The sequence below is a fragment of the Cnephaeus nilssonii genome, assembly GCF_951640355.1.
Source record: "Cnephaeus nilssonii genome assembly, chromosome: 22".
In the NCBI taxonomy this organism is placed as follows: Eukaryota; Metazoa; Chordata; class Mammalia; order Chiroptera; family Vespertilionidae; genus Cnephaeus; species Cnephaeus nilssonii.
In genome coordinates this window covers 27,316,227-27,385,812 of record NC_137093.1, presented here as the reverse complement: position 1 = coordinate 27,385,812, position 69,586 = coordinate 27,316,227, and the positions used below count along the sequence as shown (strand labels likewise).

At 58.2% G+C, this 69,586-nt stretch overlaps 2 protein-coding genes and 1 gene segment (V, D, J or C); 2 read left to right on the top strand and 1 right to left on the bottom strand.

Annotated features, from left to right (window-relative positions):
- Nucleotides 1–6,913, top strand: part of RSPH14 (radial spoke head 14 homolog) — a gene marked incomplete at its 3' end in the record, with an annotated part of 55,623 nt that extends 48,710 nt beyond the window's left edge. The window contains exons 4-6 of the mRNA XM_079762931.1: nucleotides 4,758–4,983; nucleotides 5,969–6,105; nucleotides 6,675–6,913. Coding sequence (XP_079619057.1) covers nucleotides 4,758–4,983; nucleotides 5,969–6,105; nucleotides 6,675–6,913 — 602 coding nt within the window. The remainder of the gene's footprint in view (nucleotides 1–4,757; nucleotides 4,984–5,968; nucleotides 6,106–6,674) is intronic.
- Nucleotides 6,914–10,486: 3,573 nt separating this feature from the next.
- On the bottom strand, nucleotides 10,487–37,653 carry LOC307094298 (sodium/glucose cotransporter 1-like; the record flags this gene model as incomplete). Its single annotated transcript, XM_079762966.1, has 15 exons — nucleotides 10,487–10,764; nucleotides 13,064–13,163; nucleotides 15,422–15,637; nucleotides 16,670–16,838; nucleotides 17,872–18,022; nucleotides 18,978–19,085; nucleotides 21,628–21,763; nucleotides 23,135–23,355; nucleotides 24,388–24,468; nucleotides 25,392–25,497; nucleotides 27,315–27,419; nucleotides 29,139–29,198; nucleotides 30,311–30,415; nucleotides 33,544–33,615; nucleotides 37,399–37,653. The coding sequence occupies 15 exons, from the start codon at nucleotides 37,651–37,653 to the stop codon at nucleotides 10,487–10,489; spliced, it is 2,163 nt and encodes a 720-aa protein (XP_079619092.1).
- Nucleotides 37,654–40,448: 2,795 nt separating this feature from the next.
- LOC307094297 (immunoglobulin lambda variable 1-40-like) lies at nucleotides 40,449–42,193 on the top strand. The segment is given in 3 exons: nucleotides 40,449–40,494; nucleotides 40,604–40,954; nucleotides 42,159–42,193.
- Nucleotides 42,194–69,586: the final 27,393 nt, after the last annotated feature.

Genomic DNA, 69,586 nt, shown 5'->3' with positions numbered 1-69,586 from the left:
CGTGTTGTGGTGACCCTCAACCATAAGATTATTTTCGTTGCTACTTCATAACTGTAACTTTGCTACTGTTATGAATCGTAATGTAAATATCTGTGTTTTCTGATGGTCTTAGGCTCTACAGCAGCGGTTCTCAACCTGTGGGTCGCCTAAGACCATCGGAAAACACAGATATTTACATTACGATTCACTAACACCACATGAGGAACTGTGTTAAAGGGTCGCGGCGTTAGGAAGGCCGAGAACCACTGCCCTAGAGGGTGATGCTGAGGAAGAACGCACATTGGCACATGTTCAGAGACGAGCGAGAACGGAGTCTGTTGCAGGACCAGGGCTCCGAGCTGGGCTGCGGGCGAGGGCAAACCTAGATGCGAGCATGAGGTGACCCTCTATGGCGGCGCAGCGTGCGACCAGAGGCGGGCCCACTGAGGGGTCGACTGCGGCGGGAAAGGTCACATGGTATCAACCGACCATTTAATCCTTCACACAGCAGCCCTCACGGATGGCCTCCTCGGCACCAGGCACAGCCCAGGGCACAGTTCTAGGATTCTGACAGACCGAGCCCTGCCTGCTCGACCCTCCTGGCTGCGGGGCAGAGGCAGGCAGCAGGACACGATCCACCAGGACAGTTGTTCGGGGCCGGACGGCGGAGACCCACCGGGGGCCTGGGGGCATGTGGCAGGGGAGGCCCTGGGCAGTGGGACAGCAGGAGGGGGAAGTGGCCCGTGACCGGGGGCAGGAGAGAAGCAAGTTCCAAGGTGGGGAAGGCACTGGGCGTGGAGGAGCGTGAGGCCCGCCAGACCCCAGCGAGGACAGTGAGCGCGTGAGGGTGCGCAAGCACAAGGCTGCGGCGGGGCGGGCACAGTCATGCCAGGCGGGTGGCCCGCGTGTAGAATTAGGGACATCGGCCTAAGACCCGCTGGAGAGTTTTAAGGTTAATTTAAAAATATATATATAGCCCTAACCGGTTTGGCTCAGTGGATAGAGCGTCGGCCTGCGGACTGGAGGGTCCCAGGTTCGATTCCGGTCAAGGGCATGTATCTTGGTTGTGGGCACATCCCCAGTGGGGGGTGTGCAGGAGGCAGCTGATGTTTCTCTCTCATTGATGTTTCTGACTCTCTATCCCTCTCCCTTCCTCTCTGTAAAAAATCAATAAAATATATTTTATTGATTTCAGAGAGGAATGGAGAGGGAGAGAGAGATGCATCAATGAGGAGAGAGAATCATTGGTCGACTGCCTCCTCACACCCCACCCTGGGGATCGAGCCCGCAACCCGGACATGTGCCCTGACCTGGTTCATGGCTCGATGCTCAACCACGGAGCCACGCCGGGCGGCTCTGGTTAGTGTTTTTAAATGTGAGAGGGAGGAAGACAGTGTTTTGTTTTACATTTACAGTAGGCATGTTCCCACAACATGCGTTGTCCTAATATGCAGAATCCGATGGTAAAAATGACAACGAGTCAGTCCCGCAAAAACAAAGCAGAGACGTCGAGGGGGGGGGGGGCGCAGGAGATGCTGGAGGAAGGGGGGCGCCTGCTAAGCAGTTGGAGGAGCAGCTGGAGGGGTGGCCAGGAGGCCGGGCGTGGAGTCCCAGAGCCACGCGGAGGGTGTGTCTGGAGATGGAAGACGTGGCGGGCCATGTCCCGCGCCTTTGGAGCGAGGCTGAGTGAGCCGCGGACGGAGCAGGGTCCCCACGAGCAGTGGCGGGCACCGGCGTGGGGGTCCGTGTGCCAGGAGCTCAGGGCAGGGGGCCGTACAAGGCGAAAGCTGGGCGGGTGAGTCACGGTGAGTCGAGGGGGGCCCGGGGTGGCGGGCACAGATGTGCGGTCCCCAGGGCAGGGCCAGCGCTCCGTCGGGACCAGAGCCCACAGCTGGGCTCTGTGGTGGGAGGAGGAGCAGGGCCTGGTGGCGAACCCGCCCGGCGGCATCTCGCCAACCCGCAGGGGCAGCGGGCTGAGGAGAGCCCGCGGCGGTGGCGTCAACCCCTCCCCCAGGAAACGCCCAAACCGCAACCCAAGTGGGGTCCCCCTGTGGACATGGGGACCCTCAGTCCCAGCGGAGCTTTCTGGCTCATCAGCCGCCGCACGCACCCGGCCACGCGGCATCAGGGCCTCCCCGAACACCGGGGTCTCGTGCTTCACCCCTCAGCCCCCCAAGGCCCAGCTCCCCGAGCCTCCCTTCCTGCCCATCGGGCCCCCCGGGACCCTGGAATTCCTCACCGCCTCACGTGGCAACCTGTGCTGTAAGGACGGGTCCTTGCTGACGCCCCCCCTAGTCCCCCTCCCCCTCCCCCCGCCCGACCCCCAGGCTCCGCGGTGTGGCTTGCCGCCTCTGGCCATGGCCCCTGCCGCCGACCTGGCTGTGAGCCCCCCTGTCCTGTTCCCCACCCCTGCCGGCCAGTTCTCAGGCTGTGAGGGGCCAGCTGGGCCCTCCAGTTCCTTTCCTCGGGGTCTGCGCACCCCCCACGCACACTCGAACACGCCGTTGCCGATCTGGGTTAGTTATAAATAACCCGGCCCCGACTCTCCTTTCAGCTGAGAAGCAGCAAAGTGAACGAGCAGCGAGGCACACCCGGCGCGCGTTTTATTTTTAATTTTCTCCCTCCGTCTCAAAACAAACGGTCCCCGTGCCCAGCATGCTGCAGGCGGAGGCCGAGAAAGGAGGCCCAAGACGCATGCCCGGGAAAGGAGGCCCGGGAGCCGAGGGCCCGGCCCGCCCGGCTGCTGTGTGGCCTTGGGCACCTGAGTTGCCTCTCTGGGCCTCGGTTTCCTCATCAGGTGGTGATGACCTCCAAGACCACAACTTTATTTAGTTTAATCCTCACCCGAGGATATTGTCCCATTGGTTTTTAGAAAGAGTGGAAGAGAGAGGGAGAGACAGAGAGAAACGTTGATGTGGGAGAAACACGTCGATGGGTTGCCTCTGCATGTGCCCTGACCAGGGCCCGGGCCGGGGAGGAGCCTGCAACCGAGGTACGTGCCCTTGACCGGAATCGAACCCGGGACTCTTCTGTTTGCAAGCCGACGTTCCGTCCACGGAGCCGAATAGGCCAGGGCCAATATCGCGACTTTCTGACTTCGACCCCCCTCCCTGCGCGCCGCCTCCCAGCAAGCCGCCCCGCCCCCGCCCCCCCCCCCCCCCCCCCCCCGTGGCTCCGGCAGCAGTCCCTGGCCCTGGGTCTCCCTAGAAGGCCAGTCCCTATAGCCAGGGAGGCCACAGTCAAGCCCTGACGGGATGATGATGGCGCACAGATTCCCCCCCCCCCCCAGGACCCTCTCCCTCATCAGCCCGCAGAGGCCTTCTGGGAGGTGGCACGGGCACCTCTCCGCTGTGAGCTGGGCCGAGGGACCCAGGCCTGGGGCAGGGGAAGCACAGCAGGAGCAGGGGCGTCGGGGGCGTCCGTCAGGGGTCTGTCCGAGAGGCGCTTGCGGGGCAGGGACTGTACAGCGTCTGCCTTTGTATCCCCCTCCCCCCAGCCTCCCCCCGCCCCCCCGCAGGCTCTTGCTTGCGGCGGGGACCCCGTGTTGGGGGAATTCGGGAGACTTGCTGTGCTGGGCCCACATGTCCTGGGCCTACGGTGACAGTCGCTTGCACAGAGCCCGTTCCCACCTGCTACCCCATTGGCATCGCACCACCCCCTCCCACGTAGGCAGTGAGGAAGCCAGGCTCAGAGAGGCCCAGCGCCTTGTCCGAGGTCACACACTGGCACACTGACTGAGGAGTCCAACTTGGGCCTTTTTTGAAATGGTGTTCAGTACACCTTAAGCAATCGGGAAACTGCTCTTCCTGGCGTGGTGACCCGAGAGCAAATGGCTGCTCCCCCACCCCAGCAAGAACCTGGCCAGGGGCGCCGGGCGGGCGTTGCTGGCTCTGCCGGCCGCTGACCGCCTCTCGCCCCTCTCACCCCACCCCTCACCCCGGGGCGGCCATTTGATGTCCTTTGAGAGCCAGAGGAAAAGACCGGGGCGATGCCTTCAAAGAGGAAACCCTGGCGCTAATTGGCACTCAGAGACCTTTAGGCTAATGAACCTGTTTACTTGTCTCTGGAGTAAATTAGAAGGCTTAGCTGGGGAGGCGGAAGAGACAGGTGCTTGCCGGGCTGCCTCTGTGGGGCCGCCTCTGTGGGGCTGCGGTGTGAGCTGGTGGGGAGGCAGGGCACGGTGGGCCGCAGGGCAGCGGTGACGGCCGCCCTTGCGCCGTGGGGAAGGGCTGTGCCCCCTGGTGGCGTCCCGCTCACTGCCCCGTGAGTGCTGCTCTGGGCACGGGGGAGCTGGGCCCCTACGGGTGCCACCGGCCGGCTCTGGGTTCTCCTCGGCAGCCTCCGCAGACATGCCCCGGGAGGGACTTCTCCCAGCCATGCCACGTGGGGCCCCTCCATGGGACACTTCAAGACCCCTTGGTTGAGTGTTGGCCTAGGAACCAGGAGGTCGGGGTTCAATTCCCGGTCAGGGCACATGCCCGGGTTTCGGGCTCCATTCCCAGTGTGGAGCGTGCAGGAGGCAGCCGGTCCATCATTCTCTCTCCTCATTGATGTTTCTCTCTCCCTCTCTCCCTCTCTCTCTCCCTCTCCCCTTCCCTCTCTAAAATCAGTAAAAAATATATCTTAATATAAGAGCGATGCCCCCTGTCATAGGCGACCAAAGGCTGGTACCTTCCCGGGTCCTCGGGGGCCTCGGGGACCCCACCCCTGCCTGTCACCCTGCGTGACCCGGCGTGGGGGGGCACGGCGCCCCCTCAGTGCGCTCTCCGTCCCCGCAGGGGCCAAGGGCATCGTCAACAGCGGCCTGATCCCCTCGCTGGTGCGCAAGCTGCACCGGGAGGAGGAGAGCATCCAGGAGATCCTGCTGGACACGCTGGCGGCCTGCCTGCAGGAGGACGCCACCGAGGCGCTCAACAGCCGCGTGGTGCCCTTCCTCAAGGAGAAGCTGCTCAGCCCCAACGAGATCATCCGCTGCAAGGCCGCCCGCACGCTCATCGCCGTCAGGTGAGGCCCGGCCGCGGGGCTGGACAGGAAGGAGCAGGCAGGCGGGTGGCGGCCCGGCTGGCCTCACAGCGGGCCCAGGAGCTCTGCCCCCCACACCCCGCCCCCAGACAAGCAGCACATCCGTGGGGAGACGGTCCTGGTGTTGCAGTGTGGGAGGGAGGGGTGCCCCTGGCACAGAGGGGGCAGGGGGCAGGGATGCGGCTCCTTATCTCAGTGCACAGGACCCCTCCCCATGGAGGCCAGGGGGTGAAGCTCTCCGGGAGTCCACCATGTTCATCTTCACAGCATCGCACAATGCCGGGATTGAAAGTGATCAAAAAGCCCGGCTGGCGTGGCTCGGTGGTTGAATGTTGACCTCTGAACCAGGAGGTCATGGTTCGATTCCTGGTCAGGGCACAGGCCCGGGTTGTGGGCTCCATCCCCAGTGGAGGGCATGCAGGAGGCAGTTGGTCTATGATTCTCTCTCGTCATTGATGTTTCTATCTCTCTCCTTCTCCCTTCCTCTTGGAAATGAATAAAAATATATATTTAAAAAGTGACCAAAAAGGTCATCTCGCCCGAGGTGGCTGCTGTTTGGCGGCTTCGGTCCTGGCAGCTGGGCTTCTTATGGAGACAGAAGGAGTCTCCCTGTGGTTCCCCGTCCCGTCCCCTCCCCCTCCGTCCCCCCACCCTGCTCCTCTGCGTTGGGCTGGAGATCCATCGGGTTTCTCCCCGTGATACCTTAGGGCAAGGCTCCATCGCGCCCTGGCTCCTGGGGGGTCTCACCTTTAGCGGCCCCTGGCCAGGCTCCCGGATGGTCTGGGCATGGGACTGAGACTCAGCTTCCCGTCAGTGCCCCCTTGCCCCCGGGGCCCAGGCCTTGGCCAGGCCTGACCACAGGGATGGTCCCAGCACAAGTCCTGTCTCTGGTGTCCCCCTGGCTGGTCCCAGGTCCGGCTCCCTGGCTCCACCCAGGCAGACCCTGATGCTCCCCTCTCTGGCCCAGCATCCCTCTGGAGGGCAAGAAGCAGGTGTGGCGGCATGACGTCATCCCCATCCTGGTGCACCTGCTGCGAGACCCGGTGGAGGAGGTGCAGGCCAACGCCGCGGGCGCCCTCATGTACGCCACCGTGACCACGGAAGGTGAGGCGGCCGGGGCTGGGGTCCAGGGGGGCGGGTGGGGGCCTGGTGGTGGGAGTGGTGTGTGTGGGGGTCACCAGAGCCTGCCAGCATGTTGGCTACCCCGCCCAGCTTTTCTTTAGATGTTATTTCAGAAGGAAATGGAGAGGGAGAGACACACACCAGTGATGAGTCATTGATGGGCTGCCTCCTGCACGCCCCACACCAGGAATCGAACCGGTGATCTCTGGGTTCCTGGGTCGACGCTCAACCACTGAGCCCCACCCAGCGGGGCTGGATGTTAATTTTTAAGAGACCCTTGTGTTGCCTTGTAAAGGTGGGGTTGAGGGGCAGCCACCAGGATGGAAGGGGAGAAGCCAGTTAGGGGGCCGGAGGGCAGGAGGGGACGGGGCCTGACCTGGGCTGGAGGCAGAGGGGGTGCAGGGGCCTGCGTGGGGGTAAATGAGGGCGCTCCGGTAGCAGGTGGGGCCTCCCCTGAGGACAGCAGGCTGGAGGCTGGGGGAGGCCTGGGGAGGGGGTGAGAGGAGGTGGGCAGGGGCCCCCGCGGAACGCCTGGTGCTGGTCGCCCACAGGGAAGTACGCGGCCCTGGATGCGGAAGCCATCCACCCGCTGCTGGGCCTGCTGGTGTCGTCGCTGCAGAAGGCCCGCCTGAACGCCATCAAGGCCCTCACCATGCTGGCCGAGGCCCCCGAGGGCCGCAAGATCCTGAAGGCCCACGTGCACACCTTCCGAGTCCTTGAGGCGGAACCCGGCGAGGCTGTGCAGCGGGCGGCCGAGGTGGCCATCAAGGTCATCGAGTGGAAGCCCTGAGCCTCCCCACGGCCAGACCGGAATAAACGGGCCGAGCTGCTTTCTCTTGGATCTGCCTCTCACTTGATGTTCATGGAGCCTGGTTTCCTCTCTCTCTCTCTCTCTCTCTCTCTCTCTCTCTCTCTCTCTCTCTCTCTCTCTCTCTCGGTGGCCAGGCTAACAGGCTGAACCCAGGGCCCAGGGACTGGTGGGAGGCAGCGCTGCTCTCTGCTGGGGCCAAGAGTCCCCTCAGCAGGTAGAGGGCAGGGCTGAGCCTTCCAGGGACAAGACGTGGGGGCGGGGAGTTGGGGGGAGGTGGGGGAAGGGACACAGTTGGACCAGGCATTACCCAGGCTTCGGACACCGGACTGACCAGGCCCACGGGGTGTGGCTGGGCACGGCCCTGCTCAGCCAGGTCTGCTCCCTCCCACACTGGTAGCAGGAAGGTCAAAGGTGTCACCCCAGCCCTAGCCAGTCTTGCTAGAGCCTCGGCCCTCGCACTCAAGGGCACGTACCTCGGTTGCAGGCTCCCGGGCCCTGGTTGGGGCGTGTGTAGGAGGCGACCGATTGACGTCTCTCCACATCAGTGTTTCTCTCTGTCTCTCCCTCTCTCTAAAAATCAATGGGAACATATCCTCGGATGAGGATGAACAAAAAAAAAAAGGTGCCACCGGTGTGCGCTCTCGCTGAAGGCGGGTGCTGCCCGAGGCCCTCCCGGGGACGAGGCTCAGGGCGGTTCTCCTAAGCCCTTCCTCCCAAACAGCCGACCCTCCCTCCTCCTCTCCGGGCAGGAGGCCCTCCCCCCTCCCCCGTGAGCTCCAGGCAGCCTCCTGGCACCGCCCCACCCAGCCTCCCTGCTGTGGGCCTGGCCCAGGCCTGGTTTGCTTCTCCCCCAGAGACATTGGCTGAGGCGGCGGAAGAGCTGGGGGAGGGGGAGGTTAGGTCTGCAGGGGGACCCCGAAATCTCCCCCACCCGTCGCTGCCAGGTTCGGCGGGGTGACTGGTCTCCAGCCAGCTCTGACCTCTGCTGGAGAAGCTGCAGGCGCAGGCTTAGCTCCAGGGCTGGACTCATTCGTCTGGGCTGAGCTCGAGCCTTAATTTTCCCCCGTGAGCTTTTGGGGGCTCCCTGCCTCCGCCAAGGTCTCCCTCATTCTATCACCTCCCAGCAGTCACGTTCCCTGTGGGACAGGGCCCCCCTGGCTCCTGGCATGCCCACTCCTCCCCAGTAAACACCAGCCGAGCCAGCATTCCCAAGTGAGCGCCCCGCTGTCCTCCGGCGACGGGGCCTTCCCTTCCCTGGAGGAAACAGAAGTCCTGTCCCCGGAACTAGAGGGTTAGCCTGAACAGGTCCAAGAGGGCCTATTTGTGTGCTTGAAGAAAAAATGTTGATTTCAGAGAGGGAGAGAGAGATGGAAACATCAATGATGAGAATCATGGATCGGCTGCCTCCTGCACGCCCCGCACTGGGGATTGAGCCCGCAGCCTGGGCCTGTGCCCTGACCGGGAATCGAACCCTGACCTCCTGGTTCCTAGGTCCACGCTCAACCACTGAGCCACCCTGGCCGGGCAGGGACTGGCTGCTGGGCCCAGCTGGGTCAGGGGAAACCTCATTCTCAAAACAAGGTGCCATGAGGGGAAACCTCTTCTTTAGGCAAACAGGAGTGCCGGCCGGGGCTCCCATCCCTCATGTCCCCATCTCGCCTCAGCCACAGCCTCCCCAAGGCTCCCCCCAAGGGTGCTGCCTCCCCGCTGCCAGGACCCGTGCTCTGGGGGACGGACAGGTGCGGGGCCCAGCCGTGGACGCCGCCTCCCGTGGAGCCGGGGGAGTCCTCCGGAGCCAGGGTTTGGGTGTTCCTCACAGCTGTCCTCTGGGCCCGCTCTTCTCCCTCGCCGCCGCCCAGGCTCACCTGCCGGACACGGGCCTCCGCTCCTGGGGTCCCTGCGTGGCTGGGCCTGCCTGGGCCTTCCCCGGGTTGCTCCTGCTGCCACCCGCTCACGGCCTCCTCCTCCGGTTCTGGGAGGCCTTCGCTGGCCCGAGGCGAGGTGGGCGCCAGCAGGCGCTCCGGAGCGTCCACAGTGCGCGGAGGGCCAGCGAGGCCTGGGTGTCGGCAGACTGCTGCAGGCCTCACCCCACTCCCTACCTATGGGGTCCCTCGCCGAGCCCCGGTCTCCTCCTGTGTGAAACGTGGCCAGTTCTCCTCTCCCACAGGGTGCCCCTGCGGCGGTCCTGGGCTTGCCCGGGTGAGGGGCAGCCGTTTAGGTGGCAGGGGCCTGGCCCGCAGGCCTTCTGTGACCCTAAGTCCACTGGTGGCCCCCAGGCCACGTGCTCTGCTCACGCTGTTCTCTGGCTGCATCTGGCATATCGCAGGAACTCAAAAATGGCAGCTCCAGAATTAAACGAGGGCTCAGCGGATAGAGCGTTGGCCGGCAGATGGAAGGGTCCTGGGTTTGATTCTGGTCAAGGGCACATGCCCGGTTGCGGGCTCGATCCCCAGCAGGGGCCATGCGGGAGGCAGCCGATCCATGACTCTGTCATCCTTGATGTCTCTCTCCCTCCCTTCCTCTCGGAAATAAAAATACATTAAAAATAAGACTGAGCCTGGGGACGGGGAGCTGCCGTGCAGGTGCCCCTCGGGGTGTGATGGCGGCGGCTCCCCAGTCGCTTCAAGCACTGAGGCTCCTAAAGGCGCAAACCCTTTTCTCAGGTCTGAGGACTAGGGGGGCCCTGCAGGCACACCGCCAGGAGGGGCCTGTGGGACAGCTCAAGGGACTCTCACCCCTGGACCCAACTCCCATATCCTCCCAACGGCTGGGCAGGGCCTGGCAAGGATGGCACGGCAGCTCAGCCGGTGCGGGGGGGAGGGGAGCCTGCTTGCTGGGGCGGAGGCTGCCTCAGCCCCTGCCCTGGCCCAGCAGGAGCCCCCATTCCCATCCACAGGCAGATGCGCTCCAGCTGGCCTGCATGTCATCCGTGGGCACACGTGTGGTAGGAGCCCAGCATGGGGGTGCTCACACCACACAGCACGGGGGTGCTCACGCCACACAGCACGGGGGTGCTCACGCCACACAGCACAGGGGTGCTCACGCCACACAGCACGGGGGTGCTCACGCCACACAGCATGGGGGTGCTCACGCCACACAGCACGGGGGTGCTCACACCACACAGCACGGGGGTGCTCACACCACACAGCATCTTTGCCCGCGGGGCCGCATATTTAAACAGGAGGAGAGAACAGGAAGTGGAGGTCGGGTACAGGAAGGACATGGTGACAGTAAAATAAACATAAGCAAAACCCCAGTACATCTAGCGACGAAAAGCAGAATGAACTCGAAGTGAAAGTCAGTGTTTATCGGGAGAGGCATTTGGAGGACTGAGTCCTGGCGTCAGGAGGCAGTCGCTCTCGCCACGTGGCCCTGCGCCTGGTGGACTCCGCTGTCCCTGAGGATGCAGCCTGCGCTGGTGGCACCTGCTGGCTGCCTGGGCATTTTCATTAGTGACCCGGGGCCCCACCCCCGCGGGCCTCTCCCCACGAGGACGAGGGTGTCTGGGGGAGGCAGGGTTTGCCCCTCCCTGGACCCTCTGTGCGGGCCACGTCAGTGGTAGAGCATGTGGAACAGGGCTGTGATCAGGAGCAAGAAGAGCCCGCTGCCGTCGGCAACTTTCCTCCAGAATGGCGACTCCAGCGCCTCCGGGGGCTTAGTCCCTTCCGGTGAGTCGCTCTGCTCTGGCTCCTCAGACGTGGCCGCGTGCTCCTCCGTCGTCGTCGCCTCAGTCTCCTCCTCTGGGGCCAGCTTGGCGCTTTGCCTCGGCTCCAGGCCACAGTATATGTCCAAGGCATTCCAGAAGCAGCCCTCGGTCCTCTTTCTTACCGCTGGAACAGAGGGCAAAGGTCAGGAGGCGCAGGCGCAAACACTCCGTAGGGGGTCCCATCTCAGCCTTGCTCTGATGTGAACAGTCCCCGGCCCCTGCTAAGGGACCTACCACCACCCGCAGAGACGGGGAGAGGGGACGAGGTTGAGGGGAGCATGTGGGGGCAGTGGGGCTGCCTGGGCCACACTTGCCGTCTAGGGGCAGAGCCTTCGGCTGGGCCCAGGGCCCCTGGACTGGGTGGCGGAGAGGTCAGGGGCCTCTGGTCACAGAGCAGGCTGACCCAGGTTGGCTCGACATGCCCACACTCCTGTCCCGGCCACACAGCCCAACGCAGCTCTGCAGGCCGAGGGCAAGCGGGTGCTCCCCCGCCCCTCCGCAGGCACCCTCCCGCCCCCGCGGATGAAGACGGATTCCTCAGACAGACACTGCCGCCTTTGCCACGTGGCAGGAACGTCTCGGGCCCAGGATGAGGCTCTGCAGGCCTGGGGCGGGGGGATCAGTGGTGTCTCCCAGGGGGCACGGGGGAGGTCTAAGGATTACAGGAGATTTCTCGAGGCTGACTCTGTGTAAACACCTAACTCTGGGGCTGAAACTTGGCCCCGGTCAGCACAGCGCGTGCTCAGCGCGGTCAGCACCACGGCCAGCGCCGGCGCGTCCCTCTGCCCCAGCAGCGGCCTGGGGGCGCTTCCTCCTCGGTGTCAAGCGTGGTTCAGTGGGAGCGGATGCCCAGCAGTGTGCCGGAATGCGCTCTGTGCCTTGGGCAGCCTCCAAGCCAGCTGCTCCTGAGGCCGAGGTGGCACCAGGAATGTGGAACCCATCGCCAGGGACGGAGGAGCCCGTTACAGGGGGAGGGTGGCTGCAGCCGGAGGACCCAAGCCGGGGACGGCGGCATCTGCTCTGGGTGCTGAGAGGCCTGAGCAGCACACCCCGGCCTGCTCTCTCAGATGCACGTCATCACACGCCCGCAGCTGCCAGGCCCAAAGAGGAGGCGCGTGTGAAAGGTGACCGGTCACTTGACAACAGCCTCAGAGCAGCGGGATGGGAGGCGGGATGGGCCAGTGGCCAAGGGCACACGCTTTGGAGTCGGGCTGCCTGGGTCCGATCCCAGGTCCACCACTGCCTAGTCCTCTGTGGACCCTGGGCACGTCACTAACTGTCCAGTGCCTCCGTCGCCCCATCTGTGAAGTAACTACGGCACTTCTCACGTGTGGGAATGACTGTGACGGCGCTGGCACGTCCCAAATGGGTGGTCAATGTTAGCCACTGTCACCACCACCCCTGACAGTGGGATGGGGAGAAGAGGCATCGAGAGGTGCCCCAGAACGAGCACCTGGCACCCTGTGGGCGCAGCGAGCCAGTCTCCCGTTAGAGAAGAGCAATGCCTAGGGGGCCTGCATCCTCCAGGTGATAGATAGCCTTGCTCATGGGGTCACCCCCCCGCCCCACTGGCCGGGCAGAAGTCCCAGGAGCCCACCCACCCCAGGCCTCCTCTGCACGTGTCAGAGGGGCCCCTCAGGCACTGCCTTCTCCTCTGGCAGCCTCCTTCCTCCCTCCCTCCCCCAGTCTCACAGCCCCCCCCCCCCCCCGCACCCCCTGCCTGGACTCAGGGTAATCCCCTTAGGCCTCATCCTGCTGCGTCAGGGTCCGAGAAGCTCAGGCACCGTCCTTTCCTGACCTGACCCGCCGGGACCCTTCCTCTGGGCCCGCAGGCCCGCGCCTCCGCCTGGAATGCTCTCTCAGTTCCTGCTTGGATGAGGCCTAGCTGTCCTCGGACCTGGCACCCTCTTAGGTGGGGCTGCTCACCCCCCCCCCCCCCCCATGCTGCTCTCGGTGGCTAAGCCAGCAGCCGGTTCTCAGGCATCATTCCTCGCCGTCAGCATCTGCCTCAGTGGGTGGGTCAGCCGCCCCTGCAATGCTTCCAGGTCACCAAGCACTGTCCTCCCCGCACCCCCCACTGGCTCCTCCCGGTGGCCTGGATGCCCCTGCGCTTCACGAGGGGAGGGACCCCTTCTCTCCTCCTCCCCCTGCCCCGCCCTCTAGGGGTGGCCCAGTGCTCTGGCTGAGGCTCCCACGTGGGTCTCTGCAGCCAGACCACTCAGCAGAGACGTCCGTCCCAGAGGCCTCTCCCTCGGCAGCCACAGGCCCCCAAGGCATCGAAAGAACAGGAGAGCCAGGGCCTCTGCCTGGAACGCATTTCCGGAGGTGGGGCTGGTGGCGGGGTGCTGGGAGGCAGCGCAGGTCCCTTCCCCCTCCAGCATCCCCCCCCCAGCCCCAGCCCCCCGGCTGCGGCTCCTCCTCACCGGGTTCCATCTGCAGTGCCGTTCTCCTCACTTGCATCTCTGCATCCAGGTCCACCCTTTCCTCCTGGCTGTTGCGTAAACTCCAACAGAGCCGGTGCAGCTGGGGAGGGGGCGACAGTCCCCACTCAGGCCTTGCCACACAGGCCTAAGTGCCATGGCTGGCAGGTGGGCACCGGGGCTTGAGGGACTGAAAGGGACCCGGTCCTTAAACTCCAACACAAACGGAGGGATGGGGCTGGGGAAAGCAGGGCACTCGGCCGCCATGGAGTTCGTGCAACACCTCCCCAGGCCTCTGTACTCGCTCAGGGCCCCTTGGGGCTCAGAGGGACCAGGAGCCTGTGCCCCAGGGTGAGAGCAGCCCCGTCCCTGCTGGTCTGCGCCCCGGCGGCGGAGGCCCTCTCCCTGGATGGAAGGGACAGGCCCGCCGGGACGGGCGCTGCTCTCCCTGACCCTCCCGGCCGCCGGCAGAGACAGCACTGGCTCAGCCCCAGAGGCTCTTCCCGGGTCCCTGTGACCCGGCCCTGCCGCGCCCGGCGCACAACGGAGCATCCCTACCCCTGGTCTGTGACTGTCCTTTTCCTGAAAACGTGTGGCGACCTTGGGGAGGAACAAGACCCAGACAATGGCTGCTTTCCCGCCCCAAGGACTGGGGTCAGCAGGAGCACCACCAAGTGGCCTTCCCGCCAGCGGACCTGGAACAGGGGTGAACCTCTGGCACACCAGCCTGGTAGGTGAAGCTCAGCCACCCTCAGACACGGCAGGGGTGTGAGGCAGGGCCCCTCCCCGCCAGCCCCCGGCACCTGCCTGCGCCGCCTCTCGGGTTCAAGTGCCGGCACTAAACTTCCGTTGTGTTAATGAGGCCGGCTCAGCCTTCAGCTGCTCCCTGGGGATGCCGTGTGTACACATCTGCCTTCCCAACGACACCCTCCCGCCGTTTCCAGGTCCCGGTGCTCGGGAGGGGCCTGGGCTCTCCGCTGTCCCGCCTCCCGGGGGTGGTGAGCAGGGGCCTGGCCCAGTGCCTGGACACGGACACCGATCCATAAACACTGCCAGGCCGGTGGGACACACTCAACCAGAGCTTGGTTGCCTGAGAAGCAGGCAAAACCAAGAGGTGAGAGTAAGGGAAGGGGTCACGCCCATCACCCCCAGCTTCGCAAGGTGCCAGAGCAGGGAAGTCTCCCGCTGTCACGATGCCGGGGTGACGTGTGTTGGGCCTGCACCCCGGCAACCCTGGCTGCCCCCCCACACACATTGGCTCTCTCCCTCCTCCAACGGGGCTGTGTGTGCAAGAGGGAAGGAGCAAGTGGAGCTGCTCAGCAGCAGTGCGGCCAGCGGAGGCCCAGTGGGGGCCAGCGGAGGCCAGGGGAGGCCCAGCGAAGGCCAGGGGAGGCCCAGCGGAGGCCCAGCGGAGGCTCAGGGGAGGCCCAGGGGAGGCCCAGCGGAGGCCCAGGGGAGGCCCAGTGGAGGCTCAGGGGAGGCCCAGCGGAGGCCCAGTGGGGGCCAGCGGAGGCCAGGGGAGGCCCAGGGGAGGCCCAGCGAAGGCCAGGGGAGGCCAGGAGAGGCCCAGGGGAGGCCCAGCAGAGGCTCAGGGGAGGCCCAGGGGAGGCCCAGCGGAGGCCCAGGGGAGGCCAGGGGAGGCCGGGCCCTGAAGCAGGCTTGCAGCTCACGGCTTTCCCTACCCCCCCCCAGGCGAAGGCGCGGGAAAGGCATTAGGTGTTCCAGATGCTTTTCCCTTCTGAGCTCCGAGACTGGCCATCTGGAACCTTCCTGCGCTTTCTGGCTGGCCACGCCCCGTCCTGCGGCCTGCCGGCTGTGCTGGGCCGTTGGAGGTGCTGTGCCATTTACTAGGTTGGCACCTCGGACCAAGGACTTACCTGCTCTGAGCCCAGGCTTTCTCATCTCCCACGGGGCGACTGGGAAGCGTGAACACCGGGCCAGGTGAGCCAGGAGATGCCCACCAAGCGGGCGCAGGCAGCTGCCCAAAGGACTGTCCCCCCTCCCGTCGGCTTACTTGTCTCTGGGTGGTGGCAGCTGGGCCTGACCTGATTCTGTTCATTCATAGCGAGGTTAGGGAACGCCACACTCCAGGGAAAGTGTGTATTTTAAAAGCCAACTGGGCATTCTGAGGGAGTGCCGATCGGCAGGGGCTGCTGGAGGGGTGAGTTCCGTTTCGTGTGAGGCAGGGCCCTTTCTGCTGACCTGCCTGAGTCTGGTCCATCCCCTATGCCTGGCCCCCGCCCTCCCCTTCCAAAGCAAGCGCAGGGACTCGGCCACTTCTGGCCCAGCTGGCAGAGCCCAGGTCCTGCTGCTGGGCCCCTGGGCCGGCGGCTGACCCCGAACACCCGGGGCAGGACTTACGTGCTTGTCCGGAATCGGGTCCGTGAGCAAGGAGATGCCCATGATGGTGAGGAGACTGACGATGAAGAGGAATATGGCGAAATAGAGGTAGTGCACGCCGCAGATGATTGGAGGGCACTTGCTGTTTGCCGAGCAGGTCTGGCGTCCGTAGGCAAACTCAGACACCATCCGGATGAAGCCGATCACGAGTCCGCCGATCAGCCCCCAGAAAGCCCCCTGCCGGGGGAGGAGCCCCGAGGGTCACTGAGAGGGGGTGGGGGGGAGGCACAGCCCCCTCGGCCAGCTCCCTGAAGCCAACCTTGTCATCCTAAGGCCCCCCCACAGGAGCACTGTGTGAGCACCAGGGTGGGGTGCCTTCTGGGCTGAACACAGACCTGAGAACATGCGCGCCCCCTTAGGCTAGTCAGAACGTCAGAAACACTGCACATGCTTGTAAGGTGGGTCATACACAGGTACCTCCAATGCGATGTGTCCAGAGAAACCTAGTCCTCGCCGTCCTGTAAGGGGCACCTCCATCTCCCTGGTTGCTCATCCCTGTTCTTTCCTCTCGATCCTGCCCTACCTCCCACCCATTAGCCAATTCTGCTGGCTCTACTTCTCAAGTGTCTCTGGAGCCCGGCCGGCGTGGCTCAGTGGTTGCGTGTCAACCTATGAACCAGGAGGTCACAGTTCAATTCAGGGTCAGGGCACAGGCCTGGGTTGCAGGCTCGATCCCCAGTGTGGGGCATGTAGGAGGCAGCCAATCGATGACTCTCTTATCATTGATGTTTCTCTCTCTCCCTCTCCCTTCCTCTCTGAAATCAATATATATTTTTTAAAAATATGAGTCAAACAAAAAATAAAAAATTCTGACAAATTGTGCTTTCAAAGTCTGCTGAAAGCACAACTGAGCCATTCCTGGGATCTTTGCTTAAAGCGTGGCTGGGAGAGCTGGCCCTCACTGCAGGGAAGGTGGGGGAAGCCACAACTGTACATCCCACTGTGCACGTGAAATCTCTGAGCGAGACACCTCCCAACACAGAGGCAAGCGACGGACGTTTCCCACAGCCAGACGTGAGGGAGGGAGGGTTGTGGTGCAAAGGGAGGGAAACCAATCAGAGCCGGCCTTTCCCACAGGCACGAGGGAGCGTGGAGCCCATCTCTCCGGGAGGAAACCATCTCTCAGGAAGCACGTGATGCCACGCTGTGGACCCTGGAGCACTAGCGACCTCCCCCGGGCAACTCTGGCCAAGACAACCACCCACCTACCTGCTCGGTGACTCTCTTGCAAAATATGGCGAGCAGGAAGATGGCAGTGATGGGGGGCACCAGGTAACTCTTAACTGCATGCATGTAGTCAAACAGCTGTTCACTGTTTATCGCTTGAATTATAGGGACCCAGATGATGGTGACAATAAGTAAGATGATAACAAAAAACCTGTAAATTAAACCAACAGTCAATGGCAGTTTGGTGCGTTTCCCCCCCCCTTGCCAATAAAATGTCTACAAGCCATAAACGATTAATTCAGTTATTCCTCAGGTTAAACTCCAGTGCCCATTCCGAAGTGTGGGGCAGCGGAGACAGCCACACCCCTAAACCCTAACAGGGCCACGTGGCTGCAGACAAAAACCCTTCAACTTCTGAACAACGACGACAAAACTGTTCGTTCGCCTGTTCCTGAATCAGGGATAGGCTTTTACCATATTTGCAGGGTGGGTTTGAGGCAGTCATGCTTAAAATATATAATACATGAAAACTATCCATTTTTCAGAAAAGTACCTTTCAACTCTAGACTGCTAGTCGGAATGTAAAGACAACCTCAGAAGCAGGGATTGGAGAGAGAAAGGAGATGAGCTACATGCTTCTTCATGCAAGAGAAAGGAAGCATCGAGACACATTAGGCCACGTGACATGCATGCAGGCTGGACGTGGTCCAACGGCAGTCACCGTGAAACCTCTGGGAGAGAGACAGGGCCACACTGTGCAGGGCTGTGTCCCCACTCCAGGCCGAGCATGGTGCTGTGTGGCATCGTGCGTGACACCAGGGCTCTAAGATGGACGAATCCTCCCACTTACCGTGGGACCTTACGTAGGTCAATTCCCTTCTCTCAGCCTCCTCCCCCCACTTCCCCAAAGAGAATAAGACAGTAGAACTTCCTTTAATGGCATGAGGACTAAATGAGATGATGAGACACTGTATGTAAATGTCCTCACAAGGACTATTTTGGAGCGACAGTAAACTATGCTAACTTTTTTCCGTGATTACTTAATTCTTTTCCCAAATAAATTTTCTATGTGATTATAAAAGCAATACATCTTCATTGCAAAACGGCAGCAAAAATATACAGAATCATCCTGTGCACAGACAGGCCGATTCCAGAGGTAGTCTTAAGGTCTGAATGTTTCATGCAATGACCCTGGGCCACGCGTCGCGGCCAGCAGTGACTGAGGCGGTAGAGCAGTCCTTCACCTGGCTGTCACCATGAGCTCCCGCTCGGTGGCTGTGGGCCGGATCTGGGTGTAGATGTCCACGGTGAAGAGGGTGCTGGCGCTGTTGAACACGGAAGTCAGGGTGGACATGAGCGACGCCCACAGCGCGGACAGCATCAGGCCTCGGGCACCTGCAAGAGAAGGGACGTCTCCTGGGCCTCGGGCTCTGTCCACGCCGGGAGGTGGGGAGCCTCCTAAGGAACCTGTCCAGGTGCCGCATTTTCTCCACAAAATAGGCAAGTTCCACTTGGAGTGAAATTTCACCGCAGAGATGAACACGTTACATTTGTCCTTGCTTTGTGAGAGACTTCCTCGCTTCCTGCTCTGTCTGGATGTAATAATGGAGCTGATCTCTCCTGAGGGTGACCTTAACCAGAACATTTCTTAGGCATCAGCCTGCCGATCCTCCCACCCACCCCGTGCGACAGACACCGCCGCTGCCTCCCCTTACAGAGAGGAGCCAGAGGCGCGGAGGAGGTCAGACTCTAGACAAGTGGTGCTGCTCCTGGTGCCTCAGTGTCTTCGTCTGCAAACTGGGCACAAAAGCACTTGCCACACAGGCTGTTGTTAAGATTAATATAAGCAGACAGGTCAGCGCGATTCCCAATGCAGAGTGCTCCCCCAATGTTAGCGATAACCCCAACAATCGAGCCCTGTGACCTGCCAGGCGACCACGGGGCAGAGATCTCGATCTGCTGGGAGCCTGAGGGCCACTGCAGTGAGGCCCAGGCACATAATGGGCTGCTCGGCAGGCACACACCATGTCCTTGGACTTGCCCTGCTCCAGGAGCCCTTCAGCCCTCACTCATGCCTCCGTTTCCACCAGAGGGACGGCTCCCAGCCCGAGCCCCACGCTCCAAGGCGCACACAGATCCCGGGTCTCTGTGGCCTGGCAGGTCCATCTCTTTCTTCTTCTTCTTCTTCAATATTTTAAAAATACATTTTTATTGATTTCAGAGAGGAAGGGAGAGGGAGAGGGAGAGGGAGAGAAACATCAACGATGAGAGAGTCATTATCGGCTGCCTCCTGGCTCACAGGCCGACGCCCAGCGTGGAGCCTGCCGGCGGGGCGGGGCCCACTCCTTACCTCTGGGCATCAGCCCTACGATGAGCAGCGCGTAGGCGATGGGGCTGCAGGAGGTCTTGGCGCCGCAGTGCTTCTCGCACTCGGAAGGTGTGACGCAGGCCACTTTGTCTGCAGACAGAGAGAAGCCAACATGTCGGCCCCGGAGCTCTAAAACCTGAGCTCAGGGAGAGGAATGCAATGGGGATGACAGATTCCTCATCTGACAGGTTCTGGGGTGACGGGTGACGCTTCCAGTTCACGATCCGAGCCACTCTTGGGGAGCTGGGGGTAGAGACAAAAGCTAGGAGGTCGGCGCTGAGGAGTCAAGGAAGTTGATGCTTCTACCAATTCACTGCCTGACCCAAAGCCGGTCCCGGGACCTTGACCCGTCTTTTAATGATGCAGCTACTTGTTAGGAAAGCAAAAGGATTCTTCACCTAATGTGTGAGCAAGTCCTAACCCTACGCCCTTGGCCCCAATAGGGTGCGGTTTTAGGGTATTGGGAGGAAATTCCGGATAAAGGGAAGTAAAGGGAGGAACTGTGATGTACCCTTCAGGAGCTTACATCCAGGATACAGAGCTGCCACGTGAGAAACCCCCAGTGAACTAACACCAGCCAGGAGGAGGCAGGCTACCGCCAGGTTTGGGGGAACAGCGGGCGGTCCTGTTGGGGACAGCTGTCTGGCTTAGGAAGCGGTTACCAAGCTCCCGGAGAAAGCGTGTGGAAGCTCAAGGGGGCGGCACAGCGCACGGCCGCTTGCACCCGCCCACTCTGCTCCCCCCCTCCCCGACCCCCCGTGTCGGCACCGGAACCTCAGCCTGGCTGGTGTGGCTTGGGGGGCCAGGAGCCAGGCCTGGCCATTTTGGGAATTCCTGCTCCTTGGTCACCATGCCCGGTGCCTGTCACCCACGGGAGTTCGCGGGGACGCCCCTGGGACTTCTGCAGGGACCACTGGGAGAGGAAGCTCCCTTGCTTTGGGGGGTGAGCTGGTGGGACAGAGGCTGGTGCTGCTGTGACGGTCTTGCCACCGGACGGCCTGAAGGTGACACCAGCCCAGGAGAAAGGAGCCAAAAGGCAGATCACTTTCAAACAAACGCCGTCACGAGGCTCCGGAGAAAACTGGATGCAGAGGCAGCGCGTGGCCGACGAGGCGGGGAGGGCCCCGATCAGGCCGGGCCAGAGCACCCGGGCGGCTGCACGGCGTCGTCTTCCAGGAACGCGGCAGGCGCCAAGCCTTCACGCCGAGCGCCTCTCTGGCTCTCTACACTTGGCGCGGTGAGTGGGTCTGTGACTGGGCCAGTCCTGAGGCCCGGGACACGTGGTTCTGGCCCTCGCACCCCAGGGCTCTCCCCAGTGCATTCCAGCACCTCTATGCACCTCTCGGCAGGGGCTGGAGGGACCTTGGCTTCCTGAGGCCACTTCCGCCAGAGGGGAGAGTTATGCCCCTGCTTCCTCCCTCCCTCGGCAGCATTCTTCCCAAACACATGCAATTCTGCCCGACCTCGTCCGTCAGGGAGGGGTGGTCGGTAGTATGGATTGGGGGGCGGGGGGGGGAGGGGCATGACGCCAGGGCTCTTGGGTCCTGGACAGCACAGGGGCCTAGTTTCCATCTAATGCAGAGGCACCCCTGAGGCCCACAGGAGCGCTGCCTGCCGCGAAGGCCGGATGCGGGGATGCTGACAGAGCAGGCCGCCCTTCCTGCTGGAACTAGAAGGGAACCGGGAGCAGAGAGGCGGGGCTCGGTGGTTGAGTGTCAACCTGTGAACCAGGAGGTCACGGTTCAACTCCAGGTCAGGGCACATGCCCGGGCTGGGGCTCGATCTCCAGTGTGGGGCGTGCAGGAGGCAGCCGATCCATGATTCTCTCTCGTCATGGATGTTTCTCTCTCTCCCTCTCCCTTCCTCTCTGAAATCAATAAAATATATTAAGAAAAAGAAACAGAAAAAGAGGCGTGTCTCAGGGCAGCCGGAAGACGACCTGGGTGAGAGATGCCACTGCACAGGCTGAGCCACAAGCAGCGCTTGCCCCGTGGGCCTGGCCATGGCCCTGCCGGGAGAGGCTAGGGCTGCGGCCGGCTTTGTGCCCCTGGCTGCCTCTAACAGCATGCATGCTCCCCACAGGCTGAACGGATACACAAACCTGTGCCTGAGGGCCAGCGGCCAGTAAAACTAGGGGTGGGCTAGATCCACAGGAGTACGATAGCTCATTAAGGGAAAAGGGATGCTTTCAAAGCATTTAGTGGAAAGAATGTGGGCCTCAGAGTCAGGCGTACTTTGGGGGTTACGTGGAGTTCCCCCTCCTCTGAGCCTTATCGATGCAATGAGGTACAAGCGCTCTCTGGAGCCGTGAGCGCAGGGACAGAACTGCCAGATCCCAGCACGGCACCCGCCCACAGGACCAGGGCAGGGCAGGAACCCAGCCTTCCTGGCCCGGAGCTCTGGTCGGCTCCTCCCTGCCTGAACGGCTCTCTCTGGAATCCTCTCCAGCCACCACCTCCATGGCCTCTGCCAGACTTCTCTCAGCGTACCCCTCACCCACACCACGGGCTCCCAAGGCAGCGATCTGGGCACCTGACACCAGTTCACTGTAGGAGCCCTGGTCACCCAGACGGTTCCTGGGTCTCCAAGACAGGAGTGGATTGGGGCGAACACGTCAGGACCAAGACTTTACCTGTGTACAGGATGCGGCTGATCATTCCGGGCATCACAACAGTGAACATGGGCAGCAGCTTCAGGTACCCGCAGAGGACACAGCCGCCCTTCACATGAAACATGTTCTTCCCCGCCAGGCACCTCTGGACAAAGATCTGCCAAGGAAGCGCAGACGGTGAGGGGGGCTGCTCTCTCAGGGCACACAGAGCCGGCCCCCCGTGGAGAGAAGGATGGTGACCCTCCCCCAGGCGTCTCCGGGCACCCCAGCCAGAGGAGACGCCTGACCAGGAAGCGCGCTTTGCTCAGGGCACAGCTGCCGGAGGGGACAGGGCGGGCGGGCGTGACCTTGGCCTCGTGGCTGGCACTGATGCAGTGCTTACAGCCTGTCCCCCAGCAAGGACGAAACTCCCTCCTAGGGGCCCAGACCGTCTCTGCTGGGGAGAAGGAACAGAGACCGGAGACGTCAGTCAAAGCGAAGGCGGGGCCCTGGCCACAAACGGGTATTCCGAACGCGGACCAACTTCGCTCATCTCATGTAAAGGAGCTAGTCGAGACCTTAAAAATGCAAACATCTCCAGAAGAGGTCTGATGACCATTTCATGGGCTCCTGCTGTAAGAGGCAGCGTGCGCCCGGCCGAGCAGAACAGCAAGCTGGCAGGTGGCGAAGCACTTAAGAAAAAGCCGAGACGTGGGCCAGAGCCTCAGAACCATTCAGCAGGATGCGTGCACTGAGCGACATCCCTGAAGACATCTAAGTCACGCGGGGAAATGCCCACAGCGTGACGGTAACTACACAGCGCAGGATGCAACAGTAGCACATACACCTCGATTCCATACATAGGAAAAGGTCCACAGGAGTAAACCAACATGATCACAGTGGTTAATCTGCCCGGCCCGTGGCTCAGTGGTTGAGCGTCAACCTATGAACCAGGAGGTCACGGTTCGATTCCCAGTCAGGGCACATGCCCGGGTTGTGTGCTCAGTCCCCAGTAGGGGGCCTGCAGGAGGCAGCCGATCCATGATTCTCTCTCCTCACTGATATTTCTATCTCCCTCTCCCTTCTTCTCTGGAAAAAAAAAAAAAAGATTTATCCATGTTACTATATATAGCTATACTTCCTTTTTATTTCTATATTTCCTTTTCACTGTATGAATACTTCACAATTTATTTCATGATCCACCATTGAGAGAGCCAGAGAATTTCAGAATAAGTTTGAGTCCTTAAAAAACCCAACTGATGTACTGCTTGGCTGCATTTAATTGGCTCAACTGAGGAGAACTGACTCATTTTTTCGTGTCCAAAAAAGTATGTTTTAGAGAATGACAGGAAAGAAGAAGAAAATACAAACAGTTGCTGTGCTGTAGATGGCACTGCGGGAGAAACGCCTTTCAACACCATTTCATCTACATTACGTAGGCCGCGAACAGGGGTCCGAAGGCAGACCTGACCACTGAGGGCAGGCAGGCCCGCTGGGAGGAGCCTGGCGTCCCAGCCCCCACGCGGTCACCGGGCCGCGGGCTCCTCACCTGGTCGCTGCACCAGTAGTACATGGAGATGATGGGGATGCCAAAGACGACGCCCGGCCAGGGCAGGTCCCCCGTGATGGCGTTCCGGAAGATGTGGAACGAATCGGCGCGAGGGACGTAGCATTCCGGCGCGGCAGTCCAGTTCCCGTCTTGGATTATGCTGGGCTTCGCGTTGGGATACTTATGCAGGAGCTCATCGTACCCTCCCACTTCCTTGAAGGCTTGGAAACAACACAGAATGTATCAGAGCCGTAAACCGTACAATGGCACACACCTCAAGGACCGAGACTGCAAAGCGGGCCCCAGGTTGGTGAGCTGTATCTAATATATAAAGTGCAAGGGAGTGGCGATTAGTCGAGACTGCATGTGCCTAAGAAAAGACACCGTTTTTCTCAAAGAGAAGGAAGAGGCCGGGGGACCCCGGTGGCCGTGTGCCCAGCACCCCGGCTCCTGCTTCTGGTGGCAGAACCCCTCTTCCAAGCTCCTTCCATCCTGGGTGGCCTAGGTGGGCCTCGTCACACATCCCAGTTGGGTATGTGACCCGCCTGGCCAGTGTTCCCTAGTCCCTGGGAGTGGATTGGAGACCCACGCTCAGCGAGTCAGAATGTATTCGTCTGCTTAAGAAATCAAACAAGCCTGCTTCCTTCCTTTGGGGTTCTCAGCTAGCGCGGCAGTTTGGAGTCTGTCTCGCTGGCTCAGGCAGAACCTTGGATCTAGCCAGGCCTGGAGGTACTATGACCCTGGAACAATCTTAGTAAACTAGGAATGGAAAGGAGCTATGTTAGTATGACAAAGAATGTCTACAAAAAATGACAGCAAATATTTTATTTAATTGTGAAACATTCAAAACTTCTTTAATTTTGGGAATGAGACAAGAATGACTGCTGTCTCTACCTCTATTCAACACTGTCCTGAAGGCCATGGCCAGGGTAATAAGGCAAGAAAAAGACACAAAAGGTAGCAAGCTGGAAAAGGAAGTAAAGAAAAAGGTAACTTCTTGGCTGGGTGCTGGTTTCCGGTGTGTTCCCGTTGTAACAGCGCATCTAGCTGCTCACCTGACCTGTGCACTTGACTTTCTCTCAAGGAAGCGGAGCCCTCCCGCCCCCACATTTCAGCACGACCTTAGATACTGCTCTGGGGTTCTGAGGGCCTCGGTCTCCTCATCTGGAGATGGAGATGCTGACAAGGCCGAGGGCAGCAAGCAGCTTCGGAGAGCCCACCCATGGTGCTCCATGTTCTCAAGATCTACTCACCGAAGCCCATCACCAAGAGTGAGCCCAGGACGATGATGCTGGCGTGCAGGGTGTCGGTGTAAACCACCGTGATAAAGCCACCTGAGGAGGCAGGAGAGGGGACAGACGCCACGTGGGGCTCTTCCGCGGAAAGGTGCCCTGGCGTCCTATTCCACCTGCTCGTCTCCCCCCCGATCCCCACCTTCACACCTTTGTCCTTCAATCCAGTGGGTCTACAACCACTCAGGCGTGGTCTTGGCGCACCGTGCTCTCTCTTTAACACCCGTTAGGACCTCCTGCTGGATTCTTCTCTTGCCCGCTATGCCTCCATTTCCCTTTCTCCCCTTTTTGGATGAACCCAAACCTGGTAGTTTCCTGGGGGAAAACCTGTCCGTTTCGTTAACATCCCAGGTTGGAAGCAACAGTCAGCACCCCGGCCTCTCCCTGCCAGATGCCAGCAGCACGCTCCGCTGTGACCCCCCGACACGTCTGCGCACAGCCCCTGGGAGGCAAGCCCCACCCGCACTGGCCACGCTGAGGACACTGACGGTGCGTTCCGTTCCCAGCCCCGATTCTCTCCACGCGACTGGTGACCGGCCAGGGACACTTCCCGCGTCCCAGATCCGCACCGTGGCTGGGAACACACATCCTCACTCTCAGGGCCCAGGCGAGACCGCTGAGGACAGGACTGCCCCCTCAGAGGCTCCTGTCTGATGGCTGCCGCCCCCTCCTTCCCTTCCTGGGGTTCCATTCTTGCACCTGGAAGCCTGCTGTGCCAGACCACCCCCACCTACACACCAGCCCTGCCGCCCCTGCCCACCCCACTCATTCCTAGGCGAGGGCTCTCCTTCGCCACGCCTGCCCCGATTACTGTCACTGTTCCCCGCAGCCTCCAGGCCTCAGCAATGTGCGCTCCAGACGCAGGAAAACGCAAAAGCTGAAGACCCGGCCTCAGGGTCCACCAGGTCTCCACTAAGAGGCGGAGCGTTGGCGTTAACAGGAACCCGTGTGCTTAGCCGCCTCACCTGAGATCATGTAGACGCCGGTGACGGTCAGCAGGACCATGGTGGCCTGGTACACATCCATCCCCAGGACCAGCCCCATGAACATGGCGCCTGTGCAGATCTCCACCTGCAACGACACCAGGCAACGGGCTACACTTCCCTCTCCGCTCGGTCCCCACCAGCCCGAGAGACACCGCCCTTCGGAGCCATCCGCCGTCAGCACGTGGCCTGCGTCACTAGGGGACACTGGGTGAGGGCTCCCCAAGTTCTGCTGGCAACAAGGCTTGTGCCCCATGAGTTCAGCCCAGGCCAGCACCTGAGGGCTTGGCTAACCCAATTATCCGCTTAACACACTGAGCCGTCTCCCCCCGGAGCCTGCGCGGGGGGCGTGTGCTTCGGGAGCAATTCGAGTTCTCCACTTGGGGAGGCAGAGGCACCAGCTGGTCAGGAGGAGGCAAATGTTCTCTGTGCAGCACCAGAGCGATGGGGACCCGGCAGGCTGTGCAGGCCACACACCGTCCCTGCTCCTCTATAACCCTCCGCACTGCGGAAGCTTTCTTAGCTCCAGGACCGTAGGAAGCTGACCACCATGAGGATTGGCCAGGGCGGAGGGGCAGTTCTGAAGACACAGGGTTACCAAAAGTCAGTCGCTGTCGCCCAGCCAGCATGGCTCAGTGGTTGAGCATTGACCTATGAACCAGGAGGTCACGGTTCAATTTCCCAACAGGGCACATGCCCAGGTTGGGGGCTCGAGCCTCAGTATGTGGCGTGCAGAGGGCAGCTGATCTACGATTCTCCCTCATCATTGATGTTTCTATCTTTCTCTCCTTCTCCCTTCCTCTCTGGAATCAATAAAAATATATTTTAAAAATGATTTTAAAAAGTCAGTCACTGTCTTCAAGTAGCTTACACTTAATGATGGAGACAGACCACTAAACAGGACATTTCCGTGTAATGTGGTAAGTGGCACTCATGGGATTGTTCAAAGAACATTCATTGAGTGGCGTATGCGCTAACCATGCTCTCACACGGGGCATGCAGTGACCAGCCAGGCCCGGCCCTGGCCTCAGGCAGTGTGCACTGACGTGGAGAAGACAGACCGAGAGCAAGGAAACAAATGGATTCCGCTCACGTGGCGACACGCATTACAAGAAAAACAGAAACTGGGCAATGGCGCAGAGAATGACCAATGTACCCATGGAGGCCTTTCCAAGGAGCTCGCTGAAGGACATGGGGAGACATTGTGGACACGTAAGACAGGTGGAGGGCCTCAGGGGGGAGAGCTTTCTGGCTGTGAGAAGCAATAGGCAGGCAGGGTGGCCACAGCCCGTGACCACAGCAGAGCACAGGCGCTGCAACAGCCCAGCCCTTGCCCGTCACAACAAGGGGTGGTGGCAAGCCCTGGGTGGCTGCAGCAGGGGAGTGACATCACCTAATGACACGACACAGGAAGCCCCAGGTTCTCTGGGGATACAGAGGAGGGTCCTGTGACCTCAGCTCGGGAGGCAAGACTCCGTCACCTTTTACCTTTTGTAAACTGTTATGAAGCTACTAGAGGCCTGGGGCACGAAATTCATGCACACGTAGGGTCCCTAGGCCTGGCGAGCGATCAGGGCCAATCAGGTTCCCCGCCTCCCCCTTCCCTCACTCCCTCAGTGCCCTGCCACAGCTGCTGGTCGCCTGCCATGCTCTGCGCCGCCCCCTGATGGTCAGCGCATGTCATAGCGAGCGATTGAAGGCCTCCTAGTCTCCCGGTCCAACTCCCGAGGGGACACTTTGCATATTAGCCTTTTATATATAGAGATTCTTCCTCTGCTCTAGCTTTAACAGCAGAGGCCAGGAAGTAACTTATGGGGCCCCAGAGTGAACTGCTGGGACAAATATAGCACAGTCCTGGGTACTGGTATTTATTTTCTTTCTTGGGCTGGCTTTTCCACAACTTACTGAGATCTTTTGGAAGAGATAGAGGAATAAGTACAGAATAGCGAGGAGGAACTGGATCCGGTAGCCACCAAACCTCTTCCTCAAATATTCTGGCATCGTCACCACCTGCAGGAGCAACAAGAGAAGTCACCGTCAGACACACTGCAGGCTCACAGGACGGCCGAGCTCACCACGTGCTGGTGGTCCCGAGGAGCCGCCAGGGTGGGAGTGGCCCAGGAAGACCAGAGGCGGGTCCCGGCCCTGGCTTTGTACTGCACAGTAGCTGCGAGGATGAGAGAAACAGGCAGGGCAGGCACTACTGCTGCTGCCTTCGAGAAGCTTGGAATCCAGGCCGGCCGGCGTGGCTCAGTGACTGAGCATTAACCTAGGAACCAGGAGGTCGTGGTTCGATTCCCGGTCAGGGCACAAGCCCGGGTTGCAGGCTCAATCCCCGGTGTGGGGTGTGCAGGAGGCAGCCGATGGATGCTTCTATCTCTCCCTCTCCCTTTCTGAAATCCATCAATAAAATATATAGAAGCTTGGAATCTGCTTTGAGTGCAATCCTCGGAGGGCAGAAGGAAATCCAGTTCATTCAAAATGTTTAATGATGACAAAGCACTTTTATGAAATAACCATAGAGCACAATTAACTGCTGCATCACATACTACAAATCTAACAGGTGCGTGTGAGAGAGAGAAGAGCTTGACTCCGTGTCAGCGATGCTGGGGGGGGGGGGGGGGGGGGAGAGGATGCTGGCACCCCAGGCAATCCTGTTCACTTCTGCTCCCAGGCGTCAGGCTGCGTGCATCGTGGGCAGGGAGTGAGCCTCTGCGGTCATTAGATTCCTGGACCTGAGCGCAGCGCCTGGCTCACGCAGGTGAGTAATTGTCACGTGAGGACTGTCCCACCTTCTGTCCGAATGTCCTCATGTGCTCGTCCTCCCACCTCACCCAGTCTAACCCCCATCCCACCGGCTTGAAGAAGACTCGCCCGGGGGCTCCCACGGCTGCATCTCCGGACACCGAGTCTGACTGTGGCCGCTCCCTTGCTTTCCATCCTCTCCTGCCACCAGAGCTCATTCGCAGCAGGTCCTCAGATGTCTACACCGTCCGCATCGCTCACGGCAGACGGCCTCAGCCACGCCTCCCGTCCTGGGGCCGCAAGTCCCAGGCGTCAGTAGGGTTGGCTCCCGCCGAGGGAAGGACCGGTTCAGGCCTCTCTCCTTGGCTTGTTGAGGGGTCTTCTCTCTGTACATGTCTGTCTCCGCATTTCCTCTTCTCGTGAGTTCATGCCGGATCAGGGCCCACCCCAGTGACCTGGTTTTAACTTGATTACTTCTTGAAAGGCCTCATCTCAAAAATAACAGTCACAATCGGAGGTAATTTTCCTGGGATTGTGGCTTCACAATTGTAAGTGTCAGCACGGCAAATGAGCCTGTTACGTTTTTAATGCCTTCTCCACAAATATACGTACATACATACATACATGCCCTGGCCAGGGATTGAACCCGGGACCTAGTGCCCTGACCGGGAATCGAACCAGCAACCTTCCGGAGTACGGTACGATGCTCCAACCCCCTGAGCCACACTGGCCAGGGGCTCCAAACATATTTTTAAGTTTAACAGTTTTAGGAGATATAATTTACACTCAGTAAAATTCTCCCAATGTTATGTAAAGTTTTATGAGCTTGGAAAAATGTATACAATTGTGTAATCGCCACCACATTCAAGGTACAAAGCATTTCCAAAACCCCCACAAAGCCCCTGGGGCTTGCAGTCAAGGCCTCCATCCACCCCTGTAAGAAAAATACTGTAGAAAATAGAGTAACTGATAATTGACACTCACCCCAGCCTTAATGTAGATAGGAGAAAATATCCAACCAAGAGCAAAGATCAGAAATGGAGACTGAAACCAAAAAGAAAAACATCAGGGTCCCACACAGGCCACGCTCTCAAGATGCAAGCTCACTCACTACCTGCTCTGAGCCTGACTAAGGTGTTACTGCGGGACCTGAAGAATAACAGGCACACGTAAACCTCCCATCCAATGAACTTAACTCATAGGCACTTGATGTTTGCCTGTAAAGGGTGCATTCTTAATTGTGGGGGGCTCCCTGAGCCAATTTTCAATGTATTTATTAGTATTCATTGTTCGCCTACTTCCAGATAGAAATGAAGGTGACTTATAATGAAATATACAGTTAGAGAAGAAAAATCAGAAACCATGCAGAGAAATGGGACAGACACTACCAAAACTGCACACAAGTTATTGAAATTGAATACAAAATTGGGTCTGGCTTCTTTACAAAGAATGGAATATCTGAAGGAGATGCTAGCAAATTTGGAGAGGAAATGCTTGTAAAGTTGAGCGTTTCTTACTAGGGTTGGAATTCCCTCTGCTAGAAATATTCTTTTTTAAAATATATTTTTTATATTGATTTCAGAGAGGAAGGAAGAGGGAGAGAGAGATAGAAAACATCAATGATAGAGAGAATCATTGATTGGCTACCTGCTGCACGCCCCTACTGGGGATTGAGCCCGCAACTGGGGCTCGTGCCCTTGACTGGAATCGAACCCAGGACTTTCAGTAGGCAGGCCAACACTCTATCCAGTGAGCTAAACCAGCTAGGGCTAGAAGTATTCTTTATTTTTGTTGTCCATGAGAAGAAAGATGTGACTCACATAGATATATACATACATATGTATATACAGATATATATACATATATCAGAATGTTAATATGATCTTTTCTCTACATGACTAGTTCCCTAAAACAGTCGTTTACTGTATTCCTACAGTCCCTGGAATATAAATATTCTCTGTCTCTTCATTACTTTACCAAGAAGAGAAGAAACTAGCACGGTTTTTTGGAGAAACTAAAGACTTGGTTCCTTCCTCCCAGGCCTTCTCAAGAAGCAGTCAACATTTACTCAAAGTTGGAAGCAAGTTTTGATGTTTATGAGCTCTGTTTGGACAAAGGTAACGGTGCAGGCTAGTTACCACACACCCAGCACTTACATTCCACTCGAAGGCCCCCACAGCGATCCCCGAGGCCGCTCCCGTGCCCGCCAGGCCCATGAAGTGGGCGGGGCCAATGTTGGAGGCATACAGAGAAGCACCAATCTGGTAATCAGAAGACAATTCCACATCAAAACTTTCAGTCCATGCCCAAGAACTAATTTCACAAATGTAAACTCAAACTGGATTTTACAATGTTTTTCAAAAGGGGTTACTTCCTGGGCATAATTCCCATTCGAGTTTCTTCTATACAAACCCTAACCATAAGTCAGAAGTCAGCGAAGAGGGAGACAGAGAAAAAGGTAGAACAGCCATTCTGTTGCCACCCTCCCCTGCTCCCCAGGCTTACCTGCAATTCACGAATGCAGAAATGTTAGCAGGAGTGTAATCCATCATTGTTTAGAAATAATTTTAACATATTAACAATCTAACTCATTATATGGAACTAGTTAAAATACATGAAAACATTGAAATACAACGCAGCATAAATAAAAAATGAAGAAGCTCTAGTAAGTCATAAAAGTAAGTGAAATAATATTATAATATAAATATCATTAAAATACTGCGTGTGTACAATACGCTTGTGCACATACATGTTTATATATGCATGGGAGAGATTCTGGTAAAAAATATATAAAACAAAATACTTCCGGGGACTGGAATTATGGGTGAGAGACAGATAGGGGAGAAAATTTCAAGGTCTACACTGGGACTGTAACTTTTTTTTTTTTTTACCACTAACAGCTGTTACTTTCAAAATAAAAAAAATCCCAGTGGCATTTAAAATGAACAAAATCCCTTCTAAACCAAAAATCGCTTTTTAACAGAGTGGAGACAGCCACTCTGTTAAAACAAAAATCCAACTATTATGCTATTGATATGAGACACATTTAAAACCAAATTATCAAGGGAGGCTTAACATAACAAAGCCTTTTAGTAAAAATAAACAAGCAAACAAATAAAAACAGCACTGTTTTTAACAATCTTAACATAAGATAAAATAGCACATAATACCAAAAGCATTGGACAGGACAAAGAAGTCTGTTGTTATAACTATGAAAAATAAAATGCACTAAGACATAGATGAGAACGTACAGGCATCAACATCTTAGCAATAACAAATATGAGGCCACATAATCTTAAAAGAGGCACATAATAAATACTCAAGTGATGATAGGCATTTTTACTATTAGGAATATTTATTATGGTTGTCACAATATTGCAGAATTATACACTGCCTAAATTGCCCAATAATATGGTAAATAAAAGGAAGAATGTTCATATAATACTATGCAATTGCATATAAATACAGGGTAGGGCAAAAATAGGTTTACATGTATATATATGAAAATAATACAATAATCTATACAGTATATACAAAAGCCTAAGCGACTGCCAACCTATTGCTATGATATACACTGACCACCAGGGGGCAGACGCTCAACACAGGAGCTGCTGAGCTGCGGTGACTTGGCAGCTGCGGTGCTTGGATGATGCACTCGAAACCAGAGAGGAGGGAGCCCGATTCTGGGGTGCGTCACCCAAGAACCGCCCTCTCACAATCCGGGACCCATTGGGGGATGTAGGAAAGCTGGTTTCAGCCCAATCCCCGCAGGCCAGGCCGGGGGACCCCACTGGTGCACGAATCCATGCACCAGGCCTCTCGTTAATCCTATATAATAAAGAGCTAATATGCTAATTAGACCGAACAGCAGAATGACTGTCCGGATGACCATCCAGATGACCTTCCGGATGAAGCCAGGGCTGCGAGGGCCGAGACCCTTGCACGATTTGGTGCATCGGGCCTCTAGTAAATAATAATACAACAATAAACTGTGTTTCATGTGCTCACAACCATAAACCTATTTTTGTCCCACCCTGTATAAAATATCTATATCTACTTACCTATGTTTACATAGACCTAGGAAGATATTACTACATTAGTAATGAAAGGTAGGTTAAAAAGTCACCATCCATTGCCCTGGCCAGTGGTTAGGGCATCAGCCCCTGGACCGAAGGGTCTCAGGCTCAATTCCCACCCCCAGTCGGAGCACATGTGGGAGGCAACCAGTCAATATGTCTCTCTCTCCCCTCTCTTCGGATGAGGATTAAAAAGAAAAGGTCACCATTCATTAATTCAATAATTATTATAAATGTCCACTGCCATCTGGGTGCCAGGCACTGTTCTAGGGGCACATTGGTGTGTCAAACAGAAAAAAGCCCTTGCCCTCATGAAGGTAACATTCTTTTGGGAAGAAGAGAATAAGCAAAGTAAATTAGGGGGTTATTTTCTAGCATAAGAAGCAGCAATTGGGTGGCCGGGATAGACTGAGAGGAGATCTGAGGAATACCAGAAGAGGCGAGGAAGCAAGCCAGGAGAGAGCTGGGGAGAAGCCTCCAGGGGGAGAAGCCTCCAGGGGGAGAAGCCTCCAGGGGGAGAAGCCTCCTGTGGGAGAAGCGGCAGGGGCAAAGGCAGGACAAACCCAGGACACTGGCTAGAACTGGGGCCAGGGGTCCTGAGAGGCGAGGGAAGGAGACAACCTGTGGCCTAGCACAGGCCTTTAGTAGCAGCTGGGCTTTCATTCTGGGGGTCAGGGAGCCCCCAGAGGGTTCTAAGCATAAAAGTGAGATGGTCTGACTCAAGCTGTAACTGGCTCCCATGTCTAATTCCCATTCCAGATGGTGCGCTGCCGGAGGGCAGGACTATTTCCTTGTACAGACTAGCTTTATCGGGACATGAGAGCTCCCTAACCTGGCAGAAGGAAACAGACATGCAAGTAAGTGCAGAGTCCCAAGTGTGTTCCCGTACCCAGTAAGTGGTTATTAAACGAAAACGGAGTTAATTGGGAACATTTAGGTAACAAACTACTTAGGAGTTAAAGCAACCACCAATGAAATGGCTTTCCTTGTTTAAAAATTTCAAAATATTCTGAGTATAAAACATCTAAACTAAAATAATAAGCAAGTTGCCCAGCTGGCGGGGCTCAGTGATTGAGCGTCAACCTATGAACCAGGAGGTCACACTTCGATTCCCGGTCAGGGCACATGCTCAGATTGCGGGCTCCATCCCCAGTGTGGGGCCTGCAGGAGGCAGCCGATCCAGGATTCTCTCTCCTCACTGATGTCTCTCTCTCCCTCTCCCTCTCCCTTCCTCTCTGAAATCTAGAAAATATATTTTAAAATAAGATAATAAGCAAGTTAACATGTACCCCCAAAGTGGACGCCACACTCACCAGCCACCACTCCAGGCTTCGGCCAGCCAGGAAGAAGTCTTCTACGTTCCCACGACTGCTTGTCAGGATGGCCTTAAACAACAGAGCACGGGACACAGACACACTGCTTCAGAGGCGGCCTCTTATCGCGTCAGTCTCTTCAGTGAGACCCCAAACCCAGTCTCCCCTGATTTCTTTTTAGGAATAGAAGGCCGTACCCCCCCCCCCCCCCCACACACACACACACACCCGAGTTAGGGGAGGGCTCATGGCGGCCTCACTGGGGACTATAGTCTCTTCCAGCTCTGACACTGCATGGGGATGTCTATCTCTCTACATTCTGGTAAAAATAATATTGCTTTATTTTTGTTCCAAATAGTTGACTAGTGGTACGGCTTCCAGCAGAGTCTTGGAGAGAATATTTGTACAAACTTGGAGTGGGGAAAACTTCCAAGCCAACCAGGAAATGTACAAGATGTAAAGGAAAAGAGAGAGAGTCGAGTTCTTCTAAGTCTGTGGTCGGCAAACTGCGGCTCTCGAGCCACATGCGGCTCTTTGGCCCCTTGAGTGTGGCTCTTCCACAAAATACCACGGCCTGGGCGAGTCTATGTTGAAGAAGTGGCATTAGAAGAAGTTTAAGTTTAAAAAATTTGGCTCTCCAAAGAAATTTCAATCGTTGTGCTGTTGATATTTGGCTCTGCTGACGAATGAGTTTGCCGACCACTGGTCTAAGTGAAGAAAAGTTCAAATGACAAAAGACACCATGAATAGAGTCGGGACCAGTGGCTCTCAGCCAGGGTGATTTCTGTCCCATCCCTCGAGGGGACATGTGGCAATGTCTAGAGACCTTTTGGTTGTGAATGGGTAAGGGTCAGGGGCACTTGTAGGCATCGTATAACACACAGGACAGACCCCCCACAACAAAGAAGTATAGTCCTGAGGTTGAGCAACTGGTTTAGACAAGTAATAATTTGAAAAAACACACACACAAACATCTTAACAACTGAAATGACAGAAGAGTTTATAAAAACAGGTAAACAACCCAGTTCAAAATTGGGCGAAATAAAGTGGCTATTCCCAGAAGAGGAACAGCAATGGAAGGTGCTCAACCTCATGAGGAGTCCTTCACACACAAATCAGGGCTGCAGGGAGATTCCACCAACCACCCGTCAGACGGGCAGGAAAGAAAATAAACAGCTAAGCAGGGATGAGCACGGCTGGCGAGGGCTTGGGGAACGGCGTGCCCACACGCTGCTTGAGAGATGTAAATCTTAACAAGTTGTGTGGATCGCCACTTAATAATGTAGACTAAAATTTCAAGTAATCAGACTCTCCTGACCCAGCACTTCCAAGTTCCGAATCCATGCTGCACAGATTAAAAGCACCGACACATAAAAAAAAGAAGAAGAAGAAAAAGAAAAACCTACCTGGCAGTGATCTAAGTGTCAATCAGCAGAGAAAAGCCGAACAGTCCACACATTTGTGTGACTCTCATGTGGTGTGAAACCATGAGCTAGAGCTCTACTGGTGACCCTTAGGCCTCTCTCGGCCACACAGCAAGTGACAACAAGCAAGCTGCAGAATGATGTGTCTAACGGGATCACATTTTTTGTAAAAGCACAAAAACGCCATGTATGTGCTCGTTGGTTTGCCTAAGCCCCGAGAGAGGGGAGGAAGGACACGTGGCCCATGGTTACCCCAGAGACACCCGAGTGGGTGGAGAAGAAGAGTAACTCATTCTCCAGGTGTGTACGCATCTTTCCACTTCTTGCAATAAGCGTGATATACTTCTGAAAAGACAATATATGACTTAGAAAAAGAGCCGAAGGAGAGGTGATAAGGAAGGGAAAGATCAGTGTCTGGGTAAGCGGGCTCCTTCGATGGCTCCAATAAGAGCAGAGGCACCGCAGGCTTCCTCTGGAAGTGACCGGATGGCTGACGAGTCCCCTGACCGGGGCCAGGAAGCGAGCCGGGTGGGGGCTTCTTAACTCAGTACCAGAAACGGGGGCAGAGATCCCCGAACAAGTGCTCCTCAGAGCCCCCTGCCGAGGCCGCCGAGAGGGCGTTTCCCACCAGGAAGCCCATTTTTAAAAAGGTGTCCGTTTAAATCCGTGGCCGGCAAACTGCGGCTCGAGAGCCACATGCGGCTCTTTGGCCCCTTGAGTGTGGCTCTGCCACAAAATACCACGGCCTGGGCGAGTCTATGTTGAAGAAGTGGCGTTAGAAGAAGTTTAAGTTTAAAAAATGTGGCTCTCCAAAGAAATTTCAATCGTCGTACTGTTGATATTTGGCTCTGTGGACTAATGAGTTTGCCGACCACTGGGTTAAATGATCTGTAAAACACCTAGACGTCTTTTTTCACATTTGGAATAAAGGGCCTGCATTCTCTCTGCTGGTACAAAACTCTCTTAATTGGATGGAAACCCTGTCTCCATCACTCTATCTGTCCACTCGCAGCATAATGGCTCATTGTAAGCCTCCAAAGAATGGCCAATGATCAGACTTTGTTTCTCGAATTTATTTATTTATTTTTATTGATTTCAGAGAGGAAGGGACAGGGAGAGAGAGAGAGAGAGAGAGAGAGAGAGAGAAACATCAATGATGAGAGAGAATCATGGATCGGCTGCCTCTTGCACGCCCCACACGTGGGATCCAGCCCTGACCGGGAACTGAACTGTGACCTCCCGGTTCATAGGTCAATGCTCAACCACTGAGCCACGCAGCCGGGCGAGGACACTTTTCTGAGTGCTTACATGCTAAACTTTAGTGAGTGAATGGCATTAAGAGAGACATGGTCTCTACCTTATTAAGAGCACCTTGCACTAGCAGAGAATACATTAAGGTCTTTATACAAATGTAAGGAGAATATGTAAGATCCCTACGTTATATATGTGTGTGACCTTTGGGTTACGCACCTGAGCCAGACCAGGCAGCTCTAGGCTCCAATCTGAACTACATCATTTCCTGGTGTTTTTTTTATTTTATTGATTTTTTATAGAGAGGAAAGGAGAAGGATAGAGAGTTAGAAATATTGATGATATAGAAACATCATGAGAGAGAAACATCAATCAGCTGCCTCCTGCACACCCCCCACTGGGGATGTGCCTGCAACCAAGGTACATGCCCTTGACCGGAATCGAACCCGGGACCCTTCAGTCCACAGGCCAACGCTCTATCCACTGAGCCAAACTGGTTAGGGCCATTTCCTGGTGGTTTTACTTAACCTCTTTGGACCTCAGTTTCCTCAGGTGCAGGTGGGGGTGGGGGAAGGGTGCTCCAGGTGCAGGTGGGGGTGGGGGAAGGGTGCTCCAGGCGCAGGTGGGGGCGGGGGGGAGAGGGTGCTCCAGGTGCAGGTGGGGGAGGGGGGGGAGGGTGCTCCGGGCGCAGGTGGGGGCGGGGGGGGGGAGGGTGCTCCAGGCGCAGGTGGGGGAGGGGGGGAGGGTGCTCCGGGTGCAGGTGGGGGCGGGGGGGGGAGGGTGCTCCAGGCGCAGGTGGGGGAGGGGGGGAGGGTGCTCCGGGCGCAGGTGGGGGCGGGGGGGAGGGTGCTCCAGGCGCAGGTGGGGGAGGGGGGGAGGGTGCTCCGGGCGCAGGTGGGGGCGGGGGGGGAGGGTGCTCCAGGCGCAGGTGGGGGAGGGGGGGAGGGTGCTCCAAGCACAGGTGGGGGCGAGGGGGGGGAGGGTGCTCCAGGCGCAGGTGGGGGGGGAGGGTGCTCCAAGCACAGGTGGGGGCGGTGGGGGGGGGGGAGAGGGTGCTCCAGGCGCAGGTGGGGGCAGGGGAAGAGGGTGCTCCAGGCGCAGGCCGGGCACCGAGGGGTCACACCCAGCCTGGTGTCCAGGCCCCGCCCTGCCCTCTGGCGACCTCTGGGCCCTGGCGTACCCACATCGCGACGATCAGGACCAGCAGGAGGTAGGCCAACATCACCAGGAGGTCTATTCGGTTGTTGACGCCCGAGTCCACCGAGCTCCAGTTGGCGGAGATGCCGTACCACAGGAAGGCCATGGCGGGCTCCGGGCCGGGCAGGTTCTGGAGGCGGCAACGGCTTTCATTCAGGCTTCGCTTGGGCTCCGCGGCCGCGTGGCATCCTGGGAGTTCCAGTCGCGGGGCATCCTGGGCGGTCCAGCCGCGGGCCATCCTGGGTGTTCCAGCCGCGGGGCATCCTGGGAGTTCCAGCCTCGGGGCATCCTGGGAGTTCCAGCTGCGGGGCATTCTGGGATTTCCCGCCACCTGCCGCGGGGAGGGGGCCTGCGAGGCCCAGCTGTGGCCGAAGAGCAAAAACCTGGCCGCTTGGGGGGTGCTCTGTTCAGCGAGGAATCCAGAAGCGCTTCTTCGCTGTTGGTCCAGGCACAGCCCCGCCCTTGGGGGCCGCAGTCGCTTTGTCCCAGACTAAGGCTTGCGGATAGACACCCCAGTGATTCAAATTTCCTACCTTCTTTAATAAAAAAATTTTGGGGGGAGCACACATTAATTTGTAGAATAAACCTCATCGTCTTGAATTTTAATTTCCTGAGCCCTTAGGGGATATGGAGCACTCACAACCCAGCCAGCCCAGAGGGACTGGATCCGTCCTCCCCACCCATCACAGGGCAGGGAGACTGACCCTGGAAACCAGCCACCCGTGCGTGCCAGCCCTCTCCCTGGCAGCCACGCCACCTGGCGGCCACTTTGCACGAAGACCGCCTGCAGCCGGGGTTAGCTTTCCTGGTCTCCGGCACCCTCCAGCGATGACACGTTTCCGCCCGGTGTTTTGTGATCACTTCTCATTTGCGATGAAGCCAGGTTTGGCCCAGGGACGGTGCTCGCTTTTTACAAGGAAGGGGATTGGGGGCTTGACAGCCGAGGGGCCCGAGTAATCAGCTGCATCCATGCCCACACACTGCCGGCTGGCATCTCACCGGGCGCGGCTCACATGGGGCTCATCGGGAGGACATTCAGGCCTCTGCTTCCCAGGTGTCTGGTTCGGTTATTCCTCCAGGTCAGCGTCCAGAGTGACCTTCACGGGCTCGGACTCGGGCATCTATCTCAGCAGGTTTTTGCGGTAATTACGCAGGATAGAGCGGAGGCAGCAGAGTACAGGCCACAGTCCTCCTGCAGATTTGCGGGCCTGCAGTGACAAGATGGAGAAGGGAGGCTGGGCCCTGGCCGGTTTGGCTCAGTGGGTAGAGCGTCTGCCTGCAGACTGAAGGCAATCAGGTTCGATTCCTGGTCAAGGGCACATGCCCAGGTTGCGGGCTTGATCCCCAGTTGTGGGGTGTGCAGGAGGCAGCCGATCAATGATTCTCTCTCATCATTGATGTTTCTCTCTCTCTCCCTCTCCCTTCCTCTCTGAGATTAATAAAAACATATTTTTAAAAAAGTAGAAAGGCTGGTTTGGAGCTTTTTTTTATACCTAGATCTTCAAAGGACATGAAGCATCCTTCTTCCTGCTTTATTAGGGCTCCTCCTACCTCAGACCCCCCCCTTTCTTATCTTAATTGATTTAATACCAATTATTCTCACCAATTTCCTTCCAGCCTTCTGTTGTTGGTTGTCAGAGAAAATTGCCTGAACTCAAAGACTCTCACAGTGGGCCAGACCCACAAGGAAGTGAAACAAAGCCTTTTGGACCCAGAGCAGAAGGCATTGCATTTCCACTGCTTGCCACTCAATGCCTCTACCGACAATTTTCAACGGTGCATCATCCTTGAATATTTAAATCAGCCTTATTGAGGAAGGGAGAGGGAGAGAGAGAAACATCAACAATGAGAGAGAATCATAGATCTGCTGCTTCCTGAGTATCCCCTACTGCGGATGGAGCCGGAACCCGGGCATGTGCCCTGACTGGGAATCGAACCCTGACCTCCTGCTTCATAGGTGGATGCTCAACCACTGAGCCATGCCGGCTGGCCTATACCTGCATTTGAAGGTGGCTGAGTGGTGACTAATATATACAGTTTTAAATAAAGCCCTGTCACAGCCATTAGAGGTTTTAACCCCATTTCTGCTCAGCACGTCCTGCATGTCCCCCTTTCCTCTCAGATGAAGGCCAACGTCTGTGGATTGAGAACAGACTCCTAGGAGTGACCTCAGCCCACGGTTCATGGAGAACGATGGTGTCAGGAGGGGAAATATTGACAGAAAATAGAAGTTACCCATGACCACGGACTAGGAGAGCACACGAGGGCTTCTCCCCACCACCTGCCCAGCCCCAGGGAGGGGCCCCTTTCTCCTCGGGGCCCCTGGGACCCACGGGAAGGAGGCCTCCAGCCACCAGGAATGAACCCCTTACAAGACAGAGCCCGCGTCCCGCACAGAAGGGGACGCGCCCCCACGGGGCTGTCCCTGCTCTGGCCTTGCCCTGAGCCCTGACCCGGGTCTGAGAGCTGGTGCAGGAGACGCCCCTTGAGTCCTGACCCCTGACCAGCCCAGGGAGCTGTGGTCAGCCTCCCCCTGAGGACGCTGAGTAGAGACTGGAGATGCCCCGAGGTGACGGGGGGGCACGGGAGGGGACCCCTGGCCTGGCCCTAGGGCAGGGGCAGTGGGCAGAGCAGTGGGAAGGCAGAGGTGGTCTCTCCTGGGTTCTGGTCCCCATGTCACTCAATGGTGTGTCTGGGCCTGGACACTAGAGGGCGCTGGGGGCTTGTTCCTGAGGGATCTGGGGTAATCAGAGCTGGACCAGCCCCCTGACAAAGTGCAGGACCATCTGCTCAGGGCTGTCAGCTGTGACTCCAGAAACCTGGGCCCCACAAAGCACAACCCCCGCCCATACCAATGGCCATCCTCAGGCAGAGGGCCCTGCCCCAGGACCCAGGGTGAGATCAAATAGATGGGGTGTCATTTGCATGAGTGGGCCCTCCCTCCCGCAGACTATGAAGAGGGGAAGGGAGAGATGGGGGAGCTCTGCTTCAGCTGTGGGGCACAGGAGGCAGGACTCAGGGATGACCTCCACCATGGCCTGGGCCCCTCTCCTCCTCACCCTCCTGGCTCACTGCACAGGTGACTGGATAGGGGACAGGGGAAGGGGCCTTGGGAAGACACATGGGCCCTGCCTCCTCCTCTTCTCTCTACACCCAGACTCACCCTCTCTGTGTCTCCCCTCTTCCAGGATCCTGGGCCCAGCCTGTGCTGACTCAGCCGTCCTCAGTGTCCGGGGCCCCGGGCCAGAGGGTCACCATCTCCTGCTCAAACATCAAGGGTTCCTATGTGTACTGGTACCAGCAGCTCCCAGGAAAGGCCCCCAAACTCATCATCTATGGTGATAGCAACCGACCCTCAGGGGTCCCAGATCGATTCTCCGGCTCCAAATCAGGCAGCTCAGCCACCCTGACCATCACGGGGCTGCAGGCTGAGGACGAGGCCGATTATTACTGCCAGTCATATGATAGCAGTATCAGCAGTTACACAGTGCTGCAGGCCTGTGGGGAAGTGAGACAAAAACCCCTCTGCTCTGTGAGGGGTGAGTTCTCCAGCAGCTGCCTGCTCAGCTCAGCCTGTGACCTGTGGCTTCTGCTTATTCCCTCGCTGTCGCCCTGGGCCCAGGTTCATCCGGGGACCCTGCCTGGGGGTGCTTGGTTCTCTCTCCCCTCTGGCCTCAGTGTCACTCAGAGCAGGGCTCTCCCAGGCTCAGGGGCCTGAAGGAAGGGAAGGCCGCTCCCCACCCTCGGGGCCCAGGTCCCTCCCCCTGGGCTGGACTCCCTTGTCCTGTGAGGCTGAGATGAGTGACAGCTGGTCCGGGCCCGCCCCTGCCTGGGGCTCAGCACTGTGCTCTGAGCTGGAAGGGCCACTGGCCCTGTTCGCACCCCATTATGGTTCCCTCCCCTTTACCCAGCGCGGCTGGTTTAGATTTGCGTTGTGATTTTAAGCACAAGAATTGGCCATTCACAGCCATCAAACTATCACAGATTGGGGGGTGCCATGGTGGGCGATGAAGGGGGTGGTCCAATGGGTGGAGGGGGTCCAGGAGCAGAAACTTCCGGCTGTGACTGCCTGGCTCTGGGAGGATGGGCGGCACGGGGACCCCAAGGGAGCGCTGTCGTATTGTGTCTGTGAAAGCAGCTGAGAGCCTGGATCTCAGTGTCCTCAGCACAGAAACAGCCAAGCTTGCAGCCACGTATGAAGGCAGAGGTCAAGGAGAATTATCCTGGAGATGGCTTTGCATACACACCAACACAGAGTCATCATGTTGTACACTTGACACTAATATCTCGATTACATCTCAATTGAAAAATAAAATAAAATAATAATAATGAATCTGAATCTTCTGTTCACAGAAACACCAGCAGGTGGAAGTCTATAGCAGCTTTGTTAACCCCTAGACCAGTGGTCGGCAAACTCATTAGTCAACAGAGCCAAATATCAACAGGACAACGATTATAATTTCTTTTGAGAGCCAAAATTTTTAACCTTAAAGTTCTAACACCACTTCTTCAAAATAGACTAGCCCAGGCCGTGGTATTTTGTGGAAGAGCCACACTCAAGGGGCCAAAGAGCCGCATGTGGCTCTCGAGCCAAGGTTTGTGGACCACGCCCTAGACTGAGATCAGCCAGGAGTCTGTGCCTGGGGGGCTGTGACAGCTGTGAGTCTCACGTTAAGTTACTGATTTAATTCACCTCCAGCCTCCATTGGTTGTCCGTGAAAATTGCCTGAATTTGTGGCCCAGAGGTTGAGAGCCCCATCGTCCTTGTGACCATCTGAAGTGGGGTCTCTGCTCCCTCACTGTGCCCCCAGGCTGGTCACCCCGTGACCTGAATCTGCGGGTCTGCTGGTGACAAGGCGCTCTCCAGTGTCTGTGGCTGGTGCTTCTGTTCCTGGGACGGATGGAAGCTCCTAGAAACTCCTCAGGGGGTTCACTGGGCATGGACACGGGATTTCTAACCGGCAGAACCAGATCACAGCGGACAGCTCCCACCTTGCGCCTGGAATGTGAAGTGATATTAGAAACACGTCTGTTCACACCTGTCAACCCAGAGCAGAAGGCATTGCGTTTCCAATGCTTTTCCACCAATTCCTCCACCCACAATTTTCATCAACGTGCATCCTCCTAGGATTTCTAAGTCAGCCTTATAGAGGGGACTTTTATATACAATAGCATACATATATTTAAAAAAAATTTTTTTAATGATTTCAGAGGAGAGGGAGAGGGAGAAAAAGAGAGAAACATCTATGATGAGAGAGAATCATGGATCGGCTGCCTCCTGTGTAACCCCCCCCACCTGGGATGGAGCCCCCAACCTGGGCATGTGCCCTGACCGGGAATCGAACCCTGACCTCCTGGTTCATAGGTGGATGCTCAACCACTGGCCACGCTGGCCGGGCTATAGATGCATTTGAAGGTGGCTGAGTGGTGACTAATATATACAGTTTTAAATAAAGCCCTGTCACAGCCATTAGAGGTTTTAACCACATTTCTGCTCAGCACGTCCTGCATGTCCCCCTTTCCTCTCAGATGAAGGCCAACGTCTGCCTGTGCATTGAGAACAGACTCCTAGGAGTGACCTCAGCCCACGGTTCATGGAGAACGATGGTGTCAGGAGGGGGAATATTGACAGAAAATAGAAGTTACCCATGACCACGGACGAGGAGAGCACACGAGGGCTTCTCCCCACCACCTGCCCAGCCCCAGGGAGGGGCCCCTTTCTCCTCGGGGCCCCTGGGACCCACGGGAAGGAGGCCTCCAGCCCCCAGGAGTGAATCCCATACAAGACAGAGCCCGCGTCCCGCACAGAAGGGGACGCGCCCCCACGGGCTGTCCTTGCTCTGGCCCTGCCCTGAGCCCTGACCCGGGTCTGAGAGCTGGTACAGGAGACGCCCCTTGAGTCCTGACCCCTGACCAGCCCCGGGAGCTGTGGTCAGACTCCCCCTGAGGACGCTGAGTAGAGAGTGGAGATGCCCCGAGGTGATGCCACGGGAGGGCACCCCTGGCCTGGCCCTAGGGCAGGGGCAGTGGGCAGAGCAGTGGGAAGGCAGAGGTGGTCTCTCCTGGGTTCTGGTCCCCATGTCACTCAATGGTGTGTCTGGGCCTGGACACAAGAGGGCGCTGGGGGTTTGTTCTTAGGGATGTGGGGTGATCAGAGCTGGACCAGCCCCCTGACAAAGTGCAGGACCATCTGCTCAGGGCTGTCAGCTGTGACTCCCCCAAACCTGGGCCCCATACAGCCCCACCCCCGCCCATACCAATGGCCATCCTCAGGCAGAGGCACCTGCCCCAGGCCCAGGGAGGGATCAAAACCAGGGGGTCTCATTTGCATGAGGGGACCCTCCCTCCCGCAGACTATGAAGAGGGGAAGGGAGAGATGGGGGAGCTCGGCTTCAGCTGTGGGGCACAGGAGGCAGGACTCAGGGATGACCTCCACCATGGCCTGGGCCCCTCTCCTCCTCACCCTCCTGGCTCACTGCACAGGTGACTGGATAGGGGACAGGGGAAGGGGCCTTGGGAAGACACATGGGCCCTGCCTCCTCCTCTTGTCTCTACACCCAGACTCACCCTCTCTGTGTCCCCCCTCTTCCAGGATCCTGGGCCCAGCCTGTGCTGACTCAGCCGTCCTCAGTGTCGGGGGCCCCGGGCCAGAGGGTCACCATCTCCTGCACTGGAAGCAGCTCCAACATTGGGAGTAACCATGTGTACTGGTACCAACAGCTCCCAGGAAAGGCCCCCAAAACCATCATCTATGCTAGTAACAGTCGACCCTCAGGGGTCCCGGACCGATTCTCCGGCTCCAGGTCTGGCAGCTCAGGCACCCTGACCATCACGGGGCTGCAGGCTGAGGACGAGGCTGATTATTACTGCTCAGCCTGGGACAGCAATATGAGCGGTCCCACAGTGCTGCAGGCCCGTGGGGAAGTGAGACAAAAACCCCTCTGGTCTGTGAGGGGTGAGCCCTCCAGCAGCTGCCTGATCTATCTATGAAGACAATTGAGGTCACATCAGGGTGCTTCAGACCAAGCTCAGCGCAGGGTCCAGGAGGGACTGAGAGGGGGTTCTGGTCTGAGTCCTGAAATCTGAATGTCGTGGTACAAACCAACACCCAGAAATAAACTGTTCTCTCCACACTGGCTGCGAGCCCTCAAAATTGCGAGAATGACAGCAGTGCTGTCCCCTGGGGCCGCTGCCAGCTGGAGCAGAGGGCTGGCCACTTGGAGGGAGTCCCCCTTGGGGACCTAGGCACCTGCTGTTCTCTAACCAAACCACTTACGTCATCCATGGAAACCCCTTTCCCCCGAAGCACGCGTCTCCATTCCCTCCTGATGTCTGCAGTCTTCCCAGGATCCTTTGCTAGCCAATGCCCCCGGGGGCGGGAGGCTCCGCCCGGGAACGGTGGCCCTCCTGGCCCGGAGCGCTGGCCCTCGGCTCCGGCTCCGGGGCGTCGGCGGTGCCGTCTGTGAGGGCGGTGGACCTGCTCTCCAGGCCGGCCCTGGCCCTGGGCACTGAGGCCCTCTCTCTGGACGCTCTACCGTGTATGATCGTCCAGCCACCACGCCGAACGCCAGACACCGACACACATTAGTACTGAATGAAAACCGTAATTAAAAGTAATAAACAGCCCATGCTGTGATCCTTACAGATATTTGTGATGAAACAGAGCACGCTCTTCCATATCTTAGCAACTTACTGATTTTTATGTTCTCTTTCTACTCTCACGTGGAGGCAAATCCAGTATCAGAGCCGCCCAACATTGGAACCATTTGGCCTCAGGAGCATGGAGTGCCGGGGAGACTGCACACTCCTCATGTTGCACGAGGCGACCGCACTGAACACGGATCATGGACGAGTCTCCGTTTCCCTTCACGTGGCTGTTCTAGGCCTTTAAGAGAAACGTCCAGGCACAGGATGACAGCGGCCGAAGCCCTCAGCACCTACAGATAAGAAGGGTTATAACGGAGCGTTGTTTATTTTTATTTTTATTATTATGTCCTTTAAAGCATCGTGGCCGAATCACACTGTCATCACAGACGTGAGTAGGCACCAATGTCACCACATGTTGCCAACATGAATTCTGACCGTCAATCAACCTGTTCTTTTTGTCATTCGTCCTTGCACAATTCACACAATTAAAAAGACCACACGGAGCATTCCTAAATTATCACATGAACCGTGAGAATGACCTTCGCGCACCTGCCTGGTCCCAGGAGGGATGACCCTCAGGTGTTGGAGGCACAGGAGTCAAGGGAACAGGTGAAGGGGAGGTGCTTGGAGGGGCTTAAAGGAAGAGGTGGTTCCCTTTGCTACCAGCAGGGGTCGCTGTGAGACCGTCTCTGGGGTTTGCCTGGGCCTGGTCTCTTCCAGGAGGCAGCAGGGCTGGCTCAGGGCTTCCTGAGAGGCCTGGGCAGGTGGGTCCTCGCTGGGGGTGTGGGCTCCCCTGCACGTGGCTGTGTACGCCTCCAGCAGCTGCCTCCTCCCAGCCCCACCCACGGGGAAACCAGGGCACCAGGCTGCCCTCCCTGTGCAAGGACATCAGACCCTGTCAGCGCCCCTGGGGGAGAGAGGGGGGGCACATTTGCATGAGCAGCCTCTGTCTGTGACCAGGGAGGCCATAAGAGGCCTGGGCAGCCCAGCCCCACTGTGGGCTCAGGGCTGTGAGCACCATGGCCTGGACTCCTCTGCTCCTCGCGCTCCTCTCTCACTGCACAGGTAGGGCCAGGCCTGGGACCAGGCTTCTTCCCTTCCTGCTCAGTCTCCTGGGAACCTGCCCCTGGTCCCTGCCCCTCACTGACCAGTGTCTGTGTCTGCAGGGTCCCTCTCCCAGCAGCTTGTGGTGACTCAGCCGCCCTCCCTCTCTGCATCTCCGGGAGCCACAGCCACACTCACCTGCACCCTGAGCAGTGGCTTCAATGTTGGCAGCTACCATATACGCTGGTTCCAGCAGAAGCCAGGGAGCCGTCCCCGGTTTCTCCTGAACTACTACTCAGACTCAAATAAGCACCAGGGCTCCGGGGTCCCCAGCCGCTTCTCTGGATCCAAAGACGCCTCGGCCAATGCGGGGCTCCTGCTCATCTCGGGGCTGCAGCCTGAGGACGAGGCTGACTATTACTGCGCTGCAGATCCGGGCAGTGGTAGCAGCGACCGTTACCCACAGTGTCTCAGAGGACGAGGAAGTGAGACAAAAACCCCTGGGCCCCGAGGTGCTGGCTCTGAGCCTCCATCAGCGAGGAGCGTCTGTGGGGCCTCTGTCAGGGGGGCTCCTCTGCAGGGACCTGTGTCCCCGGGAGGAGGGGGGTCACACTCGATGGAGCAGCAGCACAGGTGTCCCAGGAGCACACGGGAGGTCATGGAGCCCCGCCCACCACCCCGTGTGGGGGGAATTCTAAGAAGACTTTATTTTTAGGGGCTGCAGGGGTTTAGCTTATCCTTATTAGATAAACTGAAGCCTAACCCCAGAATCCTCCTCGTCCTTATGGCTCCCTGAGCATGCCCCTGAAATCAGCAATACCCTCCTCACGGTCCTGAGGACTGACACCTGCTGAGAACTTACTGTGTTCTTACCGTACATGAGTGTTTAATTCTCGCCACAACCACACTGCATGTGGTCATGAGCACATTGATAGCTGATGAAACTGAGGGAATGTTTTTAGTTAAAAAACCTTTAAAGCATATTTTTATTGATTTCAGAGAGGAAGAGAGAATGAGAGAGAAATAGAAACACCAATGATGAGAGAGAATCATTGATCAGCTGCCCCCTGAACGTCTCCTCCTGGGGATGGAGAATGAAAGCCAGACATGGGCCATGACCAGGAATCGACTGTGACCTCCTGGTTCATAGGTCGATGCTCAACCACTGACTCATGTTGGCTGGACTGAGTTAATATGTTGTTTTTTTAAAAATGTATTTTATTGATTTCTTTATAGAGAGGAAGGGAGAGGAATAGAGAGTTAGAAACATGGATGAGAAACATTGATCAGCTGCCTCCTGCACACACCCTACTAGGGATGTGCCTGAAACCAATACACATACCCTTGACTGGAATCTAACCTGGGACCTTTCAATCTGCAGACTGACGCTCTATCCACTGAGCCAAACCAGCCAGGGCTGCGTGAATATTAGTAAATAAAAATCCCCTCTTTCCTATTGTTTGTCTTGTCTTCTCACCCAGAGCTCTTCCCTCCTGACCCTTCTGGTCCCCAATGTGTGGGGAGTGGCTTCCCGACAGCAGTTCTCTGACACCAGCTGATGTCCCCCAACAGCACTCAGTGCTCACACCATCTGCCCAGAGAGGGTGTCAGACCCGCAGTTAAAGGGCCAGTCCCCCTGACTGCCCGCAGGTAAGGTGCCAATCACAGGCAGGAGGTCCCAGGTTTCACACAACTTCTTGGATATCAATTGAGGTTTCCCATAATTCCTTTCGTGGGTTCCATGAATTTGCTTAACTGCACCTGAGCCCTCTCCCCTTCCAGCAAATGGGGGGCAGGTGAGGGGCTCCCAAGCTTCTAATCCTCCTGGTCTCTCCAGGGGCCCGTATACACCCAGGAGCCCACCCAGCGCCCCCTCATCAGCAACAGGCCCGCCCGTCCCCCAGGGAGTGACAAGGGTCTCAGGAGCCTGTGCCGGGGCCAGGGGCCGAGACCAGCGTATGTTTCCTGTCATCTCACATCCTGTGTCTGCAACTACACATGGTCACCCAGACAACCATGCTCCCCCACACATTCATGTCACGTGTGTGACCCTGTGTTACTCCTGACCCATCACATCTGACATGTTAGTGCTCACCTTGGTCATGGACACAGCCTTCTCCTTCTCTGAACAAACCCACAGAAGGTGGGTCCCAACCAGCACAGACTCTCAGCCACACCATCCCTCCCCTCCTCCCTCCTCTGCTGCTGCCTCCCTCACCTCCTCCTCCCTCGGGCTCCTCAGCTCTTAGCTCCGTCCCCACGGGAGGGTTTCAGGGCACAGTGACCAGTTCCTGCTGTGATCCCGTCCCCCAGGCCTCCGTCTCTTGGGAGAGTGAGTCCCAGGAGCTCATCAGCATCGAATCCCTTCAGAGTCCGGTTTCTTCCCCCTCCACCTGAGGGTGTCCCTCCTCCGCGCCCTCAGCCCGTCTCTTCCCTGGGACACGACAAGGACTGATTTTCCCAAGAGGATGCGTCCCGCCCTCCGCTGCCTGTGTGCACACGGAGCTGTGGATGGAGTGTTTCCTCCTCCCGCGATCCCGAGGCCCCACAGCCATCACTAGGGTGCAGGCAGGTGTTTCCTTCTTCCTGAGAAAACACTTTCTAAGAACCTCAGGACCAAGTCCCCCCTATCCGCCCACACACACACATTTCGCTCAGATTAGCGAAGTCCACGCAGTAGCCCTTTTCCTGTAAATGTGCCCACTCTGCTGGCCACCCCCAGGGAGGATCTGGGGGCCGCAGGGAGCTGGGGGGCAGGCTGTGGTGTCAGCGCAGAAACAGGGGGGCTGGGGCTCACCCTGCCCTGTGCCTCCTGAGGCCCGAGGGCCCCGCGGCTGAGGGTCATGTGCCCGCAGGGACGGAAGGGGACAGACCCTCTCCCGCCACAGGACCGGCTCCTAACGGAGTGAGCAGCCCTCTGAGCCCTCCCCCCGGCCCCACGGCCCCTCCCCTGTGCTGTGGGGAGAAGCTCACTGCGCATCAGCTGTGCAGCAGCTTCACTGAGAGGGACCCCCAGTCATCATGTTCTCTACGTGCACTTTGACCTTTCACAACAGAGGGCCCTGGGACTGAACACTGCAGTCCCCCCCCCACAGTGTCTCAGGGTGACAGCAGCTGGAAGGAGCCCACACACCTGTGAGCAGAGGGACCTGACGCTGTGGGGCCTGTGGCCAGCAGGGGGCGCTGGGGGACCGCTCTGTGGGCCTCACCCTGCAGCTGAGGGAGGACCATTCACTCAGAGGGAGCCCTGTGCTGCCTGCAGGGGACTCAGCAGCTGTGTCCTCTCTGACTGGCAGCGCCCGCTGAGCAGGTCCTGTGTGTGGTCTCAGCAGGTCCTTCCTCCCAGGGCCCCCCAAGTGGTGAGCCACCTCCATGCCCCTCAGTCTGGGGTGTGAGCTGAGCTCCAGCCCCAGGGCCCAGGGAGGGGTTGGGCTGTCCCTGGAGGGACCCCATTTGCATGGCAGCCCCTCCTCTGGCAGAGGGTGGGGAGAAAAGGAGGCCTGGGCAGCCCAGCCCCACTGTGGGCTCAGGGCTGTGAGCACCATGGCCTGGACTCCTCTGCTCCTCGCGCTCCTCTCTCACTGCACAGGTAGGGCCAGGCCTGGGACCAGGCTTCTTCCCTTCCTGCTCAGTGTCCTGGGAACCTGCCCCTGGTCCCTGCCCCTCACTGACCAGTGTCTGTGTCTGCAGGGTCCCTCTCCCAGCCTGTGCTGACCCAGCCGCCCTCCCTCTCTGCATCTCCGGGAGCCACAGCCAGACTCACCTGCACCCTGAGCAGTGGCTACAATGTTGGCAGCTACAGGATAAGATGGTACCAGCAGAAGCCAGGGAGCCCTCCCCGGTATCTCTTAAATTACTACACAGACTCAGATAAGGGCCAGGGCTCCGGGGTCCCCAGCCGCTTCTCTGGATCCAAAGACGTCTCGGCCAATGCGGGGCTCCTGCTCATCTCGGGGCTGCAGCCTGAGGACGAGGCTGACTATTACTGTCTCACATGGGACAATGGCTGTAACTGTTACACAGTGGTCCAGACCCACAGGGAAGTGAGACACAAACCTCCGCTCCGCTCTCCTGGCCTGACCTGGGCCCTGCTGGCGGCTCTGCCCACTTCTGGCTCAGCCCTGACTGTGCTGGTCGGTGTCCATCCGGCACCGGGTTATTCTTGGACCCGGGGTCCTGACAGTGTCACAGCTTTGACCTCAGGTCAGCGTTTCCATGGATTTGTGGCTCATGTCATGTTTGCCATGCTCACATTCTCACAGGGAACATTCCTCAGGGATAATGGTTCCCATGGAGACATGTGAGGAGAGGGAATCAGATCCCTCAGGCCAAGCTCAGCTCTGAGTGGAGGAGTGACTGAGGGAGGATCTGGGTCTGAAGGCTCAAATCTGAATTTTGCATTAAACTCCAACATCCTATCCTATCTAATAAAGAGGGAATTTGCTAACTGACCCTCATACTTTTGCAAAGATGGCAGCTCCCACTGCCAATAAAGAGGGACTAGGCTAATTGACTGCCCCACCCTCAATGATGGCGGCGCCAGAAGGCAATAAGGAGGGAATAAGGTAATTGGCTTCCTTGCCCTCAACGACGGTGGTGCCCACAGGCATTAGGAGGGAATATGCTAAATGACGGCCACCTCCTTCAAGATTGAATTGCCCACAGTCACAAGATGGTGGCGCCCAGTCCCCTCGGCCCTGCTGGGACAGCAGGCCTGGTCCCTCACCTGCATCTGGAGCCCCCAGTCGCCTCAGCCTCCCAGCTGCCCAGGATCGGCCGAGCCACAGGCAAGCATCAGATGGTGGCCGCCCAGCCGCCCAGGACGGCCTGAGGCTCAGGTGACCAGGGCCGGCCGAGGCTTGCGCTGCCAGCAGTGGCAACATGGGAAGTGTGATGGGGCATCTCCTTCCCCTAATCGCCTGGTCACCTCCCGCCCTGAGGGCTCCGGACTGTGAAAGGGGGCAGGCCGGGCTGAGGGACTCCCCTCAGTGCATGAATTTTCATGCCCCGGGACGCTAGTGCGGAAGTGACGTGTATTCTGTGTGACAGCAGGAACTGTCCACATGTAAACATAGCACCGTCCTCTCTGTGGCCACATGCACATGAGCTCCGTGTGGATACGTCTGGCTGGGGGATGGGATGATGGAGGCGAGGCCGCCAGGCCTGAGCTCCGGGGCCAAAGGACCAGGGTGTCAGGTTGTGTCCACCAGGTCCTGGGTCCCCCTTGTCCTCAGGATTAAGCACGACCCAGGGAAAGCCTCCCGGATGCTCTTCTCATGCGCAGCCCGGCCAGCCCTCCCCACGTCCTGCAGCCTGGACCCTGCTGTGCACACGGTTCCCTGCACGTCCCCTGCTCCTCCTCCTCCTCCAGGGACCAGGGCCCAGGACACACAGCAAGGCCTCTGCCCTGGCCAAGGCAGCAGCACTGGGTGGAAAGGCGTCATGTGGATCCCTCAGCTCCGGTGACATCTCATCAACACTCTGCACCCAATGACCCAGCCACATCCTCAGGACATGGGGTCCTCAGCCCGGCAGGCGTGGCTCAGTGGTTGAGCATTGACCTATGAACCAGGAGGTCAGGGTTGTATTCTGGGTCAGGGCACAGGCCCAGGTAATGGGCTTGATCACCAGTGGGGGGCTTGCAGGATCCTCTCTCATAATTGATGTTTCTCTCCTCTTCCTTCCTCTCTGACATCAATAAAAATATACTTTACAAAAGAAAGGAATGTTGGTTCTCATCTTGGGCTCCATGTCAGCTACAGCAGAGGCCCCTGGTCACAGCTGGAGGACGAGGCTGAGCATCACTGACCAGCCCACCCCCAGGCCCCGCCCTCCTCCCAGCACAGCCCGGGGATGAGCCCCTTCCTGGGCTCCCAGTCTCTCCCGGGAGGAGCTGACTCCAGGTTGAATTGTCACCATCACCATCGTCAGAGGTCAGAGTGTGTGTTCAGTGAGCACCAGAGGAATGAGTTGGGAGCTCATCTCCTTGCTGTCCTCCCACCCTCACCCCCGGGTCAGCAGGAGGTCACAGGTTCTGGCAGCTTCCCCGGGGGCAGCACAGACAGAGTGAGCACAGCTGAGCCCCTGGAGGAGGGAAGGTCACTGTCCTCACCCCAAGGTCAGGTCGCCCTCTGCAGCCTTGGGGGGGAGGGCCTGTGGGACACTATGGTGGGTGCAGGCCCTGCTCTGAGGCGGGTCCATCCTGAACCAGAGGGACGGTCTTCAGGGGCTTCCCCAGCGTTTTCTCCAGGGGCCTGGACAGGAAGGCTGGGTCTCAGGGCTTTGGACCAGGGTGACATAGTGTGTCTTGTGGCAAGCAGGGGGCGCTGTGGGATCGCTCTGTGGCCCCCACACATGTGCTCAATGAGGACTTTCCACTCACAGGAGCCTGGGCCTGGGGGCTGGGCCCTATGCGCCCTGATGGGGACCAGCTGTGTCTGTGCTGGCAGCGCCCCCTGAGCAATAGCCTCTGTGTGGTCTCAGCAGGTGCTTCCTCCCAGGGCCCCCAAGTGGGGAGCCCACCTCCATGCCCCTCAGTCTGGGCTGTGAGCTGAGCTCCAGCCCCAGGGCCCAGGGAGGGGCTGGGTAGTCCCTGGAGGGACCCCCATTTGCATGGCAGCTCCTCCTCTGGCAGAGGGTGGGGGAGAAAAGGAGGCCTGGGCAGCCCAGCCCCACTGTGGGCTCAGGGCTGTGAGCACCATGGCCTGGACTCCTCTGCTCCTCGTGCTCCTCTCTCACTGCACAGGTAGGGCCAGGCCTGGGACCAGGCTTCTTCTCTTCCTGCTCAGTCTCCTGGGAACCTGCCCCTGGTCCCTGCCCATCACTGACCAGTGTCTGTGTCTGCAGGGTCCCTCTCCCAGTTTGCGGTGACTCAGCCGCCCTCCCTCTCTGCATCTCCGGGAGCCACAGCCAGACTCACCTGCACCCTGAGTGGTGTTTCCGATATTAGTGGATACTGGATATACTGGTTCCAGCAGAAGCCAGGGAGCCCTCCCCGGTATCTCCTGGTATATAAATCAGACTCAGACAAGCACCAGGGCTCCGGGGTCCCCAGCCGCTTCTCTGGATCCAAAGACGCCTCGGCCAATGCGGGGCTCCTGCTCATCTTGGGGCTGCAGCCTGAGGACGAGGCTGACTATTACTGCGCTACACCTGTTGGCAGTGGGAGCAGCTACCGTTACCCACAGTGTCTCAGAGGACGAGGAAGTGAGACAAAAACCCCTGGCCCCGAGGTGCTGGCTCTGAGCCTCCATCAGCGAGGAGCGTCTGTGGGGCCTCTGTCAGGGGGGCTCCTCTGCAGGGACCTGTGTCCCGGGAGGAGGGAGGTCACACTCGATGGAGCAGCAGCACAGGCGTCCCAGGAGCACATGGGACGTCATGGAGCACCGCCCCCCACCCCGTGTCGGGGGAATTCTCAGAAGGAACATTTCTGAGTCAGAATCTCAGCTCCTTCCTCCTGTTGTGTGTTGTCTGCTCCTCACCCAGAGCTCTTCCCTCCTGACCCTTCTGGTCCCCAATGTGTGGGGAGTGGCTTCCCGACAGCAGTTCTCTGACACCAGCTGATGTCCCCCAACAGCACTCAGTGCTCACACCATCTGCCCAGAGAGGTGTCAGACCCGCAGTTAAAGGGCCAGTCCCCCTGACTGCCCGCAGGTCAGGTGCCAATCACAGCTGGGAGGTCCCAGGTTTCTTGGCTATCCATCAAGCGTTCCCATAATTCCTTTCGTGGGTTCCATGAATTTGCTAACTGCACCTGAGCCCTCTCCCCTTCCAGCAAATGGGGGGCAGGTGAGGGGTTCCCTAGCTTCTAATCCTCCCGGTCTCTCCAGTGGCCCGTCCTCACCCAGAAGCCCACCCAGCGTCCCCTCATCAGCAACAGGCCCGCCCGTCCCCCAGGGAGTGACAAGGGTCTCAGGAGCCTGTGCCGGGGCCAGGGGCCGAGACCAGCGTGTGTTTCCTGTCATCTCACATCCTGTGTCTGCAACTACACATGGCCACCCAGACAGCCATGCTCCCCCACAAATTCATGTCATGTGTGTGAACGCTGTGTTACTCCTGACCCATCACCTCTGACATGTCATTGTTCACCCTGGTCATGGACACAGCCTTCTCCTTCTCTGAACAAACCCACAGAAGGTGGGTCCCAACCAGCACAGACTCTCAGTCACACCCTCCCTCCCCTCTTCCCTCCTCTGCGGCTGCCTCCCTCACCTCATCCTCCCTCGGGCTCCTCAGCTCTTACCTCCAACCCCATGGGAGGGTTTCAGGGCACAGTGACAAGTTGCTGATCTGTAATTGAAAAATTAAGAAATATTTAAGTTAAATAAAATAGCAGAGGTAACGTTGCCTGGAGTAATCAGCTCCGTTTACTCCCTGTCCATCCTAGATGGAGGGTTTCTCAGGCAACAGCTCAGTTCTCCAGCATCGATCCACTTGCTTATTTATTGATGGAATTATTCCCCTAAGAGGTATCAGTGTCCACAGCACACTGAATGTATTAGTATTAGTCACATTAGCCCCTAGCTGATGTGGCTCAGTGGACAGAGCGTCACCCTGGGGACCAAAGGGTCGTGGGTCGATTCCAGTCAAGGGCATGTACCTCCATTGCAGGCTCCTCCTGGGCCGGGTATTGTTCTGGGCACGTGCAGGAGGCCACCAATGGGTATATTTCTGTGACATCGATGTCTCTCCCTCTCCCTTCCACTCTCCCTAAAAATCCATGGGAAATACCCTCGGGTGAGGATCACCAAACAAACCCACACACAGATCTGAGTCGCCTTGGAAGAGGTCCCAGCCCTGGCCACACAGGCTGTAAATCCCTGTTATCAGCCAGCGGCCAGGTCAGAGGACAGGACGTCAGAGCCATGGAAAAGGCCAGAGCTTGACCGAGGCAGGAGAGGCAGGAGCCGAGGGGCCATGGAGTGGGGCTGAGGGGGCCCCACGTGCGGGACTGTCAGGGCACCGCCGAGCTCGGGACTGAGCTCTGTGCTCACAGAGGGAGATGCTGGCCCAGAGCCTTCTGAGCAGAAGCTCCTGCTCCCACCTTCCCACAGGTGCTGGCCCCGCAGCTGCCCCTCCCAGGCGGCTCCCAGGGGACAGCGGGGACAGCTGTGTGCTTCCTCCACCCACAGACGGAGCCCAGGCCCCTTATCCCTGCGCAGGGAGAGGTGGGGGCAGAAGGAAGTTGGGGCCAGTCCTCCATGACCAGCCCGTTATTGGGCAAGGCTGCCAGGGGGTACAGGGCTGCCCCAGTCCACTCTCCCCCTGGCTGTGCCCCTGGCCTGCACCCCTCTCCCCCTCATGCTTCCCTTTCACTCCCTAAGAGCTGACCTACGCCCTGTGTCCCCCAGGGGGCGCTGTGGTAGAGGCCCCTGCTGGCTGCTCCCTGTTGCTCAGCTGTGCCCCTCCCCGCCCCGCCCCAGCCTCAGGCAGGTCTTCTGTGGGAATGAGGTCCCATCTGCAGTCTCTTCTCTGGGCGAACCAAGGCCTCCTGTGAAGGAGGAGCCTGAGCAGCTGCAGACAGGGGGGATTTGCATGGAGCCTCCCCCTGGGGGTCAGGGCTATAAGAAGGTGAGGGCTCAGGCCTGGCTGTGGGCTAAGGAAGCAGAGTGTGGGGCGTGTCCACCATGGATCTGGCTCCCCTTCTCCTCGCCCTCCTGGCTCACTGCACAGGTGGTGCCTGAGGGGTTCTGGGGGGCAGCTGTTAGTCACCTGGGAGCATCCCCTCTCCTCCCTCCCTGGGCCCGGGGTCTGTGCTGTCCCCTCTGATGTCTGTGTCCCCTCCTTGCAGGGTCCTGGGCCCAGTTTGTGCTGACTCAGCCCCGCTCTGTGTCGGGGTCTCCGGGACAGAAGGCCGTCATCTCCTGCACCCGCAGCAGCGGCAGCATTGGGGGCAGCTATGTGCACTGGTACCAGCAGCGCCCGGGCAGTGCCCCCACCTTGGTGATCTACGAAGATGACAAAAGACCCTCGGGGGTCCCAGGTCGGTTCTCGGGCTCCATCGACAGCTCCTCCAATGCCGCCCACCTGACCATCTCGGGGCTGCAGCCCGAGGACGAGGCCGACTACTATTGTCAGTCTGGTTTAGCACAGTGATTCAGACTCATGGGGAAGTGAGACAAAAACCCCCCAGAGCCTCCACCCTGGGCTGCCCTCACCTGCCCCACCAGGGGACGCTCTCTGCTGCCTCCTGCTGGACGGTCTGTGTTGAGGTGGCGGCTCTGAGTCCCTCTGTGTCATTCAGGTCCCCCCCTGACTGGATGGATGGCGCCCTGTGTCCTGTGCAGTCACTCCCTGGGGGCGGGGGGTTCAGAACAGGGTGCTGGGCCTGGGCACTCCTGACAATGGGGTGGGACGAGGCCTGGGCGGGGGCTGCTCTGGGCTTTGGGACATCTGGAAGCTTCCTCTGGGCTCCACCCAGGAGGCAGCAGCACCCTCTTCTCCAGGCTCTCACCTAGGAGCACCCCCTGACGTCTCCAATAGCCCCTGGCGGTGCCACATCACCCCAGTTTGAGAAACACGTTGTTAAAAGCACATGTTCTCAGCTTTTAGGCAGCATTTGACCTTCAGGCCTGATCATGACCCTCAGCTGGATGGAAACTAGATGTGGCCTCTCCCTGTGCCTCTGTGTTCCCACCTGTGAGACCAACAGCGACACGAACTCCCCTGAGGTCAGAGAGCCTGAACCCAGTCACGTGCCACAGTCACGTGCAATCTCCTCTCAACCAGAGTGGGGCGCCATTTCTGGCCAAACTAAGAGCCCACGTAATAGTTAAAATTGACCCAGTGCACATCCCTGTACCTGCTCCGTCCTCCTTCATTCTCTCGGGGAGGAGGGGACAAGCATGAGATAAAAGGTGAATGAACCCAGGACCAGGCCTCCCACCTGCGAGTCCCCATGTGCGTCCCAGAGAGCAGACAGGAGGGGCAGGCGTGTGAGGAGCCATCAGTGAGGATGGGGGACAGGACGCCCTCCACGGGCACATGACCTGCCGATCACATGGCAGACAATCCACTGTCTGCTCACATTTCACTGAACGTACAGTCTGTAAGGTCACCGGGTGTCACATGACACTCACACAGCCTAAGGTCTGCCGTGGGAGCAATAACGGTTAGTATCCAATTCTTAAACCCCAAGTGCCACAGAGGTGCCTGGGCGGCAGGGAAAAGGGGGAATTCATGAAGGAGAAATGAAGAGCTTGAGTTCTTTGTGAATGAAGCAGGATCTCACACCGTGAGGCGGGAGAAGGAACCAGGTCAATGAGTGCTGAGGGCAAATGGGCTGGTCTGGCCTTTATTCTGCTCCCACACGTCACCCATCCCCTCCAAGCTCCACACACATGACTCCCTGTCCCCCCTTCAGCTTCCATCAGCACCACAGCCAGCTTCCTGTCCACGCTCATAGGACAGCACATCAACCGCCCACAATCCCCCGCATCTGCACACACATGACATTCTCCCATTTGTAACAAAATAGGACAACCAGTCAGAGAGCACAGGAGGGAAAGTTTTATTTAAAACATAAACATATGTCAGGGCACCTGAGAAAATCCCAACAAGGAACACAGGACACAGACATGCAGATCACCACACACGTGATAAAAGCCAATTCCTCAATGAATGAGCTGTGACCCCTACCACTGGCCAGTGTGAGGCCTGCAAACGCCATGATGCTTATGGGTCAGTCACATCAGATCTCTGTGAACCTGCACGTGTACCTCATGACGTGGAAGGTCTGGGGAAACATCCTCCTTTGACCTTGGTCCTGAGTGTGTTCCCGGGAAATTCCCTGAACAGCCCTCTGAGTCCTGGTCACCAGATGGGGGTGTCCCTGGGCTGTGACGTGGGACATGAGGGTCCGTGTGCACTCACATGTGCACCATCTTCACTGGAGGGGAAACCACATCCATCTGTCCTTTGTGTACCTGATGGCGCCTCCCACAGATGGGACTCCTCCTGGGAGTGAGGCTGCAGGGAGCGCTTCAGGGCATCAGGTCACAGGACGTGGGACCCGGCCAGGGTGTGTGGCCACAGACAGTCCCCTCTGAGCTGCAGAGCCAGCTGGGCTCTCAGGGCTTGGGGCCAAGGGCAGGTATGTGCAGCCACCAGCAGGGGGCTCTGTGGGACCGCCCTGTGGTCCCAATGAAGCTGCCCATTAAGGACCTTAACTAATAGGAGCCTGGTCCTGTGGCTGGGCCTGTGCTCAGTGATGTGCTGTCTGAGCAGGTGCTTCCTCCCAGGGCCCCCCAAGGGGGGAGCCCACCTCCATGATCCTCAGTCAGGTGTGAGCTGAGCTCCAGCCCCAGGGCCCAGGGAGGGGCTGGGCAGTCCCTGGAGGGACCCCCATTTGCATGGCAGCCCCTCCTCTGGCAGAGGGTGGGGGAGAAAAGGAGGCCTGGGCAGCCCAGCCCCACTGTGGGCTCAGGGCTGTGAGCACCATGGCCTGGACTCCTCTGCTCCTCGCGCTCCTCTCTCACTGCACAGGTAGGGCCAGGCCTGGGACCAGGCTTCTTCCCTTCCTGCTCAGTCTCCTGGGAACCTGCCCCTGGTCCCTGCCCATCACTGACCAGTGTCTGTGTCTGCAGGGTCCCTCTCCCAGCCTGTGCTGACCCAGCCGCCCTCCCTCTCTGCATCTCTGGGAGCCACAGCCAGACTCACCTGCACCCTGAGCAGTGGCTTCAATGTTGGCAGCTTTGCTATAAGGTGGTACCAGCAGAAGCCAGGGAGCCCTCCCCGGTATCTCCTGAGTTTTGGATCAGACTCAGATAAGCATCAGGGCTCTGGGGTCCCCAGCCGCTTCTCCGGATCCAAGGACGCCTCGGCCAATGCGGGGCTCCTGCTCATCTCGGGGCTGCAGCCTGAGGACGACACTGTCTATTACTGTAGCACATGGGATGGCACCTCTAAGACTCACACAGTGGTCCAGACCCACAGGGAAGTGAGACAAAACCTCCTCTCTGCTCTCCTGGCCTGACCTTGGCCCTCCTGTCGGCTTTGCCCAGTTCTGGCTCAGTCCTGACTGTGCTGGTCGGTGTCCGTCCGGCACCGGGTTATCCTTGGACCCGGGGTCCTGACAGGGTCACAGCTTTGATGTCAGGTCAGCGTTTCCATGGATTTGTGGCTCATGTCATGTTTGCCATGCTCACGTTCTCACAGGGAACATTCCTCAGGGATAACGGTTCCCATGGAGACATGTGAGGAGGTGGAATCAGATCCATTAAGGCCAAGCTCAGCTCTGAGTGGAGGAGTGACTGAGGGTAGGATAGGGGTCTGAGGGCTCAAATATGAAATTTGCATTAAAAACCAACATCCTATCCTATCTAATAAAGAGGGAATATGCTAACTGACCCTGATACTTTTGCAAAGATGGCAACACCCACAGCCAATAAGGAGGGAATAAGCTAATTGGCTTCCTTGACCTCAAGGATGGCGGTACTCACAAGCATTAGGAGGGAATATGCTAAATTATGGCCATCCCCTTCAAATGGCGGCGCCCACAGTCACAAGATGGCGGCTCACAGTCCCCTCAGCCCCACTGGGATGGCAGGCCTTGCCCTGCGCTTGCATCTGGAGCCCCCCAGTCCCCTCAGCCTCCCAGCTGCCCTGGACCGGCCCAAGCCACAGACAAGCATCAGAAAGCAGTTGCCCAGCTGCCCAGGACGGCCTGAGGCTCAGGTAACCAGGGCCGGCCGAGGCTGGCGCTGCCAGCAGTGGCAACATGGGAAGTGTGATGGGGCATCTCCTTCCCCTAATCGCCTGGACACCTCCCGCCCTGAGGGCTCCGGACTGTGAAAGGGGGCAGGCCGGGCTGAGGGACACCCCTCAGTGCATGAATTTTCATGCCCTGGGACGCTAGTGAGGAAGTGACGTGTATTCTGTGTGATAGCAGGAACTGTCCACATGTAAACATAGCACCGTCCTCTCTGTGGCCACATGCACATGAGCTCCATGTGGATGCGTCTGGCTGTGGGATGGGATGATGGAGGCGAAGCCGCCAGGCCTGAGCTCCGGGGCCGAAGGACCAGGGTGTCAGGTTGTGTCCACCAGGTCCTGGGTCCCCCTTGTCCTCAGGATTAAGCACGACCCAGGGAAAGCCTCCTGGATGCTCTGCTCATGCACAGCCCGCCCAGCCCTCCCCACGCCCTGCAGCCTGGACCCTGCTGTGCACACGGGTCCCTGCATGTCCCCTGCTCCTCCTCCTCCTTCAGGGACCGGGGCCCAGGACACACAGCAAGGCCTCTGCCCTGGCCGAGGCAGCAGCACTGGGTGGAGAGGCGTCATGTGGATCCCTCAGCTCCGGTGACATTTCACCAACACTCTGCACCCAATGACCCAGCCACATCCCCAGGACATGGGGTCCTCAGCCCGGCAGGCGTGGCTCAGTGGTTGAGCATTGACCTATGAACCAGGAGGTCAGGGTTGTATTCTGGGTCAGGGCACAGGCCCAGGTAATGGGCTTGATCACCAGTGGGGGGCTTGGAGGATCCTCTCTCATCATTGATGTTTCTCTCCTCTTCCTTCCTCTCCGACATCAATAAAAATACACTTTAAAAAGGAAAGGAATGTTGGTTCTCATCTTGGGCTCCATGTCAGCTACAGCAGAGGCCCCTGGTCACAGCTGGAGGACGAGGCTGAGCATCACTGACCAGCCCACCCCCAGGCCCCGCCCTCCTCCCAGCACAGCCCGGGGATGAGGCCCTTCCTGGGCTCCCAGTCTCTCCCGGGAGGAGCTGACTCCAGGTTGAATTGTCACCGTCACCATCGTCACAGGCCAGAGTGTGTGTTCAGTGAGCACAGGAGGAATGAGTTGGGAGCTCATCTCCTTGCTGTCCTCCCACCCACACCCCCGGGTCAGCAGGAGGTCACAGGTTCTGGCAGCTTCCCCGGGGGCAGCACAGACAGAGTGAGCACAGCTGAGTCCCTGGAGGAGGGAAGGTCACTGACCTCACCCCAAGGTCAGGTCGCCCTCTGCAGCCTTGGGCGGGAGGGCCTGTGGGGCACTATGGTGGGTGCAGGCCCTGCTCTGAGGCGGGTCCATCCTGAACCAGAAGGAAGGTCAACCGGGGCTTCCCCAGCGTTTTCTCCAGGGGCCTGGACAGGAAGGCTGGGTCTCAGGTCCAACCCACATTCCATGGCTGTGTTCTTAAAGGGCCAGACTGATGATCACACAAAATGCACCCAAACAGGCATTGATGGTTTCCTGTGTGGCTTTTCTCCTCCATGCATCTGCCGATGTCTTTCCCACACATGCAATCAATGTCCTCAGCTCTTTGTGTGGCAATTGCATGGGGATCAGGAAGACACTGCTCTCCCCAAAGCCACGCCCACCCTAAAGCCACGCCCACCTCAGCACAGAGGTCCCAGCCCAGAAGACACTGGGTTATCAGCCAGCACCCCCTTCATTAGAGGGATGAGCGCATCCACAGAGACAGGCTTAATGAGTGACATGCGTTTCGGGAGCCGCTCCCATCTGTGAATGGGAATGAGGCCCAGGGTGTGTCCCAAGCTCATGTCCCTTCTCCATCCCCAACTCCCTTAGGACCCTCAGCACCATAACATCTCACATGAGGGCTCGGTCACAGCTCACTCTTTATGAACGTGTGAGGCAGCAATTCTAACTGTCCCCAGACCATCACCTCTCGGTTACGTCCATGCTGGCACCTCCCACGGCTGGGCCCAGGATGAGACACTGCAGTGAGCACCAGCCTCTGTGCCAGTCAGACCAGGAAATGGGAACAGGGACAGTGACCTGGGGAGCAGCAGACACCAGCTGGGCTCAGGGATCTGGACCAGGGCGATTGAGTGTGTCCTGTGGCCAGCAGGGGGCGCTGTGGGATCGCCCTGTGGCCCCCACACAGCTGCTCACTGAGGCCTTTCCACTCACAGGAGCCTGGGCCTGGGGGCTGGGCCCTGTGTGCCCTGATGGGGACCAGCTGTGTCTGTGCTGGCAGCGCCCCCTGAGCAATAGCCTCTCTGTGGGCTCAGCAAGTGCTTCCTCCCAGGGCCCCCCAAGGGGTGAGCCCACCTCCATGCCCCTCAGTCTGGAGTGTGAGCTGAGCTCCAGCCTCAGGGCCCAGGGAGGGGCTGGGCAGTCCCTGGAGGGACCCCCATTTGCATGGCAGCCCCTCCTCTGGCAGAGGGTGGGGAGAAAAGGAGGCCTGGGCAGCCCAGCCCCACTGTGGGCTCAGGCCTGTGAGCACCATGGCCTGGACTCCTCTGCTCCTCGCGCTCCTCTCTCTCTGCACAGGTAGGGCCAGGCCTGGGACCAGGCTTCTTCCCTTCCTGCTCAGTCTCCTGGGAACCTGCCCCTGGTCCCTGCCCATCACTGACCAGTGTCTGTGTCTGCAGGGTCCCTCTCCCAGCCTGTGCTGACCCAGCCGCCCTCCCTCTCTGCATCTCTGGGAGCCACAGCCAGACTCACCTGCACCCTGAGCAGTGGCTTCAATGTTGGCAACTACAGGATAAGCTGGCACCAGCAGAAGCCAGGGAGCTCTCCCCGGTATCTCCTGGCCTACCACTCAGACTCAGATAAGAACCAGGGCTCCGGGGTCCCCAGCCGCTTCTCTGGATCCAAAGACGCCTCGGCCAATGCGGGGCTCCTGCTCATCTCAGGGCTGCAGCCTGAGGACGAGGCTGACTATTACTGCGCTGCAGATGTTGGCAGTGAGAGCACCTACAGTTACCCACAGTGTCTCAGAGGACGAGGAAGTGAGACAAAAACCCCTGGGCCCCGAGGTGCTGGCTCTGAGCCTCCATCAGCGAGGAGCGTCTGTGGGGCCTCTGTCAGGGGGGCTCCTCTGCAGGGACCTGTGTCCCCGGGAGGAGGAGGTCACACTCGATGGAGCAGCAGCACAGGCGTCCCAGGAGCACAGGCGGGAGGTCATGGAGCCCCGCCCACCACCCCGTGTCGGGGAAATTCTAAGAAGGAACATTTCTGAGTCAGAATCTCAGCTCCTTCCTCCTGTTGTGTGCTGTCTGCTCCTCATCCAGAGCTCTTCCCTCCTGACCCTTCTGGTCCCCAATGTGTGGGAGTGGCTTCCCAACAGCAGTTCTCTGACACCAGCTGATGTCCCCCAACAGCACTCAGTGCTCACACCATCTGCCCAGAGAGGTGTCAGACCCGCAGTTAAAGGGCCAGTCCCCCTGACTGCCCGCAGGTCAGGTGCCAATCACAGCTGGGAGGTCCCAGGTTTCACACAACTTCTTGGATATCAATTGAGGTTTCCCATAATTCCTTTCGTAGGTTCCATGAATTTACAAAATGCACCTGAGCCCTCTCCCCTTCCAGCGAATGGGGGGCAGGTGAGGGGTTCCCAAGCTTCTAATCCTCCCAGCTTCTCCCGTGGCCCATCCTCACCCAGGAGCCCACCCAGCGCCCCTTCATCAGCAACAGGCCCGCCTGTCCCCCTGGGAGTGACAAGGGTCTCAGGAGCCTGTGCCGGGGCCAGGGGCCGAGACCAGCGTGTGTTTCCTGTCATCTCACATCCTGTGTCTGCAACTACACATGGTCACCCAGACAGCCATGCTCCCCCACAAATTCATGTCATGTGTGTGACCCTGTGTGACTCCTGACCCATCCCATCTGACATGTCAGTGTTCCTGGTCATGGACACAGCCTTCTCCTTCTCTGAACAAACCCACAGAAGGTGGGTCCCAACCAGCACAGACTCTCAGTCACACCCTCCCTCCCCTCCTCCCTCCTCTGCTGCTGCCTCCATCACCTCCTCCTCCCTCGGGCTCCTCAGCTCTTAGCTTCATCCCCATGGGAGGGTTTCAGGGAACAGTGACAAGTTGCTGATCTGTAATTGAAAAATTAAGAACTATTTAAGTTAAATAAAAAAGCAGAGTTAACGTTGCCTGGAGTAATCTGCTCTGTTAACTCCTTGTCTGTCCTAAATGGAGGGTTTCTCAGGCAACAGCTCAGTTCTCCAGCATCGATGCACTTGCTTCTTCTTTATTGATGGAATTATTCCCCTATGAGGTATCAGTGTCCACAGCACACTGAATGTATTAATATTAGTCATATTAGCCCCTATCCGGTGTGGCTCAGTGGACAGAGCATCACCCTGGGGACCAAAGGATGGTGGGTAGATTCCAGTCACGGGCATGTACCTCCATTGCAGGCTCCTCCTTGGCCTGGGTCCTGGTCGGGGCACGTGCAGGAGGCAACCAATGGGTATTTTTCTGTGACATCGATGTCTCTCCCTCTCCCTTCCACTCTCCCTAAAGATTCATGGGAAATACCCTCAGTTGAGGATCAACAAACAAACCCACACACACAGATCTGAGTCACCTTGGAAGAGGTCCCAGCACTGGCCACACAGGCTGTAAATCCCTGTTATCAGCCAGCGGCCAGGTCAGAGGTCAGGACGTCAGAGCCACGGAAAAGGCCTGAGCTTGACCGAGGCAGGAGAGGCAGGAGCCGAGGGGCCATGGAGGGGGGATGAGGGGGCCCCACGTGCGGGACTGTCAGGGCACCGCCGAGCTCGGGACTGAGCTCTGTGCTCACAGAGGGAGATGCTGGCCCAGAGCCTTCTGAGCAGAAGCTCCTGCTCCCACCTTCCCACAGGTGCTGGCCCCGCAGCTGCCCCTCCCAGGCGGCTCCCAGGGGACAGCGGGGACAGCTGTGCGCCTCCTGCACCCACAGACGGAGCCCAGGCCCCTCATCCCTGCGCAGGGAGAGGTGGGGGCAGAAGGAAGTGGGGGCCAGACCTCCATGACCAGCTCGTTATCGGGCAAAGCTGCCAGGGGGGCAGGGCTGCCCCAGTCCACTCTCCCCCTGGCTGTGCCCCTGGCCTGCACCCCTCTCCTCCTCCTGCTTCCCTTTCACTCCCCCAGGTCTGACCTGCGCCCTGTGTCCTCCAGGGGGCGCTGTGGCTGAACCCCCTGCTGGCTGCTCCCTGTTGCTCAGCTGTGCCCCTCCCCGCCCCACCCCCAGCCTCAGGCAGGTCTTCTGTGGGAATGAGGTCCCATCTGCAGCCTTTTCTCTGGGGGAACCAAGGCCACGTGTGAAGGAGGAGCCTGAGCAGCTGCAGACAGGGGGGATTTGCATGGAGCCTCCCCCTGGGGGTCAGGGCTATAAGAAGGTGAGGGCTCAGGCCTGGCTGTGGGCTCAGGAAGCAGAGTGTGGGGCGTGTCCACCATGGAGCGGGCTCCCCTTCTCCTCGCCCTCCTGGCTCACTGCACAGGTGGTGCCTGAGGGGTTCTGGGGGGCACCTGTTTGTCACCTGGGAGCATCCCCTCTCCTCCCTCCCTGGGCCCGGGGTCTGTGCTGTCCCCTCTGATGTCTGTGTCCCCCCTCCTTGCAGGGTCCTGGGCCCAGTTTGTGCTGACTCAGCCCCGCTCTGTGTCGGGGTCTCCGGGACAGAAGGCCGTCATCTCTTGCACCTGCAGCAGCGGCTTCATTGGGAGCGACTATGTGTCCTGGTACCAGCAGCGCCCGGGCAGTGTACCCATCCTCATGATCTATAATTATGACAAAAGACCCTCGGGGGTCCCCGATCGGTTCTCGGGTTCCATCGACAGCTACTCCAATGCCGCCCACCTGACCATCTCGGGGCTGCAGCCCGAGGACGAGGCCGACTACTACTGTCAGTCCTATGATAGTAGCTATAAGCACAGTGATTCAGACTCATGGGGAAGTGAGACAAAAACCCCCCAGAGCCTCCACCCTGGGCTGCCCTCACCTGCCCCACCAGGGGGCGCTCTCTGCTGCCTCCTGCTGGCAGGTCTGTGTTGAGGTGGAGGCTCTGAGTCCCTCTGTGTCATTCAGGTCCCCCTCTGACTGGATGGATGGTGCCCTGTGTCCTGTGCAGTCACTCCCTGGGGGCGGGGGGTTCAGAACAGGGTGCTGGGCCTGGGCACTCCAGACAATGGGGTGGGGGCGAGGCCTGGGCGGGGGCTGCTCTGGGCTTTGGGACATCTGGAAGCTTCCTCTGGGCTCCACCCAGGAGGCAGCAGCACCCTTTTCTCCAGGCTCTCACCTAGGAGCACCCCCTGACGTCTCCAATAGCCCCTGGCGGTGCCACATCACCCCCGTTTGAGAAACACGTTGTCAAAAGCACAGGCTCTCAGCTTTTAGGCAGCCTTGGACCTTCAGGCCTGTTCATGCCCCTCAGCTGGATGGAGACGAGATGTGGCCACTCCCTGTGCCTCTGTGTTCCCACCTGTCAGACCAACAGCGACACAAACTCCCCTGAGGTCAGAGAGCCTGAACCCAGTCACGTGCCACAGTCACGTGCAATCTCCTCTCAACCAGAGTGGGGCGCCATTTCTGGCCAAACTAGGAGCCCACGTAATAGTTAAAATTGACCCAGTGCACATCCCTGTACCTGCTCCGTCCTCCTTCATTCTCTCGGGGAGGAGGTGACAAGCATGAGATAAAAGATGAATGGACCCAGGACCAGGCCTCCCACCTGCGAGTCCCCATGTGCGTCCCAGAGAGCAGACAGGAGGGGCAGGCGTGTGAGGAGCCAACAGTGAGGATGGGGACAGGACGCCCTCCACGGGCACATGACCTGCCGATCACATGGCAGACGATCCACTGTCTGCTCACATTTCACTGAACGTACAGTCTGTAAGGTCACCGGGTGTCACATGACACTCACACAGCCTAAGGTCTGCCGTGGGAGCAATAACGGTTAGTATCCAATTCTTAAACCCCAAGTGCCACAGGGGAGCCTGGGGTCGGGGAGAGGGGAATTCATGAAGGGAAAAGGAGAGGCTTGAGTTCTTTTTTAATGAAACAAGATCGCACACTGTGACGTGGGGGAAAAAAAATGGGTAAATGAGTGCTGAGGGCATATGGGTTGGTCTAGCCTTTATTCTGCTCCCACACGTCACCCATCCCCCCCCAGCTCCACACCCAGGACGCCCTGTCCCTCCTTCAGCTTCCATCAGCACCACAGCCAGCTTCCTGTCCACGCTCAGATGACAGCACATCAACTGATCACAATTCCCCGCATCTGCACACACATCACAATCTCCCATTTGTCACAAAATAGGACATCGAGTCAGAGAGCACAGGAGGTAAAGTTTTATTTAAAATATAAAGAAATGTCAGGACACCTGAGAAGATCCCAACAAGAAACACAGGACACAGAAATGCAGATCACCACACTCGTGATAAAAGCCAATTCCTGAATGAATGAGTGGTGACCCCTCCCACTGGCCAATGGGAGGCCTGCAAACGCCATGATGCTTATGTGTCAATCACATCAGATCTCTGTGAACCTGCACGTGCACCTCATGACATGGAAGGTCTGGTGAAATGTCCTCCTTTGACCTTGACCCTGAGTGTGTTCCCGGGAAATTCCCTGAGCAGCCCTCTGAGTCCTGGTAACCAGATGGAGGTGTCACTGGGCTGTGACGTGGGACCTGAGGGTCCCTGTGCACGCATTTGTGCACCATATTCACTGGAGGGGAAACCACATCCATCTGTCCTTTGTGTACCTGATGGCGCCTCCCACAGACGGGACTCCTCCTGGGAGTGAGGCTGCAGGGAGCGCTACAGCCCATCAGGTCACAGGACCTGGGACCCGGCCAGGGTGTGTGGCCAGACACAGTCCCCTCTGAGCTGCAGAGCCAGCTGGGCTCTCAGGGCTTTGGGCCAAGGGCAGGTGTGTGCTGCCACCAGCAGGGGGCGCTGTGGGACCGCCCTGTGGTCCCAGTGCAGCTGCCCATTAAGGACCTTCACTAATAGGAGCCTGGGCCTGTGGCTGGGCCTGTGCTCAGTGATGTGCTGTCTCAGCAGGTGCTTCCTCCCAGGGCCCCCCAAGGGGGGAGCCCACCTCCATGCCCCTCAGTCTGGGGTGAGAGCTGAGCTCCAGCCGCAGGGCCCAGGGAGGGGCTGAGCAGTCCCTGGAGGGACCCCCATTTGCATGGCAGCCCCTCCTCTGGCAGAGGGTGGGGAGAAAAGGAGGCCTGGGCAGCCCAGCCCCACTGTGGGCTCGGGGCTGTGAGCACCATGGCCTGGACTCCTCTGCTCCTCGCGCTCCTCTCTCTCTGCACAGGTAGGGCCAGGCCTGGGACCAGGCTTCTTCCCTTCCTGCTCAGTCTCCTGGGAACCTGCCCCTGGTCCCTGCCCCTCACTGACCAGTGTCTGTGTCTGCAGGGTCCCTCTCCCAGCAGCTTGTGGTGACTCAGCCGCCCTCCCTCTCTGCATCTCCGGGAGCCACAGCCAGACTCACCTGCACCCTAAGCAGGGGCTCCAATGTTGGTGGCTATAACATGTACTGGTACCAGCAGAAGCCAGGGAGCGCGCCCCGGTTTTTCTTGTACTACTACTCAGACTCAGACATGAAGCTGGGAATTGGGGTCCCCAGCCGCTTCTCTGGATCCAAAGATGCCTCGGCCAATGCGGGGCTCCTGCTCATCTCGGGGCTGCAGCCTGAGGACGAGGCTGACTATTACTGTAGCACATATGACGGCAGCTCTGATAGTTACACAGTGGTCCAGACCCACAGGGAAGTGAGACAAAAACTTCCTCTCCGCTCTCCTGGCCTGACCTTGGCCCTGCTGGCGGCTCTGCCCAGTTCTGGCTCAGCCCTGACTGTGCTGGTCGGTGTCCATCTGGCACCGGGTCATCCTTGGACCCGTCGTCCTGACACTGTCACAGCTGTGACGTCAGGTCAGTGTCTCCATGGATTTGTGGCTCATGTCATGTTTGCCATGCTCACGTTCTCACAGGGAACATTCTTCAGGGATAACGGTTCCCATGGAGACATGTGAGGAGGTTTAATCAGATCCATTCAGGCCAAGCTCAGCTCTGAATCCAGGAGTGACTGAGGTAGGATCGGGGTCTGAAGGCTCAAATCTGAAAGTTGCATTAAAATCCAACATCCTATCCTATCTAACAAAGAGGGAATATGTTAATTGAACCTGATACTTTTGTAAAGATGGCGGCACCCACAGGCAATAAAGAGGGAATAAGCTAATTGACTTCCTCACCCTCAATGATGGTGGCACCCACAGCCAATAAGGAGGGAATAAGCTAATTGGCTGACTTTCCCTCAACCATGGCAGCGCCCACAGGCATTAGGAGGGAATATGCTAAATGATGGCCACCCCTTCAAGATGGCGGCCCCCACAGTCACAAGATGGCAGCTCACAGTCCACTCAGCCCTACTGGGAAGGCAGGGCTTGCCACGTGCTTGCAACTGGAGCCCCCCCAGTCCACTCAGCCTCCCAGCCGCCCAGGACCGGCCGAGCCACAGGCAAGCATCAGATGGTGGCCGCCCAGCCATCCAGGACGGCCTGAGGCTCAGGTAACCAGGGCCGGCCATCTTGAAGGGGTGGCCATCATTTAGCATATTCCCTCCTAATGCCTGTGGGCGCTGCCAGCAGTGGCAACAGCGGAAGTGTGATGGTGCATCTCCTTCCCCTAATCGCCAGGTCACCTCATGCCCTGAAGGCTCCCGGACTGTGAAAGGGGCCAGGCCGGGCTGAGGGACTCCCCTCAGTGCATGAATTTTCATGCCCCG